The sequence below is a fragment of the Manis pentadactyla genome, chromosome 14 (genome assembly GCF_030020395.1).
Source record: "Manis pentadactyla isolate mManPen7 chromosome 14, mManPen7.hap1, whole genome shotgun sequence".
NCBI classification, from domain to species: domain Eukaryota; kingdom Metazoa; phylum Chordata; class Mammalia; order Pholidota; family Manidae; genus Manis; species Manis pentadactyla.
In genome coordinates this window covers 2,757,134-2,826,357 of record NC_080032.1, presented here as the reverse complement: position 1 = coordinate 2,826,357, position 69,224 = coordinate 2,757,134, and the positions used below count along the sequence as shown (strand labels likewise).

The 69,224-nt window shown below is 62.4% G+C and overlaps 1 protein-coding gene across 1 annotated transcript; it reads right to left on the bottom strand.

Moving 5' to 3' along the window:
* Positions 1 to 34,874: 34,874 nt before the first annotated feature.
* On the bottom strand, positions 34,875 to 59,536 carry RTN4R (reticulon 4 receptor). The gene is made up of 2 exons (XM_057492183.1): positions 59,268 to 59,536; positions 34,875 to 37,141 (listed from the first exon to the last, which is right to left on the bottom strand). Exons 1-2 carry the CDS (start codon positions 59,287 to 59,289, stop codon positions 35,754 to 35,756), a joined length of 1,410 nt encoding a protein of 469 aa, XP_057348166.1. The 5' UTR covers positions 59,290 to 59,536; the 3' UTR covers positions 34,875 to 35,753.
* Positions 59,537 to 69,224: the final 9,688 nt, after the last annotated feature.

Here is a 69,224-nt window from a genome sequence, read left to right as displayed (position 1 = left end):
CTCTGGCAGCCCTTCCCCCTGGGACGCTGGCTTTCCCAGAGGCAGTGTCTCGGTGAGGAACTTTGCCACGTGGCCAGGCCCTCCCTGACCCCGAGAAGGACAGCGGGAGGCCATGGGCAGGGGTGGACGTGAATGCAGGCCACCCTCAGGGGTGGGCTCTCTGGGGTGGCCTGTGGCCACCACACTGCTAAGAAGTCACATCACAGCCGGCGTCCCCTTCAGGGGAACAGATCCATCCATCCCCTCCCTCCGCCGTGGTGCCTGGTGGCCTCCCACGCCGGGCCTGGGCCTTTCCCTGCCATTCTGTCTGGTCTGGGGGCCACCGCCCGGGCTCCCTGCTCGCACACCGCCTGCCCGGGGGGGGGTCTCACCCTGAGCCAGCCTTGAGACCTGTCCCTGTGAGCTGCGATCTGTAGCCTGGCTTCCGTGCTTTTGCCCCCGCAGCTCTGGGTTGGCAGATCCGTTTGGTCCCTTGCCCTGTGTCTGTGGTGCAGAGGCCCAGAGCCTCCTGACGTGGGCTTCCTGCTGTGGGGTTCCAGGGCTGCCTGCCCCCACAGCACCCTGGTGACCCTGAGTAGCCGGTCCTGCTGGGTGGCCTCTGGCCACTGGGGAGGTCTCCTCCTGTCCTTTGCTTGAGCTCTGGGGCTGTGACATTGCTGGGAGGTGGCGGGATCTCTGGGACTGACCCCCCTGAGGCGCTGCGGGCTGGAGCCAGCTCTCCCCATCGCCCTCTGACCCCAGGAACCACCCACTGGTAGGAATCCGATACTCTTGGACCGTTTACACCCCAGAAGTCAGCAGATGCTCTGAAGCTGAGCCCCTGCCTGTCCCCAGCCAGCTGTGAAGCATTGACCAGCACAGTGCCCTGGCCAGGCTGGGGGCTCCTCACACACCTGGGTGACCGCAGAGGACTAGGTGCTGCCCTCTGCAGGGGCATGGGGACTCCGTGGGGCAGACATTCTGCTTCCTTGCCTGGCACAACTGCTGCTGGCCCAAGCCTGGAGCCAAGACAGGTGCCCTGTGGATGGGAAGGGCCCCTGCCCAGCACCTGGAGCGCAGCAGGGAGCCTGCCGCCTAGTGCCCCTCCCAGCAGGTGGGTTCCAGGAGTGAGGGGCTTCCTCTGGGAGAATCATCCCTGGATCCCTCTCTTCCTCAGCAGCTCATGCAAACAGGGCACGGGCCCTGGGGGTGTCTGAGGCACAAGAGAGCGAGGCGCACCGTGTGGCCCCATGCCCACTCCAGGGCCAGGCCGCGGGAGGGCGCAGGGCCCCGCTCCTTGGCTGCTTGGCCTCCATTCATCAGCCTGCAGCTCTCCTACCCCTGCCTTTGAAACTGCAATAAATATTGACTTGGGCAAATCGATGCATTTCCAAGGACCTGGCTCGATAGCAAAGTTACAAGGATCAGGGCAAAGTCATCCACGTGCTCAACTCAGTGTCACTAAGAGCCTGGTGGGGGCCGGAAAAGTACTGGCTACACGTCCAGGGGGCCAGTGCCAGCTGCCGGGGCGTGGCAGGCCAGGGTGGGGGGACTGAGGCAGCATCGGGCCACCCATCCCCACCCCTGCTGGGGCCTCACTCATGCTGCCCTGTCTGGCTGTGTCCCATGGGCACCTGACCAGGCCTCTTCCTGGTGGCCAGGGGTCCAGGCCAGAGCAGAAGACCCTTCCTGGGGGCTCTCTTGGCAGCCCCTGCCCCCCACCCCCGGGCAGCATGCCCCTGAGGTGGGGAGCCCACCATCTCCTAAACTTCCTTTTCCATCTCTGCCCCCAGCAGCATCCTGGCCCCAGGGCCACAGAGGTGGCCCCCGTCCCCAAACACACACTCCAGGAGGTGGCCTCTGCGCAAGGTCACTGGCTGTCCCCCCAGCTCTGCGGCGACACCGGGTCCAGTCTCTCCACCTGGGATCACTTCCTCCCTGGACCAGTCTGAATCCTGGCTGGTGTCCCCCAGGGGACCTCACTGCCTCTCGGGGCACATGCTGCCCCCTCTGCCTGGAGCTCACATCTTTCCTTCTCTGCCCACCATTCAACAAGCCACCCCAGTCCTTCCTCTGAGCTCCCACCTGCTTGGAGCTGTCCTCGCCAGAGGCTGAGGCCTGGGGCCCAGGACCCTCGGAGGATGCCCTCTGAGTACCTCCTGAGGGAAATGCCGGGCAGGATGAGCCCCAGGGCAGGGGGGCGCCCGCCCCTCCCTGCCTCATGGACATTCCCCCCGACCCTCCCCACCGCCGGGCCCCACCCTGGTCACCTCTCAGGTTTCCATCCCACTCGGCCTCTCTCCCCTCTCCTAGAACTTCCAGGCTAGTTCTGGGGCGCTCTGCAGGCAGATTTATTTATGAGAATTTGGGAGACGCAGATGTGGTGTTTCCAACTAATAGCCCCAAATCACTCGTGCCGCCCCATTAGCAGGGAAACCGGCCTGTGCACATTACACACCACCTAAGTGGGAGCCGAGGCAGCGGTTTTACGACCCCATAAAACTTTGGGAGTTTATTGCTATTGAACAAACATGTAATCCGATGCTTCAAGTTCGATATATGTAGCCAACGGCACCCAGAGCTGGCTACGGTGTAGCTTGCATGGCCAGGCCGGGCAGACGTGCAGGCTGGACCACCGAGACATCCAGGGGCTTGGGAGCCAATTGGTGGTTGATTGGCTGCAGGACAGGAGTAAGATTTATAGCTTCCCTGCCAGGGCCTGTCCTTCTGCGCACGAAACCGCCCAGGGGTGGGCTGAGGGGACCCAGGGCTCATGGCAGAGAGTCTGCTCCCAGCCCCCAGGTAAAGGGCTGGTCTGGGAGTGCTGAGGCAGAGGCTGCAGCAAGAGGCAGCTGTGCCCTGGAAAGAGATGGGCCCCGTAGGGCCCCTAGCACCGAGGGGCAAAGGTACAGGCCAGGGGCCAGGCTCCCCCAAGCCCTCCATTCATCCGTCTGTGTGCCCACCCACTCATTTACTCAACCATCACCCCCACACCTGCCTGTCCATCCATCCCTCCGTTTACCCCCCTGTTCATCGGCCCAGCCACCCTTCCTCACACCCATCTGTCATCCCTCCATCTGCTCACCCATCCATCATTCACCCACCCAGTTATTCATCTCCATACCCAGCCATCCATCCACCTACGTGTCCAACCACTTGTCTGTCCGTTCACCCCTCCATTCACCCTCCATCCACCTGTCTGCCTGTCCAGGCATCCTTCTCTCCAGAGCTGCCCTTCATCCAGGGTCAGGAAGGTCCTTCCAGTCCCGCAAGATGACCCAAGCCTGGCAAAGCCTTGGTTCTCTACCCCACCAGGCAGGAGAAGCTGGCGCTACTGCTTTGGCCTTGGCCGGGGTGTGAGCGCCCCCCTGTCCGGGCCTCCTTCCCCATCTGCATGTCCGAATGCTTCAGATACTGACTCTGAATTACAGAGCCCCTCTGGCGAGCAGCTGCTTATTTATCTCCCCCCGATGTTGCTCTCTGCACACACTCTTCCAAGTTCTCGTGTGGCTCTCTGGGCTTCTGCTCTGCATCTGCCCTCTGCGTGGTTGGCTGTGGCCGCTGTTGCCACCTTCTCTGCAGCTACCAGGAGTGCTGTGGCCACACCCGAGCCCACCCAGCTCCATTGGTGCAGAGGCCAGGAAGGGGCGGGCACCCTTGAGTTAAAGCGTCAACACCGCCTGACTCAGGACACCAGATCCTGTCCCACTGTGTCCGCCCTGCATGCATGAGGGCTGGAGGGGCTGGGGCATCCCAGGGGGCTCGGGTCGGGGAGGAACAGCCACCCCCATTTGCATCTCTCACGTCCTCCGGTGTTGCTCATCTGTAGTTTGCTCACATCCTTGGGATTTTGGCTTCAGATGGGCTCCTGCTATGTTAATGGTATTAATTTTTTGTCATGTTAGTGTCAAAAATTTGCTCAGTTCATTGCTTGCCTTTCAACTGTACAGTTTCTCCTGAGCCACCAGAGAGCTTAGCTTTCCCACAGTGGAAGTGCGCTGATCTTCGCCTTTGTTCTCAGAAAGTTCTTTCCCATGGGGGATTTGGTCAATATTTGCCTCTGTTTACTCCCAGTTCCCTTCAGTGGTTTCAGTTCTTTCCTGTGCAGCCGCTGCCCCACCCTCCAGCCCACATCTGTGGGCCCCACACTCTCAAGAAGGTACCTCGGGGTGGCTCCTGCCCCAAATCATTGCCTTGAGGTTGCCGCTCCTGAGGGCACAGACCCACCCCTGACCTTGGAGAGGCCAACGCAAGCCCAGAGATCAGGGGAGGAGTCTGGAGCTGGGAGCTGGCAGGCTGGGGGCAGTGGGCAGAAGGAGCTGGCGATGCCAGGAAGCCCTTGGACAGCCTAACAGGCAGTGGGCGGGACCCGACCAGGTAGCAGGGGTGGGCAGTGCTCTGTGGAGGCCCAAGTTGGCCTTGTGTTCGGCGTCTGGGACACTTCCGGAGCAGGGGGAAGGGAAGGAGAGGGAAGTGGGGATGTGGCAGAGCCGGTGGGAGCCGGACAAGGGGCCAGGGAAGGCTGAACCCCCTTCTGGTGCCCAGAGTCGCCACTGGCCCTGCTTGTGGGCCCGTGTTGGAACATGAGAGGAGACCTGCATCCCCAGCACGCGCAGGCTTTCGAGAGCTTCGCAGCAGCCGGGGCAAGGTGGCCGGTGGCCGGGCTCAGGCAGCCCGAGGCAGGAGGAGGCCGGGCGGTGCTGCAGGGTGCTGGGGCCCCACGGCGGCCTAGATGCCCCCTTGGTGAGTTCTGGGTAGAGAGGGTCCACCTGGAAGCGGGTTCCCTGGTGTCTGTGCAGATTGCGCTGCCCTGACTGACGGTCAATACCCGCACCTTCAAAGGGCAATTGAGTCGGTGGGGTTGATGCAGTTAAGTGGGTGGTGCAGGTTTATACCCCAGGAAGCCAGGCAGGCACTCTCTCCTCTGTCCAGGGACGTTCTCCTGACCCTGTCCGTCCGGGTGCTCCCTGACAGCATGCCTTTCCTTCTGGGCCCAGGGACCAAAGGGTCCTATCAGTACCGGGTGTCTTGCTCCCGCTGTAACTCATCTCCACAGCGGCTCAGGACCCCGCAGCAGATTTCCCGTTGCGGCCGACCTTGGTGGGCCGTGGAGGCTGCTGTGGGGGCCGTGTGGAGGCCGACCAGGAGGGAAGCCCATTCCTGCCTCCTCAGCTGTGAGTGGGGACCCAGGCGCTCAGCCCCAGCAGTCAGTCAGTGAGGGACGGGCAGGGCCTGCCGTGCCCCTCCGAGGAAGCACTTCCCAAATTGTGAGCGGACAGAATGTGGGGAAGAGCCCCAGGGGTGAGCTCCTGTCCCGCGGCCCACAAGGGGCTTTCCTGGGGATGCTGCAGGGGCATTCCCAGGCCAGGTGTGGTGCCAGGGACACTGGCGGGGACCCGAGACCAGGCCTGTGCACGGCTGGGACAAGACGGGGCCTGACCGTGATGTCCTTGACCACAGAACCTGATGATTCAGGGTCAGGTGGGGAGGCAAGCTTGGCTTGTCACAGAGAAGGAAGCGATCAGGAATCAGGCTACAAAGTGCCCCATATGTTTGGACACTGGCGCAGATACTGGCACTGGCCATACTAACAGAGGTCGGGGCCCAGAGGGAGAGAAGGAACAGGTCTGCTGGGTGGTGGGGCTCACAGCTGTGATAAAGCAGGTACCAGGGGGTCATACCCAAGGCTGGACCTGGGCTCTGTGGTTGCCTGGGCCACACATCCGGGGGCAGCCAGTGTCTGGGAAGCAGTGCTTGCACAGTGGAGTTCTAGGTAGAGCTGTGCAGTCGGATGGCTGCAACACAGGACACATGGGACTGGGACAGCCTGCAGGACACCCGGCCCGCGGGGGTGGGACACAGCTGGGTCAAGAGTAGTGTCTGGAGACAGGCCAGTGTGCAGAGCAGGGCGGCCATCGAGGCTGGGGTCCGGTGTGGGGAGGCCCGGAGGCCCCAGCCTGGCACTGGGTGTCCCTTTCTGGCCCAGTCCCCCTCTGTGCTGAATGGGGAAATGCCACCCCATTAGCTCCAGGGTGGACAGGACCACACCCAGGGGATCAACGGTCAGAGAGGAAGGGCCTCCTCACCTCCCAGCCCTGTACGGTTAATTATCAGCGTCCATTAGCACTTGACCTGTGGCCTGCCGGGCGCCCCTGCATTCACTACTGCTAACTGCAGGGACGGGACGGCCTTTCCTGCCTTGGTCAGCTGGATCACAGCCTCTGCTCCGTGGGGGCTGTGCAGGCTGGTGGGCATGGGAGTAGGGACGGGGTGCTGAGGCCCGAGTTGGGCAGCCCAAGCCCCCAGCACTGGGCCAGGCCAGGCCCTTCTGCTCTGCAGAATTCTCAGAGCCTCTGTCTCAGCAGGCACCTCAGGGGGTTAAGAGTGGAGCCCTGAGTGGAGGGTCCGTTGGGTGGGCGGGGCTCTGTGGAGGGTGGGACTCACCCCCAACTGCCCCCGCCCCAGCCCACCTGTCTTGCTGCCTTGTGAAGGACCCCCTGGCCCACATGCCCCTGCCTGCAGGGGCCACCCCAAGGCTGTGGAGGGCTGTGGACTCAGTCAGCAGACCCTCTACTCTCCTGGCTATGCAGCGGGGCGGGGCCTGACATGCACCCCCATGACGTCCTTGTCCACCCTCTGTGCTGGGACGAGTGCCGTGCTGGAGATGTGGGGCTGTGGCTGCCCGCAGGCGGCCTGGCCGTCTCCAGGCTGCAGCCCAGCCCGCCCGCCCTGCTCCGGGGCTCACCGTGGAGGCCGATGGCTCCGCTCTTGGAAGACGTGTCCAGGGCTGCCTCTTCCAGCGGGGATGACCAGAGTGCCCTCTGTGGTTGCCCTGATGTGGCCAAGGACGTGTGGACGGGCCGCCGTGTTCCCCAGGCACGCCCCCCCTTGCTTGCCTCTGCAGGTCCTGGGCCCTGCTCCTTGGCTGCCGGGCCTGAAGCCCCCTCGCGGTCCTCCCGGTGAGCAGTCCGGCCCCAGGATTCAGCGGGGCAGCGCCCAGGAGCCTCCCACAGGCACAGACTTGAAGCTCCACTCCTGAAACCTCGTGGGTCCCGCAGAGGCCGGCCTGTATGCAGCTGCGAGCCTCGCCCTTGCCGTGGCCACGCAGTTCTGACTGGCGGGTGGGCCTCCCCTCAGCTCGGAACGGAGATGCACAGAGCCGCCTTCATCTCCGCTGAGTTATGGCTTAGCAGCAGCGGAGCCGGACAGGCGGTGGGGAGTGCTCCGAGCTGGCTGGGGGGCCAGGGGCTGGGCCCAGGGCTGCCTTCACCCTGGCGCCTGCCTGCTCCCTGTCAGCTGGCGGAAGCAAGCCGAGAGGAGATTTATCTTCCCTGACTTTACGAGGCACCAGCAGAGAGGAGGCTGAGAGGCAGAAGCTAAATAATTGATGGCCCTTGTCTGCTCAGGGACCAGCCAGAGCAGGCGGGGCTGGGTGGGAGGGGCGGGGCTGTCCAGAGAGCCGGGAGCCCAGCTGGGGGACCCACTCGGGGCCCAGGGGCCGCAGATGCTCAGGGGACCCCGGGGCCGGCTCGACCCCCGTTTCCCACTTGTGCCCCATCTGCTGCCACCCCCCGTCTCCATTGAGCCTCTGGGCTCCACTCTTGGCCACATGAGCTGCAGGAGATGAGTGGGGGGTGAGGGATGTGGTGGCGAGCTGTGGCACCCCTCGGCACCGCCTTTCCCGGGAGCATCAGCCTCCCTCCAAGGAACGCCCCACTGGCCAGGACACATGTATCTGTGCCCCCCATCTCTCCCTGTCCCCAGCCCCGTCTCCAGCAGCCCAAGGACTACCCTTCTGCCAAGGACACAGGCAGGCCGAGCACAAGACGGGGCACCGCAGGAGCCATCCGGGTGGGGAGGGGAGGCCGCGCTTGGCTCCTGGGCCCTGGGGCAGGAGAGGCGGGCTCCTGGTGGGCAGTGCCCAGGGGCCAGGTTCTTCATAAGTAAAGGGGCTGTTGGGGACCCCGTGTTTGGCCCCCAGGTGGCCTTCCTGCAGGAAGGGTGGCGCTCACAGACCCACCCTCCCACCCATCTTGCGTTCATTTTGCCCTCCCAGAGCCAGCCAGCCTCTTTACAATGCAGGGATTTTATTTGCATTTTGATTAAATATAAGTTTGCCATTTGCCCTCCTGGCTGGGCCTGTGTTGGGAGGGTCACTCAGAAGGGTGATTTCCTATGCCAGCCAGGGAGGCATGGTAATGAGGTCTCCCCCAGGAACTGCTGCCAGGAACAGCCTTGCCTCAGTGCGCCCTCCAGGCCCAGGGCTGTGTTCAGGGCCCTGGACCAGGGCTGGCCTGCGGGCCTTCTGCCTCTCTGAGGCTCCCCAAGGTGCTGGAACAGATGTGACGATTAGGCACCCACATGCCACGCTTCCCAGATGCTGTGTCCTGGGCCCTCAGAGAGGGTCACAGGCCAGCAACTGAGTCACAGGCCCATGATGTGACCTGTGCCGTGGCCATGGCAGCGAGCACACCTTTCCTGCCTGGTGGCCTTGGGACTGCAGGCTGTGACCAGGCTGTGTCTGCTCCTGTGGCCCTGGGAGCATACTCGGGCGGCAGTCAGGCTGAGGCAGATCATCCCCTCAACTTGTTTTTTTCAATTAACACTCGTTCGGTGTGGTTTTCCCGCTGCCAGAGCTCCCTTGCTGCAGCTAGGTGCCCTGCTGGCCCAGCGCGATCTGCTGAGCCCTTGCGCAAATACAAGCAGCTTTGCTGCTTTCTAAATACAACTAATCCAATTTGGGTTTTGGGGAGTCGCAGGATCCAGGACTGGGATCAGGGCACCCGAGTCCCCTCCCCGTGGCATGGTGGGCCTGGCCTGGCTGCAGGGGAAGGCAGCTGTCAGGGTACCGCAGAGGCAGAGCAGGTCTCAGCCAGGTCTGCTCCGACCAGGTTCCCCGTGGCAGCTGAGCCCCACCCTGTACCACCACCTGCCTCTTATCTACTGCCCCTCTGTTCACCTCTCTGGAGGACAACTGGCAGGACACATGGCGCAGCGTGCAGCTTGATCCCTGGGACCCAGGAGTGGGGCTGGGGTCTGCGCTGCGGGATCTCAGCATTGCCGGGGTGGCCAGGGCAGACCCCACTCAGCGTGAGATGCCAGTGGACCCACCCCCGCGCCAGCACTCCTGCCACCTTTCTGTCCCTCGGGCCCAGCCACAGCCTCTCCCCACCCACCAAGCCTGGTGAACCAAGCCCGGAGGTCATAGGGTTCCCACAGGCCTGTCGCCCCTGCGTGGAGCTCTGTCTGTGGCCTTCTGAGGGACCCTTGCACGGGGTTTCACCAGCCCATGGCAGAAACCACAAAACGAACCAGAACCCTTGCAGCCCCAGGTGACGGATTCAATTCAATTCCGCAAATATTGACTGCCATCTAATCCACTTGCTGTGCGCGCTGGCCGCTCCTCTGAGGTGCTGAGCTCGGCAGCTGCATCAGCCCCTTTAATCTGGGCGGACAATGTTACCCGGTCACCATGAGGGATCTTAGGTTCCGCCAGGCCCCCAGAATGTGGGGCCAGAACCAGGGTCCTACCTGTGCACCCAGGTGGGCCATGGCCAGGGGGCTCTGCCTGTTCCCCTGGGGAAGCTGGGTGGGCCAGCCTGGGCAGAAACCAGGTCCACGTGGGACATTTCAGCAGAGCCAGGTGGCTGGAAGGGGGCAGGGTTAGGCAGCTGTGGGGGTCCTGTCCCCTTCAGGACAGGCCCAGGCATGCTGGGTGCACAGCGTGTGCCCCAGGCTCCTCCTGCGCCTTCTTCATCCGGACACTTGACCCGGCCGCTCGGATGCTTTGCAAGCCCTGTGGGCCCTCTGTGGTTCTGAGTCCTGGGGTGGAGGGGGCTCTGGGAAGGGCTGAGAAGGGTAGAGTCCAGGGGCACTGTGCCTGTGCCGGGCTAGGCGTGAACCCCTTGTGCCTGTGGGGGTTCAGGGGCCCCCAGGCTGGGACCACGGCAGGGCAGATTCTGAATTGGTCTCAGGGGGCCCGCAGTGTGGTTCCTGATGGCACAGGAGGCGCGACCACGTCCCGTCCCGATGGCCCTCGGCCCCACACTCCGGAGCCCCCTGAGCGGTGCCCCTGAGCGGCCCCAAGCACAGGACGGCGTGCCCACTCGTGTCGCGTGCTCTCGTCCTCCAGGCCCACCTCAGGAGTGCTTCCCGCCCTGCCCGCTGAGGCCGGGGCTGGCCATTCCCTCCTTAGAGAGGGTGAGCTGCCAGAGAGGCCTGGACGGTGCCTGTGGGCAAGGAGCGGAGGCCCCGGACGGCTCCTGCCACCTTGGCAGTCGTGACCTGGCAGCTGCTCTCCACCAGGCACCGCAGCTCTGCGGCGACCCCAGGCACCGGGAAACTTACCAGAAGTGGGCCTGATGGGCAAAAGTGGAGCCAGGCAAATGGAAGTTTCTCCCTGGGCGCCTAAGTGCTCCTCTCGATCAGGCGAGCAACTCCTGGGCAGGTGGCCCTGGGGACAGGGGCAGGGTGACGTGTGGCCCAGCCTCTGGGAGGAAGCTTGTGTGAAGCCGGGTCTCCTAAGGCTGGGCAGGGACCAGGGGCTGCCACCCTCCCCCGCCAGCTGTGTGATGCCAGGTCAGTCTCGTCCCCTCTGAGCCCTGGTGGCCTTGGTGTAAGCCCAGGGGGCCAGTGACTCACCCCCATTCACTCAGTCAGGCATTTGACAAGCCCTGCGGCAGAGGGTGACGGTGTGCCTGCCCAGGAAGCGATGCTAGTGGTGACGGCCCAGACCGGATGTGCAGGGCCACAGTGTGCCAGGGACCCCAGCTCACAGCCTCAGCCACCCGCTGGAGCTGTCCTGGGCCTCTGCTCTGCAGTCCCTGCCCAGCCGCCCATCCTCTTCTGCTGTGGCTCCCGGCGTGGACTGAGTCGGGGGGGAGCTCACCCCCCCGCCCCGTTCTGGCTGCTTGAGCCTGAGAATGTGACTGGCAGCTCCCTAGGCGTGTCCGGTGCCTCTGGGCTGCCTGATGCCTGGGCTGGGGTGCAGGATGGGCTCCTGAGCAGCCAGAAGGTGGTCCCCACTGTGCCCTACCTTGGGTCTGGCCTCAGTGACAGGTGGCATTGGCAGGCGCTGGTTAAGGAAGGGTGGGGGAACCAGCATGGGGCGGGGCCTGGTCTCTGTGCCACAGCCTGACCCCAAGAGGTTGTGAGGGGTCGTTCAGGCCCAGGGTGGCGGGCAAGTCCCTTCGGCGGGGCCTGGAAGGGGCCACCTTGCTCAGAGCCTGGGAGAGAGGCACCCAGGGCCCAGCTTGGGGGCTGCTGGGCAGTGTCAGCACGATCAGCCTTAATCATTGGACACCCTTCAACATGCACTGCCCCTCCCGGGGAAAAGGCACAAATGAAACCCTACTGGCAGTGACGGCTGGGATTGCTAGGCCCAGACGGATCCCTCCAGGAAGTTCTGTGCTGTCCCCCATCTGCCGGGGTCCGGCTGGGGATCCTGGTGCTGGTCAGGTGTGTGCCCAGCCCTTGGTTTCCCCTGCATTTGGCAACTTGGTCAGAATGTTGACCCAGGGGTGAGCCCCCCCACCATGATGATGCCCAGGCTGCAGGTCTGCCCGGGGGACCCGAGCCCTGTGCACCACCTACCTGTGGGCTCCGGCAGCCCCTCCCAGCTGTCCACAGGGTGACCTGATATGACGTGGCCTCTAACCTTCCCTGTGGCTTCGTGGACTGGAGGAGGAGCCCCGAGTAAGGAGAGCAAAGGGCACCCCACATGCTGAGGGCTGGGCCCCCTCGGAGGACCCCAGGGGCTGCAGAGCAGCCCACTGCTCACCCGGGCCAGCGCCCAGAAGGGGTGGGAGCCTGGGTGCTCACGGTGCCAGCCAGCTGTGAGCTGGACACACTTCCACCCTGAGCCCTGCCGCAGCAGCTGTGGTCTCTGACCTCTGGGTGTCTGGGCCTTGGCAGGCTGTGAGGGCAGAGGGGTCAGACCCAGCTCAGCCCTGACTGCTTCGCCCACTGGTGCCTCTGCCCGGGCCTCCTCTGTAGGCCAGAGGTCCCTGCGTGTCACGTGACAAGCAGAGTGTGAGGACGAGCTGGGCTCCTCGGGCTGCCCTGCCACTGCGGGGCGCAGCCAGCTGGGCCATCCTGTCCAGCCGTGCCGCCCTTCACCCCACAGCGCTGCCCGCCTGGGCCCACCCTGGCAGGCTCCACCCCCCTCGCCCCTCCCCGTCTCCTGAGGGCTCCCCGGGGGTGAAAGTGGCTCGCCTTGCCGGAACATGGGCCCATCCAGCCCTTGAGTGCTGAGTGGGCTTCTCCTGACCCGCTGCTCTGCAGGCATTGGCACGGCACCCCTGGGACCCAGACCCTCCCTTCTGACGGCCAGAACTTCCTGCCCTGTTCCTGCTGTGTGAGTGAGCCCGGGGCCTCGGCCTGGGGCGGGGGCAGCCCCCGTAGACAGGGGGCTGGAACCTGACCCCACGAGCTGAGACGGGCCAGGGTTGTGCCCGTGGGGCCCGGGATCCAAGAAGGACCTGACACTAGGTGGGCTGCTGTGGGAGGCCCCAGATGCCAGCAAACTCAGTAAACCAGCCTGTTTTCTTGGCATCAAATGCTGGGGGTGCCCAGGTGTGGACGGGCTGGGAGCCGTGAGGGGGTCAGGAAGGCAGGCCTGGGCAGGGGCAGACCACGTGTGGCTGGTGTGGGACTGCAAGCGCCGGCCCCAGCCCCATGGCCGGACAGCGCGACTGCCACCCACGCTCTTGTCGGCCTCGTCACTGGACTTTCGTGTCTGCCGGTCTTGCCTCCCTGAGCAGCCGCCCTCACCACCCGTGGACCCTCCTGACTCCCTGCCCACACTGGCTGCCTGGTGCTGGGGGTCTGGGTGGGCCCTGGATGAGGAGGAGATGCTCCTGGCTGGGCCTTGGCCTGAGGTTGGCACTGTGGCCCAGGCCTCGGGGCAGCCGGCCTGCCAGGCCCATCGTCCATGACGGCCTCATAGCCGCACCCCGTCAGGCCAGCAGCATGTGGCCTGTGGCTTCGGCTCCCATGTTGCCATTGTAGGAGCATGGCCTGTGGCTCCTCTTGCTCCCCACCACCCCGCCTCTCCCCAAACTCAGACCTGACCCCAGAGGCCCTGGAGGACCCCTGTGACCTGCAGGCGGGGGCAGAAGGGTGGGCTGCGGTGTCCCCTGCTGGCTGGGCAGCCCTGGTGCTGCACTGAGACCTGTGATGCTGCCCCAGGCAGTGGGGTCCTCCTGTGATCCTCCTGACACCCTGCCCATGCTTGGCTGCCTGGCACTGGTGGGGCTGGGCTGACCCCATGCAGGGCTGACCCCGTACCGTCCCCATGACAACGCCCCTGTCTGACTCCCAGTGCCTGCACCAGGGATCAACCCCGACCCCTAGCCTGTCTTGGCACAGGGCCCTGATCAGCAGTCTCCCCCTGGCCTCTGCTCCCAGAGGCTGGTGAGGCCACTCATACGAGGTCATACAAGACTCATCCAGGGTCTTCCAGGCCTTTGGTCACCTCGGGGATGAATTCCATGTGTGGGGGGGCCTCTGCCCGATCTCTGCTGCCTCACGTTCCTCCCAGGGCACAAAGCAGAGCCCAGGTCCTTGCCTGCGCCTCCCGCCCTGTGCCTGCCCGGATCCCTGGGTCCGGGGAGGGCTCCAGGGTGCCCAGCTCTATGCTGCACAGCCTCCACGTCCGCAGAGCGGGTGGGCTGCCGAGCAGACACACCGGCTGGCTGCCCGCCCTCTGAAGTCGCTCTCCACCTGCCTGCTCACTGGTCACCCCAGGCCTCCCTGGGTGGGGAGGCAGGCAGCATGGCTGGCGCAGGGAGCAGGCCCAGAGCAGCTGGTGGGCCCACGCTGCTCCTCTGTCCAGCTTGTAGGGGACCCTTGGCAGCAGCCTCGGGAGGGGGATGGGCGGTGGATGCCCCCTTCTGAGTGTCAGTGAGGGGTCTGCACAAAGGGCCTGCGAGCCCAAAGGGAAAGAGTGCTTATGTGCCTGTGTGAATTGGGAGTGTGAGCATGCAAACAAGTGTGTGAGTGTGCATGTCACATGCGTGTGTGAACACGCCCATCTGGGCATGCAGAATGTGAGCGAGCGAGCAGGCATATATGTGTGCATGTATGGTGTACATGTGCACACATGTGAATAGCCTTTGGGTGTACAAGTGTTGTGGGAATACACGAGTGACCCGCAGTTGTCAATTACCTGCACGTGCAAGTTAATGTGAGTATGTGAGTCAGCATGTGTGAACAAGTGTGAGTGTGCAGGTGGTCCAGGTTTTATGCCTGCTGCCGGTCACCTCCTGGGAACGACTTTGGTAGCTGGGTGGGCCTGAGGGGAGGCCGAGCCCTGGGAGCCGCAGGCCTGGCTCTGGGTGCTGCACCCAGGAGGCCTGCTGCCCACAGGATGGAGCCCCTGGCCAGATGGTGCTGCCGGGTGGCCCTTAGCAGCCTGGGAGTTGGCACGGGCACTATGGCTGCAGGACAGGACACCGCCCTCCTCTCAGCCCCCTGATCACCAGCAACTCAAAGGGGGAGTGCCCATGCCGCCCTGCAGGGTGGCTGCCCCATTGCCCTGGCTCCACGGGCAAACAGAAGCTCCGATCCACACTGGGACACCCAAGGGACCCAGCCCAGGGCCGACCCCGGGGATCCCAGCCTCTGCTGGCCCACATCCACCGTTAGCAGAGCAAACGGCCCCGCACAGCGTTCTCTGAGTCTGGAGGTGAGAACAGACCAGCTGGGTGGGGGTGTTTCACATGCCCAACACAGGCTCCTCTCACAAGTGGGTGTTCCCAGGCGCCGGTTTAGCTGACAACAATGATTTCAGAGCCGAGGTGCCAGGCCTGCAGCTGAGCAGTGCCCACGGGGCTGCAAAAGAGGGTCTTGGCCAGGAAAGTGCTGCCAGGCAAGATCAGCAGGGTGTGCCATCCGGTCCGGTGTCTGGGGGACGTGGGCCAACGTCCTGGGTGTGCCTGGCTTGCCTGTTTGGTTCTGAGCCTGGGTGAGGACAGCCTGGAGTAGCTCAGGGACCCTCCTCGTGGCACAGACATGCATGCCATCATTGACCCCCGGCCCACCAGGCGGCAGACCGTGGGCCCCTGGTGGGCACCGCGCCTCGAGGTCCTGGGGAAGCGGCTCCCGTCTCCCTCAGTCATTCGACAGCTCCAGGTGGGCGCTGGAAGCTGGAGGCGGCTGGCTCTGTCGGCGTTTTGGGGCACGCTGATCCAGGCAGGGAGGGCCCAGCCCGAGCTCCGGGCGAGGTGTCGGGCTGGGGGATCTGCGCCTCGCCTGCTCAGCCCTTCCTGCCGGGGCTGGCCCCGCCCGCCGCCTCGGGGTGTGAGGTTTCACAGCAGCGCTCTCCTTGCCAGCTTGTGTCTCACATAGGGGATGTTTCCATTTTTGCAGCAGAAAGCAGCGATTCCAGGCGCCTCAGCCACAGCCAGAGCACGGCGGCCCCCAGGGAGCTGCTTCCACGTCAGGTGCTTCATGGGGAGCAGGCTGCTCTGCCAGCCACGGCCCTAATTGCTGTCACTCAGGGATCCAGCTCTAGCCTGGGGTGGGGCAGGGTGGTGGGGGTGGCAGGGGACGGCAGGGCCACAGGAAGGGTCTTTGGGGCAGGCATGGCCACGTGCACCCCAAACCCATGAGCTGTTGGCAGACCTTGTGGTGATCCCAGGGCAGGGACTTTGCCTGTGGGACTCACACCAGGAGGGGTGTCCGACGGCCCCAGGTTCAGTGGGCGTCAGCTCACGTGGGCTGGCATCCTGGCACTGCTCCACCGGCCACGTGGCCCTGGCGTGGATCTCCCAGATAGCCTGTTCCAAGGGCTGCCGTGAGGAGTGACAGAGGGGTCGGCGGTGGCTTGCAGGGGCTCTGCTACTATTGCCATTTCTTGTTCTGTTGCCAAATGCTACCTGCAGACTCTGGTGGGGTCACCAGGGCTGGGAGGGATGCCATGTCGGCCCTCACCTCCCACCCTTGCGTGGGGCGGTCTCCCAGGACCCCCACGCCATCAGAGTACCGTAAGGACTATTAGAAAGATTTTCTCAGAAATATTTGCTGCCCAGGCACAGCAGGCCCATGAGCTCCGTGTCCAAAGACCTCGCCAGTCAGTGTGATCTCTGCTCTGCCTCCGAGTCTCAGAAGGAAAAAAGACAGAAGTGGGGCAAACGGCACACTTGGTGGTTTATAGAAAAAATAAAAGAATTCTTAGGAAATGGAAGAAGATTCGGCTTTATCATCATCAAAGCTGCATACCAAACATTAGGGCACTGTTGGGCACATCACATCAGGCTGGGGTGGCACTGTAGTCCTGGGGGCATCACTGACTGAAGCCCGGGGCACTGCCAGCACTGTGCTCTGCGGGAATGGGGCAGGAGCCCAGCCGAGGCCTGCAGTGGGTCTGACTGCCCTGCCTGGGGCTGACAACCGGGATGTATCCGTAGGCTCCGGGCAAGGGGGAAAGGGTAAACTGAGGCATGGAGGGCCCAGAGTGGGCACAGGCCGTGGGTGAGCATAAAGAGGACTGTCCAGCCTGGGCCCTGCGGCTCTTGTCTGTCTGCAGGGCACGATGGAGACTCAAGCCTGCTCAGCTTTGGCTGGTCCCAGGGGCCCAGCGCCCAGGTGTATGGTGGGGACCTGGGGGCCACACTGTCAGCCAGAATCAAATGCCCTGGGACCTCGGATCTGTAAGAGGAGAAGGATACCTGGGGACTTACAGCTGCACCCATGGCAAAATGGGTGCAGAGCACACACACGGGACTAGGGCTTGGGGAGCGACACTGGCCCCAGACCCCCCCAGGAGTCCACGATGGCCACACAACAGAGTGTGGGGATAGCTGGGGGCAAATCTGGCCTCCCCCACAGAGCAGCAGTGCTATCCGGGGCTGCGCTGTCCCCCCACTCCTAACCTGCTTCCTCAGGGCAACTGCCCCCCTGGGGCCCAGCTCCAACACCCTGCCAGGGTCACGGATGTGCAATTTCCAGATTTCCTGTCGTTAACCCACCTCGAGCCACCCTTGTCTTCATGGGAAGGGGGTCTGCCACGGGCCATGGACCTCGCCTGGGTTTCTGGCCCCTGCTGGGAACTCCAAGCATTGAGTCAGTCCCTCTGCTGTCCCATAGCAGCACCTGGCCCCTTGGCCAAGGCCCACAACCCCTGAGCCTGCTTGCCCTCATTCAGTGGGGTGTAATCTCCATGTGGGGCTCGTGGTAGGAAGGCCAGATGGGAAATGCCGGCCAGTCTGGGACCAGGAAAGTCAGGCCTGGTGGTGGGCTGAGGTTGCCCTCTCTGTACCCAAAGGGGGGTCTCTGTGAAGGCAAGGAACCCATGGAGCCAGGATTTGGAATCAAACCGGGGTTCAAATCCCACCTCAGGACCGAGAGGTGTTAGACAGGTCCTTCCACCTGACATGGCGGGTACCCCCTACCCCAGGCACAGGAGGCCCCGGAGCTGGTGCCTCAGGCCCGTGGGGTGCCAGGTCCAGTGCAGGGGGCCACTGCCTTGCACAGCAGGCCTGGATGGTCGAGGACCAGGAGCCCTCTTAGATGGGCCTGGCCTGTGCTGGGCTGCGCTGTGCCCAGCAACACCGAGGGCTGAAGGCCCCGAGTACTCTGACCGCAGCGAGCCCCGGGCCAGACTCAAGGGCTGCTCCCAGAGCCGGGCCCCACAGCGCCTCAGGTACTGCTCCACAATGACCTGGCCACTCCACGGGTAAGGAGGCCAGTCCATGGGGCCGCTCATCTGTCCGCTGGACCTGTGGACTTGTCTCAGCTCCCAGAGGCCCAGCCCACAGCCTGAGGAGCCCAGGCCTGCTCCCTGCACCGTGCCAGCTGTGGTAGGAGCCCCTCCCACCACCCTTGAGGCCTCTCACAGAAACTGGCCATCAGGGCCACAAGCCCAGAGAGGTCCTGGGGGCCCAGTGGGGTGCCACGCGCAGGTAGCCACAGCTTGTCCCCTGGCCTGTGCTGCCTACTCCCGCCCCAGTCTGCAGCTCATGCCTGCCTACCTGGCCTGACCCCAGGTCTTGGGGGCCCCCACATGCCTGGTCTCAGTGCAGGCCCTCTGCTGTCAAACACCAGCTCCCACCCAGCAGCCTGAGGGGAGAGCAGACAGGGCTGGGGGCAGGGGCACAGAGCCACACTTGCTCCTGTTCCCTCCACGAAGGCGTGCCCCACATCACCATCCCCTCCCGCCTGCCCTGCTCGGTGCCCAGCCCACACCCCTGTCCACAGCCCGCCCTCCCTTGCCCAGTGCCCCCTGGGCTGTGTGTCCCCACCTACAGTCAGCCCTGTGGTGTCTGATGGCAGACTGGGGTCCCTGCCGGCTCAGCCTCGGCTGCTCCATCCTGCCTGTCACTGTTGTGGAGACAGATTCACCTGCCCACCCAGCCCAGGATGGGGAGGCCCCCAGGGAAATCGAGGCTGTGTAGCTTTGCTGTTGATCACTCTACTCAGCCTGCCACCTCCTTGGCACCAGAGACGCCATCCATGCTGGATGGACACGCCTGGGTGTGGGGTAGTCCCAGTGGCCCCGGGCGGAGCCCCTTGCACAGACGTCCTGCCCTGGAGGGGTCCGGCACCCTCCCAGCACCGGCGTGCCTACAGGTCCCAGGCCGTTCTGGCGGGTGGGGCTCTCTGGGAGGCCCTCCTTCTGAAGGGAGGCTCCGCCCTCTGCACCCAGATCCCACCTGGCGAGGAGGTAGCTGGCCTGGGGGATGGGGCCCACTGTGCCCATGCTCCCACTGTGCCCTGGGCTGGCGGCACTTCAGGTGCCTTCCCAGCCCCACCGCGGCTGTCCTTTGAAGTTGTCCTGGGCTGCTGGTTTTATATGTAAGTTTTGTTATTATTCAGGTATGGCAAAGCCAGCAGGTCAGGGGACAGCTGCCATTGAGAAGATGGTTCCCTGCAGACCCCAAAGGAGGGGCACACATACCACGGGGCCCACGTGGGGAGGCACCAGGCCAGCCAGCGGCCTGAGGGGGCGGTGCTGTGGGCAGGGGCCTTCATGGCAGTTTCTGAGGAGCTGCTGGGCAGGGGAAGCAGGCTCAGGACGGCTAGTTGGACTTCCTTCAGGGCTCTGGGGTGTAGGGACCTCCCTGGCGGTCTGGTACCCCCAGGGGGATTAGGGCAGGTGGACAGGGTCCCCGAGTATGAAAGGCCGATAAAGGAGACGGTGGGGAGTGTGGGCTCTGGTTGTTCGTACAGGGAATGTGTACCCCTGGTGAGCTGCTTACCGTCACTCGGCATTGGCGTGCCCAGTCTCTCCTGGCAGCCGGCCTGCTGTCTTTGCATGATTTCTGGTTCCTTTGGCTTTTCATTACAGTTTTGCTTTGGGGACATTTTAAAAGTATGAGAAGGCATTGCCATCCCCTCCGGGGCAGACTGCTCTGGCACGGGGCATTTTCTGCTTCCTGTCCCCATCTGCACCCCCCAAGAATGCCCTGTCTGCCCATTAGCCACTGCATCCCCGAACCCCACGTGGGGGGTGGCCTGCAGAATCCCCTCAGGATGCGAGTCCGTGCTGCCCTCCTGCCTTCCCCCCAACATGGCCAGAGTGGAACTCCTTCCCCAGTTCTGCTTAGTCTGCGTGGGGTCAGGCCATTGCTTTGTACCCATCAGAAGGCATCAGCCTTCAAGAAGCACCATATGAAATGCTGGCATCACACATGATGGGTACAGGGTCTTGCTTCATTCATCCAGTTTGATGGGCCCTCTTTTATGCCCCTCACTTTGTTACTTTTTTTTTAAACTAAAATAATTCATTTACTGCGTTAAAGCATGCACCTTCAGGACATTCGCAAGGTGGGTGATCCTGCATATCAAACCTAGAATGAAACCAAGAGACCTACTTTATATATTTTAAAAACTTTGCATATAGACTTACAGTGTTGGGGTTTTGGGGGGAGATATTCATTTTTCTTTAATGTGGTAAAATATACATAGCATAAAATTCACCGTTACCCATCTGTGTGGGTACAGCTCGGTGGCACTGAGGGCATTCACACTGCTGCGCAGCATCCCCACCATCCATCTCCAGGGCTTTCTTATCTTCTCGGACTGGCACTCTGTCCCCATCAAACACAGATCCCCAGCCCCCTCCCGCAGCCCCTGGCAGCCACCGTTCTCCTTTCTGCCTCTAGGAGTCTGATGACTCCAGGGACCTCACCTAACTGGAATCGCACAGCATCTGTCCTTTTGTGACTGGCCTACTTCACCCCTCTGCTCTACACCTTTCTGCTGCCTAGCGTTCTGGCTTTCTGTGTTCTGCAGCAATAGGTGGTAAGGCGATGAATGTCCTGCTCTTAATTCTGAGGGCTCGAGTCCCAGTTTTCAAAAACACACTTTAATCTCTGGTTCTGCAATTACCAAGCATTTGTGATGGAACGATACTTGCCACCTCCTGACATGCAGACCCTGGAAGAGACATCTCAGATGGCATCAGGGTTAAGCCAGAGCCCTGGGCTCTGCTCCCGTCCCCCATCTCCTGAAAACATCAGCATTGACTCCACGGCCTTGGTGGGGCATGCGCCTGGGAGCAGCCAGGCTCTGAGGCGAATCCCCCAGCGCCCAGGGAAATATTTCAGGACAGTGCGAGTGGGACTCTGGGGGATCCCAGGGTGGCCTAAGGACCACAGGGATGAGCTGCTCCTGGAACATGGGACAACTGGGACGTCCCCCCGCCCCCGCGGCACTTCCCTCCATGGTTAGCCTTCCTGACTGGCTGGTCCCCAAGCTGGACCTGTGGCCTCAGCAGAGCCAGGATTGTACCCCCAGAAGTCCCTCCAGGGAGGAAAGACCCCGGCCTCCTGCTTCGGTTTGAAAAATTCCAGAGAAGTATTTGATTGGCCTGGCTTGGGTCACATGACTCTCCCTCCACCCAATCACTGTGACGTGTCCAGGAGGAGGAGGTACTTTGACTGAGTCCCACCCTGGATGTCTGGTTCATCAGCCATACCAAGGGCATTGTTCCCAATGGAGCTGTCAGCCGCACTCTGCAGAGGAGATGGGCCCTAAGGCGGGAGCGGACGGCCTGGACCTGTGGCTGATACACAGCTTCCTGGGACAAACTGGAGCTCCGTGATTCCAAGTGAGGAAACTGCCCCAGCGCAGGGGCAGCCTCACTGGGGTCACACAGCAGGCTGTGTCCAGTCACAGTGTGACTGGGTGCCCCTGCCCCACTGCACCACCTCCTCCAAGAAGCTTTCTTGGCTTGGCCTAGCTGGGCCTGGGGTGGTCACCAGCAGATGTCCCTCTCCAAAAGGGGACAGGGCTCCCCTCATGCTCCTGCCTGAGTCCAGGAGAGGATGATGCTTGGCGCACGGCTACTGGATCCAGCTGGCGCTGTGGCTGGGCTCTCCCTTGCCTGTCATCCTCCCACTGGGCCTCGGCCAGCCACTCGCCGGCTCTCCTGGGTCCCCGCTGATCTCTTGGCAAACTGACTCTGCTCTGCCTTCCACCCCAAGTCTCTGGGCCACACAAGCAGGCCCCGACCTGCTTCTTCAGCTGCCATCTGCCTGCACATGGAATGGGCCTGGCCTCCCTTCTGCTGGCCAGGGACCAGGCAGGGCGCCTTGCGCCTCCTGCTGCTGGTGGACCCGGAGCTGCCTCATTACAGTCAATGCAGCATCTATTTTGTAAATTATGAACATTTGTGTTTATGGAGGCCTGGCTTGGCTTTGGTGTGTGCAGTTGATGATTCAGGAGGGACACAGGGAAACAAGACTTATAAGTGGGAACTGCTGAAATGCCCCATTATGGGGATATATGTTGATCCTTAAATATTGGAGATTAATTTTTTGAAAACATCTAAAATATAAGAGATTTACACCTAAAACAATACCATACACTGTGATAGGATGGGATTAGAGTCAATTTATTCATGTATTAGTCAAAAACTCCATTTCATATATTGTGCAGAAAAATTAAAATCCTTTCTGCATTTTATTACAAATGATGTATTCTCCATATATGGAGATAAATAATTGATAGCATTACAAATACTTAATCTAGAAAATATTTATTAGGAACAGACAACTCATTTTTCATGTGTTTTGTTGAGGACAATATTGCACACTTTAAAAAATTAATGACAACGTCTTACAAGAAAAACATGTCTACATCCTAATTCTTTTGTTTGCATCCCGTCCTGGCCCAGGAACGCAGCTGGGCAGCAGGGCGCGGGTGTGGGGCTGGCAGGTCCACCCTCGGGGCTTGGCTGTGGGCGGACTGAGGGTCTCGGGTGTCCTGGCACTCAGCCCTCCCTGAGCCTCAGGCCTGGGGAAGTGCATTTGGAGACTGCTAACATATTGTTTTTCTTCTACTGCCCACACTCTCCTTGGCTTGTAATTCAAAAATAAGTGTTTCTGACTTAATCTCCAAGAAAGCACCAAGTAATGGCTTTTGGGGATGGACTCACAGAGCCAAGAAATTAATGCCCACCAATTCACGGCCCAGAGAGTCACAGAACTGAAAATCCAGGCCCCCGGCTCCAGCCCCGGACTCAGTGCGTGAGGAAAGGCAGTCCTCACGGATGGCGTGAAGCAGGTGCTTGCCCAGGGCCAGTGGCCTCGTGTCCCTGAGTCCTGCTCAGCGTGCCCAGGTGACCTGCCTGTTCCTGCAGCGGGGGCTCCCAGCTTCCCACTGGGGCTGCCTGGGGCCCATCGTGCCCTGGACCCCATCTCAGAGCCCACAGCATCCACCCACCACCTCATCCCAGGCCTGAGGTGAAGGTGATGAGAGGAAGGGGTGGGGAACCCTCCTCAGAAGGGTGCGTCTTCGCCCCTGACCTCTGCTCTCTGCCCCTGCTTTGCACTCAGCAGGCTGGGCTAGTGCAAGGTGGAGGCTGATGGCAGTGCCCCAGCAAGTCCTTGATACCCCTGTGCCCATCCACCCTGGGGAACACTAGGGATTGAAAAATAACTGCCATGTTTATTAAAAAATAAATTTGGTGCCTAACGGAAGTACTGTTTCTATACATAGAAGAAAAAGTTTAAAATAAAAACCAAAACGGTTTCAAAGGCGCCATGGAATTAATTATTCATCTCTTGCTAATGAAAACACGCCTTTGCAGGTGGTATTCACCCCCCACCCAGCCCCGGGGGTCTGTGGGCTCCGTGGAATAAGCCTGGCCCAAGGGTGGGGGCAGGGTACCTGGGGTGGCAGGCAGATCCTGTGGTGCCAGAGTGGGTGTCTCTGAATCTCAGTGTTCCCTTGTGTACAATGGGCGTGACCATGGTACCCTCTCAAGGCTGTTGAGTGAGTACCTATTGTGTGCTGAGCACAGGTTGCTCTAAGATTTGAGACCCAGCAGGGAACAAAGGACACAGCCTAGCCTGGAGCAGTGGGCAGAAGGTGCTGGTCACCAGGTGGGCACTGGGACCAGCCCACACGTCTCTGCCCCTCCACGGTCAGGTCAGGGGAGCAGAGTGGGTGCTGACCTGGCAGGGTGGGCAGGAGCAAGGAGCGGGAGGCGTTGGCTGGATGGCAGAGGCCCTGCTTGGAGGAGGGAAACGGGGACAAAGGCTGGCAGCTCCATCCTGACGAGAGGACTCAGTCCAGGGCACAGCTGTGTGGACGTGCTGGTGAGCTGGCCGGCTGGGCCACGGGGCCGCAGCTCCACAGGGAGAGACCAGCTTCACCAGGGCTGCAGCCCAAGGCTCCTCCCTGCCTGACAGAGCAGCTTGCCACCATTCTGGTGAGGCCCAGGGGGTAGTGACTCCATGCCTGTCCTGCTGGCCTGCCGCAGTCAAGTCCTCAGGCTCACATTCAAGGGCTTCACGTCTTCAGACTGGCCGGCCCACCAGCATGGATGTCTCCCCAGGAGGGCGTGTTCTGCCCACACCTACTCGGGGCAGGCTCAGACCCTCCTTGCCGCCCTGCCTGTTTCTGTGTCCAGTGAGGAGCCCACCTTGTGGCTGCCCCCTGTATCAGTTAGGATGGGAGAGTTATGCTGGTGTAACAAATAGTCCCAAACCTTAAAGCAGCAGAGGAGGATTTCTGGCTCACACCAAATGCTGCCGCGGGTTGATGGGGGGCCCAATTCTAAGTCATTTGTTGACCCAGTCTGACAGGCACCCACCATCTGGGATGTTGCTTGGTTCCAGGCAGAGGGAGAAAGGGAACCTGTGGGCCTCGAACCAAGCCCAGAGGTGTCTTACCCGAGTCCTGCCCAAAGCCCGCACGGCCACACGTCGGAAGGGCTGGCCTCTTCGCTGGGAAGGTGCCCATGGGAAACACTTGGGGATCTGCAACAGGAGATCCACCCCAGCCTCCACCTGCCCGTAGTCAGCATGCCCTGCCCACTGAGTGCAGTGCCAGGAGGTCCCAGTGGCCATCCTGTGGTGGCCAGTGAGCACTGACAAGCCCCTTGGGCAGAGCTAGGTCCAGGGCCCTTAGCAGAGCCCCCCACCTGGGAGGCCCTGGAGCGCTTGGCCCCTGCTGTCACCTGGGTCCGTCCCAGGGAGCCCAAGGCATTTTCTTTCTTCATTCGGTTATTCACAAGCACCCTGGGGGTCCCCCAGGACCATGCAGCTGGGCTCATACTTTGCAGGTGGGTTCCTGGGGGACAGAAGATGCTGATGGCACCAGTCAGCCTGCCTGGCCAAGGGGTCCAGGGGCCCAGAGGAGCATCTCTGAGCTGCGCTGGCAGCCACAGGCAGAGTGCAGGTGGTATCCAGGGCGACGGCTCCCAGTGGCATGAGCTGCGCCCTCAGGCAGCAGTGGAGGGGGCCCTAGCAGAGGGCTTTGAAGCCCTGCCAGCCTCTGGACTGGGTGGGGGGTAGAGGAGGGGGCTGCAGGGAGGGGCCAGACAGCCACGTCCAGGTCAGTAGCCTGCCCCTGTCCTGGCTGCCTCCTGCTGTCTGCGTAAGAGGACTTGGCTCTGGTGTTCCTGAGCTGGATGCCCCCCAAGGGTAACGGAGCCTGGGACAGCCCAGCTCTGATTACAGAGACATGCGGGGAGCCGGCCAGGACACCTTGGCCTGCTTACGGCCTGTGGGTTGGTGGGGGTAGCTGCCTCCCCTGACAACACGTCTGACCTCGCGAGAAGGATTGCTCTGCTCGGCATGGATTTCCTGCCCTCGCGGAGGCTGCTGTGCTGGGTAGGAGCTAAGCTGCCAGCTGGCCCAGGGACGTTTCCTGCTGTGACGCAGGAGGGCCCAGTGGGCCAGAGCTCGGGCTCCTCTCTGCCTGTGGCTCAGGGGCTGCTCACCCAACGCGGGCACCGGGCCCAGCCCTGTGGTGTGGGCACCTGTCCAGCCCAGGGCCCTCTCCAGCTGAGACCCTCTGCCCATCCCCCAGGGCTCTTTCCAGAGCTGGAGGCACCAGACAGTCCCTAAATTCAGCAGACATGTGACCTCATATGGAGGATGATGTGGTGGCCGCAGGCCCAGAGAGGAGTAACTGGCTGCCTGACACTGGGTGGAGCCCTGGGGCCAGGGTGCCTGTGTAGTCCTCCGGGTGGGGAACGGGAGGGAAGGTGCCAAGAGGAGACCAAGGTAGGGACAGGAGCCCAGGAGGCCAATGCCATAACCTCACAGGCAGATGTGTGCACACATACATGTGCCCACTCACATGTTGTGTCCACAGACACATGTGGCCACATGCACACCCTGCTCCCTGCACCCGCATGTTCACAGATGCACACCCAGAGCTTGCTGTGCGCCTGTAGCGAGGACAGCAGGGGTCCCAGGCAGGCAGGGCTGGCGGCTTCGGTGCTCATTGTTCCCAGGTAGCTGAGCCTGGCTCAACCTCTCCAAAGCCAGAGGGCAGCCACACCCTGGCCCCGTGAGGGGGGCTCTGAGGCCCCCCACGGCAGTGTTCCTGAGAGCCCTGGGTCCTGGACTGTGAGGGGTGGCACCGAGGCCCCCACCAGCCCCCCATGTTCCCAGATCCCCCAGCACAGTACCCGTGAGGTGGGGCTGAAGATGGAGAAGGTGGGAATAGGGAATAGGAGACACCCGCCAGGAGCCGTGTTCTCAGGGAAGACAGGGAATCAGACTGCAGGCGTGGCTTGGGGCCTGGGATGGTCTCAGGGGCCCAGCCCAGGCCAGGGCGGGTCATCACTCACTGGATAGGCCGACAATGTCTCCAGGCTGGCTGGGCCACTGTGCTGTCAGCTAAGGGCCCAGGGTGAGGGCCACCTAGCAGAGCCTGGAATGCCCACCGCCCCCAGCCCCCGGATGCATGACGGAGAACTGCTCTGCTGTTAAGGCGGTTTATTTTGCTCTCCAAGGAACGAGCAGCTGTTTAGAGCAGGCCTGCCCGAGCCTTTACCTGGGGCAGTGATTCTGAGGTGTCCAGCCTCCCCTGGCACCTAAACTGGGTGCAGGGCTGCCAGGACTCAGGCAAGGGTCTCTGGACTGATGACGTGTCTGCTGTCAGCGGCTGCTGTGGGCTGGGTGGGGACCCAGGCTGGGGGAGCAGAGCCACAGACAGAGTCCCAGATGAGCATGACTCCACTGAAACCCCAGCCCTGGAGCTGATGGGCTGGGGGACGTGCTGGCATGGCGCTTGGACCTCCCTCTGCGCACTGTGTACACAGGGGCACTCATGACAGTCTCCTGGGCGAGGTGCGGTGGCGGGTTTCTAGGCCAGTGTGCACGCCGGGCTGCGGCTCTCCATTATCCCGTCTCACGGCGGAGGAGGCTTGAGTTCTGGGAGATGAAGTGACCCCTCCAGGGTCCCCCAGCAACAGGGGCCCAGCCCAGAGGCCCTGCCAATCTCTAGATGGCCCTCCATACTCCTTTTGGGGCCTTTTCTATGGCTTCCCTGGCCACAGAATCAGGATGTTGATTCTTGATTGTTCCTGCTAATTATCTTCACACTGGGGGCAGCTTTCTGGGCTCTGTGTCCTAAATATGCCCAATCATACAAATCAGCCCCAGACCTCCAAACCTTGCTGGCCTACCCCTCTAGTGAGGGGCGTTGACCTGCATTTTTAACCAGAACCAGGGGGTTCTGTGTGCAGTAGGTGGGGGAAGGTGGTGGTGGAGGGAGGGGTCCCTGGGCTGCAGCCCGGCCCTGCCGGAGGAGCAGGACGGTGATCGGTCCTGCGTCTGGTCACTCTCTGCTCCCCGGGCTGGGCGCCCCACCCAATATTGATCATGCATGCTGGCTTGGCCCAGTGCCAACATGCTCTGAGCTGGGCGTGGGGCCTCCCCAAGCCTCCCGGAGGCTACTGCACCCAGGACCAAGCCGTGGCCTGAGCGGAGGGGATCTAGGCAGTCCCTTTGGCCCCGGGTTGTCCCCTAAGATCTATGCCCTCCCCACGCCTGCTGTTCCCAGGGGCTGGAGCTATTTCTGCTGTCCTGGACTCTCTGCTCTGCCAGGCTTCAGCGAGCAAGACTGTGCCGACGTTGACAGAATGGGCGCTAAGGCGGCTGTGCGGCGCTCTGTCAGGGCGCAGCCCAATTAGGAAGGGAAGTGTGGGGCCCACAGAGTGCAGGGGGTGCGTCCTCTAGCACCAGCATCAGCAGGCAGGCTACCCGGGCTGCACGTGACGCGCTGGGTGCCTGAGAGGGAGCCTTTCTCCCCAGGTGCCCACTTGACACCCTGCTTGCCCGATCCCTCGTCGGTGTGTCCAGGGGCGGTCCAGGTGCCCAGACTCAGCCGGGGGCAGGGGGAGGTGAAGGGCGGGCAGTGCCCGGGCCAGGGGGACAAGGACCTCCTTTAGGGCAGCTGCGGCCAGGGACCATCCCCACCCATGCATCCTATGATGGGAAAGTGTCTCGAGGGGGTGAGTGGCTCCCGGCGGCTTGTGCCCCCTTGTGGGGCTCCCTGATGCTGCGTGTCAGCTCCCCTGGGCGACAGTCACACACTGCCGGCATCCAAGCTGGCCTCAGGAACCGCGTCCATCCAGCCTAGACCGTGCCCTTCACCCACCCTGGGCGCCAAGGGCAGCACCCAGCAGTGCCTATGGACTTGTTAGGAGGAGAACCGGGCCAGTCGCTGAGCCCAGGCCTCAGTGGGATCCCTGGCCACCCCCTCCTCCCTCCCACAGGCCCACAAGCTGCAGGGGCCACGAAGTTGCTCCTCACGGTCTGCAGACCCCCCAGCGCAGCCAGGAGACCTGTCCCAGGAAGACCCCCAAGCAGCTCCTGTCCCCCCTCATCACCCACAGGCCCCCTGCCCCTGCCAGGACCCACCCTCCAGCTCCTGGGACCCAGGGGACACCCAGGAGTAGGACTGGGCTGCTAGTGTCAGGGGGACCAACACGCTCAGGGCCATGGCAGCGGGATCCCGGCAGGAAGCGTGTGGGCAGCCCCTGGGCCCGGATCATGTGTGCAGGAGGGATGGACCTGTGCCCCGCCCAGCTCTGTCCCAACAAGGGCACAGGGGAGGGGTGGGCTGGGGGCTGGGACCCCCTCTCCCGGCCTCAGCGGCTTTTCCCACCTCAGGCTCTGGGACTGGCTGATGGGAGGCACTGTACCCCCAGTTTGGGCTGCCTGGCTGCCCACAGCACTGTCTTCGGGCGCTGAGCAGGCAGGCGCCGGGGCGGCAGGCCCAGGGTCCCTTGAGCCCACGCCCTCCACCCTCCACTCCCAGGCCAGACCCAGGGTACGCTGTCCTCAGCGTCTGGATGTTGGGCCCCTGCACCTGCCTCCCCGTGACTGAGCTCCTATCAGCACTGCTTGGCCGATTTTGAAAGTTGAATCCTGCGTTACGGAGCGCCTGATCAAGTCTTCAGCTAGAGGCCGGCTGGGAACAGGCAGCCGCCCACCCAGGGGGCCTGGGGACCCCACAGGCTGGGGGGCAAACCCTATAGCCTTGTCCTTCCCCAGGCCCCCAGGCCACCCCACCCTGGCCCGGCCCAGCACCCTCACTGGGTTCCCTGGAGACCCACCCCACCCCTCACGGGCTACAGGTAAGGCCAGTAGGTGAGCCCGTGCAGGTGCCACCCGGCCCCACTGCCAGCAGCCCCCCCAGGCTCCAGTGAAGCCGTCGGCCTCCTGCTGTCCTGCCTCAGCGCCCTGTGGAGGCTGCCCCTTCTGCCAGGATGAACTTCCGGATGCCTGCTCAGCCAGTCAGGGTGAGGAGGGGTGAGTCCCTCCTTCCACGAGGCCCCCCGGGGCTAAGCAACCGTGGCACACACAGCAGAGGGCACCACTGCCCCAGGCGGCTCTCCGTGGGGATGAGTGCATTTTCAGGTTCTCGAGGTGGGGGCAGGCAGGACCCCCGTGTCTGGACTGGCTGCTCCTTGGTCCCCACAGCTTCCACAGGGTTTTGGGTGGGAGAGGAGGGGCTGCCGGCGTCTCACCCCTGGGCGTGAGCTCTCGGCCACCCAGGCTGTGCTGGTCCCCACTGCCCTCCCCAGCTTTCCCTAGTCTGTGAGTCCCCTGCTCCCTCCTGTACCTACTGGCGAGGGTGAGGGTGAGGGTGAGGGTGAGGCAGGTGGCATGTCTCAGACACCAGGAAGAGCAGGCCCGGGGCTGGCAGAAGCCAAGGCTCCGGGCAGCCAGGCCGTCTGTCCTGAGGGTCGGCTTGGGCTTGGGCTCGGGCTGGCCCCACGGCCCCAGGACGGTGGGCGCTGTTCCCAGCGTCACAGCTGTTCCCATGCGCCCTCTGCAGACTCCGGAAGCCTTTCCCAGAGCAGCCCGCACATACCTGATGCCCATCTGTTGGGCTGGAGACCAGGTCACCCTGGGCCACATTTGGAGGGGTTCAGTCAATACCTGACATAATTAGGGCTCTGTCAGCAGGGTGGGGCAACACCGGGTGAGGGCTAAGACGTCAGTGCTGAGTAGGTGCATTCAGGCCTGGCTTCCAGGAGGAGGAGGCCCAGAGACGGGTCTTAGAGCATGCCCAGGATGCCCAGGGTGCAGACCACCCAGAGTGCTGGCCACCAGGAGTGCCCATGGCAGCTGGCGAGCCACTGAGGCGCCCCTGAGATGCCACTGCAAGCCATCTCTCACCCTGGCACAGGCCCCATTTCTGGGGTGCAGTGCTGGGCGCTTCTGTTTAGTCCTGTTCATCAGGGTCGGTTTTCACAGAATGAGCCTAGTTGGGTGGGAATATCTGCTCTAGTTACCTGTGCGCAGGGAGCAGGTTTGGGGGCTTTCTCACCCCTTGGGCACATCCATCCCCAGCAGACCAGGGCCCATGCCAGCAAGGCAGGGCTGAAGCCACCCGCATCTCCTGCCCGGGCCCCAGACCCAGCACTCCGCGGGGTCACTGGCCCCCTGGGCCATGTGGGGCTGGAGGCAACCACCACACAGGCCTGGGACGTGGTCTCATGGCCAGTTTGTCCCCCTGCCGGTCTGGAGGCAGCCCGTGGCTGGAGTGGGGGGCTGTCTGGATGATACTGACCCAGGGACAGGGAAGGCATGGAACCCTGTCACTGATGGGGACAGTGGGCCCCACTGAGGGCAGGAGCAGGGAAAGGGTCACTGGATGGACCCAGTGGTGAGCAGGCAGACAGACAGGTGGACAGGATGCATGGACGGGGCTGACGGCCTGCTGGCCCAGGGGAGACGGGAGAGGCCTCCAGGGCAGAGGGGGCGGGCCGGGGGTGGGGGCCGGGTGGAAGCCTCGAGGTGGGTGACAAAGGGGCCTCAGGTTCTCAGGCCGAGGCGGAGCCCTCTGACATCCCAAGGCCCTGAGACCCTCCTCCGTCCACCTGAAGCAGCGACTGCCTCCTAGAAGCCCCCTCTGCCCAGCGGCGACCGCGCCCCCACCCCTGCTTCTGCTGGCTCTGCACCATCATTTTTCTAAAATAACTGTGCAGCATCAGGCTGTCCTTGAGCCATCGCCTCAGGTGCCCCTGCCACCAGGTTGCTGGCTCTGTGTCCCCAAGACAGTCCTGGGCTGGCGCGTGTCAAGGTGTTTTCCCCACAGGTCTTCTTCATTCTCACTGTCCCTTAATGTTCTCCCTCCCCGGTGAGCATCCCCTGAGCCTTGGCCGGGCCTCCCCTCTGCGGGCATCAGATGCAGCTGCCCTGCTCTTTGGGAGAGGGCAGCCTCCCCGCAGTGCCCACCCCAGCCACGTGCCTCTGCCTGCCCTGAGACGGATGATCCTTCCGTGCCCATAAATCTCCGCACAGCCCTTTGTGAGGACAGACTGGAGGCCTCCCATTCCCAGGGGTTTGCTGGCGGTCACAGGTTTGATCAGCCCTCTCCACAAAGGAGTGGGCGGGGGTGGGCCAGCCAAGGGGCGCAGTGCCACCTCGGTGCTTTGTCCAGGGCACAGAGGCTGGGGAACATGCGGGGCAACGGCCCCTAGGAGGGAGCCCCTTAGTCCTACCTAGCGCACAAGAGATGCCCACGAAACGCACGGTAAACCAGCAGATGCCAAGCTGGCTGGGCCCTGTGCCACCCCCAACCCAACCTTGGTGCCGCCCTCCACCAAGCCCAGCGCGAGAAGGACTCACCCAGAGTCCAGAGGGCAGGACATTCCTGCAGACGAGTGTCCCTGCTGGGGGCCGGGGACAGGCTGGGAGCCCCGTCCAGCATGTCCCACCCGACAACCAGCCACCGGAAGCTGGGAAACGCTGAGTGTGCGAAGCTCAGGACAGCAGGCAGGCTGGGCTCTCGCCGACCTCAGGGTAAGGCGTCCCTGAGGCCAGTCCCAGCGGGCTCACAGGGGTGTCAGGTGGCCCACTCAGCCCCATCACTAGCAGCACGGCCTTGGGGGTTATCCAAGCATGTGCTCTTTGCTGAGGTCTGCGGGCCAGAAGGCCTGCAGGGTGGGGGTCAGCCTGTGTGTGGGGCAGCCGGGACACCCTGTTTGGCTCCTCCCCTGGGGACCACCACCATCTCAGCAGCCTTCAAGCCCCTCAGTGCCGGCCCCAAGCTGGGCCCCTCTCACAGCAGCTTCATGAGATGCAAGGACCCTACATGAGAGTTTTACTCATTCCTTACAACCAGCAGGAAAACCAAGGGCCAGCAAGGTGTGGTGACCTGCCCCAGGCCAGGACCTGATTTCAGACTTCCCCAAGCTCTGGCCGTGCAAGGTCTGGGCACTGTGGATCCATTTCACAACCACTTGATTGGGTGAGGATCAGCCTAGGGACGTCATGGAGGACTTCCTGGAGGAGGGCGCTGCGTTGAAGCAAAGCAGAAGGTACTGGGGAGAGGATTCTGAGGTGTTCTGTGGCTGCTGGCTAGGATGAGCACTCGTGGGGAGAGAAGAGACAGAACCCCCGATTCCCCTGGGACTCCAGCTTGGCCATGAGAGCAGAGTCACTTCCAGGAAGCTCTGTGCCCCTGAGGCTGCCCAGGCCTGGGGTGGGGACCCTGCCAAGCCCAGGCCAGCCCCCGGCCACTGCAGGGCGGTAAAGGGTGGGGAGCAGAGGTGCGAGGCAGGACCAAGAGCAAGGCTGCCAGAGGGGCTGGGGCCGCAGGGGACAAGCCACGCCAGCACGGCACACCCCCACCACAGCTCAGAGCACGTCCACGTGCTGAGATGCCCCGGGGCTGACTGGCACAAGACAGGGAGACTGCTGCCCGCAGTGGGGTGAGGAAGCCGAGGTGTGGCGAGGGAGCCACATGCCGGCCACAGAGCCACGGTGGCAGCATCTGAACAAGTGTGGTCTCAGGTGGCTGCACTGCCCGGACACATCACTTCAGGAGTCTGGGCCTCAGTGCCTCATCTGCACCCTGGGGGCGTCCACAGCCTCTTCCTGCCAGGATGCGAGGCAGACACTTCGTGCGAGGCACTGCCTCACGCTGAGGCGGCCGGGAGCTGGGGCAGGGCAGTGACCAGGACAGGTGCCTGGCTGCCCACAGGCCCAGCTCCTCCAACAATAGACACTTCCCTCTGGCATGTTCTCAGCTTCGCTGGACACCCTCATGCCGTCAGCTGCTGAACGCACTGCCTCTGTCATTTCCAAATTTAAAGATTAAACTATAATTCTTCCAATTACAGTGTTAAGCCCTGGGCAGCCAGATAAACAGGGGCAGGCGCTCCTGTCTGAGGACCTGGGCCAGCCCTGCAGCTCCGGGGTAGATGGTAGTAGTGCAGGGGAGCCCCCAGAGGGCCTCACTGCCCTCCCAGGGCCCCACAGTCAGGCTGGCAAAGAAATGACCCTCAGGAGCAGCCCAGCCCTGAGCCCAGCACCCCGAGAGGGATGCCTGCCCACCTCATTCACCCTGCAAGCCCTGGCCCTGGGGGTCAACCTCTACCAATTGTTCTTCGCAGCACTGACCTGGCCAGGGCCTGGGACCCAAGGACAGGGCTGTGTGCTGTGAATGATTCTGTCCACAGGTTGCCCTGTGGCTGGCCTGGCATCCCTGGATGGGGGCCAGGACTGTCCGTGGTAAACCAGCAGCAGGCATCGGGGGAGGCTGGCATGCTTAACACTGCTTCTCAAGGCTTTCATTAACTCGCTGCGCAGATCTCAGGGTCAGGGAGACTGACGCTGGGCATCAGCTGCCCGCCCTCCGGGAACCAGCGGGCCCGCCCTCAGGGACCCGGGTGGCTGGGGTGGGGGCAGGTGGGAGCTGAGCCTCTGCCCCGGGCCCAGCCTTTCTGCCCCCTCCCAGCCCCTCACCAGCAGCGGCCGGTGATCTCATCTCCTCCTAGGCTGTAAATATCATCCGAACGCTCACGACTCCCAAACTGTCCCCCCGCCTGGGCCCCTCTCCTGAGCGCAGCCTGCACAGCCCACGCGACACCCCCGCCCAGATGTCTCCCAAGGCCTCGGCAACAGCGGCCGCTCCTGCTGGCGCCCCCCCAGCCCCCCCGGAATGGGTGCCCCAGGCTGGCTGCTCAGGGCTGACGCCAGGAGCCGTGCCCACAGCCCATGCCTTCTGCTGGATCCAACTCAAAACATGCCCCGTCCCTGCTGATCCCCCCACCCCTGGAGCCTGGCCAGACTGTGCTTGCCCCACCACCACCACCCAAGCCTCCACTGCAAATGCAGCAGCCAGAAGGACCCTCTCTGGAAAGCAGATCTCGCCCCTGCCCAACTTGGGACAAAGTCCCTGAGGTCTGTGGACCCCCTGACATACCACCAGGTCTACCTGGGCTCATCCATTCCAGTGTTTCACCCTCCAAAGACCTGGCTGACCCCTTGTCCCCACTCTACTGGTGCCTAGGCTTCTCCCTCCTGGGGCAGGGGAGGTGCAGAACCTCAACGGGTGAGCCAGGGGCCCCCACGGTGCTGGGAGGAGCATGTGGCTGTGGCGGCAAGGCCAGTTTGGCTGCATCTCCTTGGGCATGACAGGGGCTGCTCAGGAGGAAACTGGACAATGCCCCACACCGGCTGGCAGACCCCAGGCTGGGCTGTGCAGCCACAGGGCCAGGCAGCCAGGGAGCATGGATGGCAGGCCTTCCGGCCCAGGACTGAGGCTGCCAGCACCGCGACACCACGCTGCACAGAGCCGCTCTCTGGAGGCTCTCCAGGGGAAGCAATGGGTGTCTTGGGGCTGGGGCTGGGGCTGGGGCATGGGCCTGGGACTAATAGCCCCCTACCTGCCAAGGGTGCCTGTGCTGCCCCCCAATCCTGGCGGCAAGGCTGCTGGGTCTTGGAACTTGGACACACCAGTGCCCATTGTGCAGAAGGACAAACTGCCAGGGTCCACGGCAGGTAGGCAGCACACGTGGGCCAAGGTCCAAGGGCCTCCTGGAAGAGATGGGGCATGTGGGAGGGCCCGGCTGAGGAGGGTAAGGACGAGCCAGGAGAGGCAGGAGCACGGATCCCCGGGCTGGATGGGAGGGTCCGAGCCTTCATTGCGGACGGGGGAGCTGGCCTGGCTGCTGAACACCTCGCCATCCACCACCCACCCCCCGGCTTCTGGGGTCCCGGTCCCTGCCCCGCTCCCCGCCATCTGGTTGCACCAGCCCTGCTCCCCAGACTCCCCGTCTGTCTCACTGCCTTCCTCCCCGGCTGCTCCCAGGCCCTGGCCCCAGGGAGACGGGCGCCAGCAGCAGCGGACTCTCCCCTTTGTGCGTCCTCACCCACCCAGGCCTTGGGAAAACGTGCGTGTGCATATTTTGCCTGTGCTGTGTGCTCTGTTTTCAAGCACATGGGTGCACGCGTGTATGCAGGGGCACGCAGACCCATGAGGGTCTGCGCTGGGGTGTGGCATGGTGGCCTCACAGAGCCCCTGAAGGCCTCAGAAGGGAGAAGGGTGGCCTCATGTACCAGCTCCCTACAAGGGCCACCTGGCCCACTGGCACAGGCTCCTCCTGGGACCACCCATGCTGGGGGCAGCTGGGGCTGGCTCTGGGGTGAAGGCCGGGACTTCCAGGGACCCCAGGTGGCACCAGGGCAGACGTTCCCACAAAGGCAGACTCCTCGTCCAGCTCCCAAGGGCCTGCTGTGCAGTCTGTGCTGCATATGCTTTCCCTGTTGCTGCCAGCAGCCCAGCTCAAAGGGAGATGGCCAAGGTGCACTGAAGTCAGTCCTCGTGGCTGGGAAGGGGCAGGGGCCCTGCATGTCCCTGGAGGCCTTTGTGGGCACTGGGCTGGCACAGAGCCACCTGCAGCCCAGGCCACATACCGGCATTGTGCAATCTTCCCTCTGGGGGCCCTGGTGCCCAAGCCTGGGGCACAGGTGCGCTTCCAAGCTCCACACCCCCACCGGCCGTGGCATCTCCAGCCTGAGGGGCCACTGTTTAAGAAAAGAGCTCTTTATTCCACATCGTCCGATAATTTTACACAAGTAAAATAAAATGCATATCTCTGTGTACCGCGATCTGGGAGGGAGGCAGTGTTCTGGAACAAACACCGCGGCCACGCCCTGTAAACATGGTGGGGTGGAGACGGGGTGGGGGTCGGGGGTGTCCTTCAGGGAGGGCCCACCACCCATGCTGGCTGGCGGCGTGGAGGGGCCCTGTATGTACACACACCGACTGCCAAGAAAGGCGGGTCAGCAGGGCCCGAGCACTGTCCACAGCACCAGCGCCAGGCCTAGCAGGGCGAGGCTGCAGGCGGTGCCCGGGGCCCTGGAGCCCTCCGTGTCAGCACCGCCCCCGCCCGCCTGGCCCAGACGGCACTGGCTGCGGGTGCGGTTTTTGCGGGAGCAGCCCGGCCTGCGGCGAGGACCTGTGGGGGGGGGCCCTGGGGGCTCAGAGCCCCCAGGCCGCAGTGCGGTCAGCGGGGGCTCAGCAGAGCCAGGTAGGGTCCCAAAGGGAGAGTCGTTGATGTGCCGTGGGCCAGAGCCATTGCCTGGCGGGCTGTCACCAGGCAGAACCCGTCCCTTGAGCGCGTTGCCAGCCGAGGCTGGGCTCCCGGCCTCCAGCACTGAGGCCTTATCTGCGGCATCCGGCTGGCAGCACTTGGGCAGTCCCAGTGGCTCCTCACCAGCAGGCCCGCCGGTCCAGAAGGGATGGGAGGGTCCTGTGGCCACAGCACAGCCCTCCAGGTCAGAGGCGGCCAAGCGCTTAAGGTCACGGCCAGCCAGGCGCAGGGGCAGGGTGCAGGGCAGCTCAGACGAGGAGCCTCGGAACTGCTGCAGCCAGGCCCAGAGCGGGCGCGCCCGGCAGTCGCACACCCAGGGGTTGTCGTTGAGCCGCAGGTACTGCAGGGCACGCAGGGGTGCCAGGGCCTCTGCGGGCAGTGCTGAGAGGTTGTTGGCAAACAGGTAGAGCGTCATGAGGCGGCCAAGGTCGCGGAAGGCATGGGGGTGCACGCGGGCCACGCGGTTCTGATGCAGGAGGAGGCGGTCGAGACTGTGCAGGCCGCGGAAGGCGCGCTCAGGCACGCTGGGGATACGGTTGCCGTGCAGGAAGAGGTGAGTGAGGTTGCCCAGGTCGCGGAAGGTGTCGTCGGGCAGGGCCTGCAGCCCGTTGTCCTGCAGATATAGATACTGCAGGGCAGCCAGGCCACGGAACAGGCCAGGAGCCAGCTCTCGCAGGCCACAGCGGTCCAGGTGCAGGGTGTGCAGGCGGCCCAGGCCATGGAACGTGGCAGGGTCCACGGCATGCAGCTGTGGGTTGTCGCTGAGGTCCAGCTGCTCCAGGAGGGCCAGGCCAGCGAACGCAGTGGCATCGATGTGGGCCAGTGCATTTGAGTGCAGCCACAGGATGGTGAGGTTGCGGCAAGCACGGAAGCCTGTGGCTGGCACGTGCACGATGCGGTTACCGTGCAGGAAGACACGCTGGCTGGTGGCCGGAATGTCAGTGGGCACAGCCAGAAGGCCCTGCTGTGGGCAGCTCGTTGTCACCTTGGGCTCGTTGTAGCACACACAGGCACCTGGGCACGGCGCTGCCACCTGCCAGGCCTGCAGCCACAGCACCCAGGCCAGCAGCTGGCTCCCTGTGGGCAGAGGAGGTGCAGTTAGAGGGCAGGCGCCCTGTGAGGCTGCGAGTCATGATGGAGCCAGGCTGGCTTCTGGCACTAGGTCTTGGGAGGGCCTGAGGGCAGGCCCAGGACATGCTGTCTTGTCTCCCCTGGGAACTCAGGTGCTGGGAGCCCGCCCAGCTCTACATGCCAAGTGGGTGCACCAGAACCTGGCAGGGGGTCACTGGCTCCACGCCAGAACCCTCTTCACTGACGCCCCACTCCATCCTGCCTGGTGCTCAAACCACTGGGGGTTCACCAGATCACTGCCGAGGCCCACCTGAACGCCTCCTGGGATGGACACTCACACCTGCAGATGCCTTCACAGGACTCAAGGAAACACTGACTCCCTGGGGCCTGCCCTCTGTCCCTGTAGGCCCCGGGGCTGTCCCTGCCTATCTTCTGACCCACCAGCCCAGGCCAGACCCCCTCACCAAAGACCTTCCCCAGGTAGCAGACCCCGACCCAGGGCACTATACCCAGCCTGGTCTCACCAGCAGGGCCACACAGTCCAATAGTAAGGTCACTGCCTGCAATCCTGCCATCAGAGCCCTCCTCTTTGGATGCAAGGTCCTTTCCGCCTTCAAGAGTGACTCTGTTAAAATGTGAATCCCCCTGGGAGGGTCATGGCTTATCAGCTGACACCTGAGTTATCAGCTAACACCTGCACTGACAGCTAACACCTTCCTCGGCAGCAGGCTAAGAGCAGGATTCTGCAGGCTAAGTGCTGGGGCTGGAGCCAGAGGGGGGCCAGCTTCCCCCACCCAGAACTGTGACTTTGGGAGCCCGCTGCCCATGCAGAAGCTTGCCTCAAGCCCAGAGTCCCAGCATCCCAGCAAGCCCAGCACATTCCGCAGTCCCAAGGAGTGCGCCCTCTTGGACCTGATGCCCAGGTCTTGGGAGACCCCTCTCCACAGCCTGGGGGCCTCCTCGGTCCCTTGTGCTTTGCTGGCTGCTGGAGCTGGCCATTTGTTGATGCCAGCAACATGGCAGCCCAGAAAGGGGGTCCAGAGAGACGGGCCTGCCCAGGACCCCCCAAGCCCTGGGCACCCCTCCCCAATGGCCTTGCACAGGGGGTTGTGAGGGGGCGCCTCAGCCTGCTGCCCTTTTTAAACTGCTGACATCCTTCCCCAGCTCTCTCCTTACGGAGCTCCTTAGGAAAGCCAGGCCTGAATACGCCAGCTCCCACCAGCATCTCACCTGCTGTCATGGGACGTAAATGTGCTATGAAAACACCAGTCCTGGCCCGGAGGCCTCAGCGCAGAGGAAGACCACGGGCAGGTGGGGCGGGGCACCAAAAACTCACCCAGCCAGACTCTGGACCTCACTACTACAGTGGCCGATGTCACCAACTGCACCACGCCACTGACTGGGTCGCATCACCGGCCAGGCTATGTCAGCGGCCACCCATTGTGTCCACGTCCATCACATCACTGACTTGGCTGTCACCATCGCACCCTGCCTCGTGGCTCCCAGGCCTGAGCTGCGGTCTGTGAGCGCCACTGACGTCAGGTTCGGCTGACTTCCCTGGAATCTGCCACCTCCTCCAGCCTCCAGCCCTCCCCACCCTGGGCCCCGGGGGCCATAAGCCACATGCTTGGGGCTACTCCCTCCCTAAGGCTCCCCCAACCAGGGCTCCAGGGCTGAGCCTCTGTGGGGGCAAGTGGCAGAGTAGCCGCATGTCTCAGCCATGCTGGGAAGTAGGCTCCATTCCTGCCAAGCCAAATGCTTTTCGGAAACCAACTTCTGAGGGCTGGTCCCTCTGCAAGGGCCCCGCTGTCAGCTCAGCGGCCGGCGGTGGGCTTGTTCTTCGCAGCGGCCTTGGTAATTGGCTCCAGCCCAGCACCCCCTTGGGGCCTGCCCGCTGGTCTCCATGGCAACCCCATCGCTGAGCAAGCAGAGGGGGTATCTTTTTATGAGATAATCAAACCTAACTTTGCAGCGTGTGTTCATATTCACAGCGGGTGCCCTGGGGACATAGGAGCTGCCACCAGGTAGCAGAAGGGTGCCCCCTGACTCCACCCCAGGGCCAGACTCAGCCACTCACCTGACCCTCCCTGACCCTAAAGGCTCTCCTGGTCCTGTCCCCCAGCGTGTCCTCCAGGGCCTCGGCAGTCCCCTGAGCTAGTCTCTGTGGCCTTCAGGCCCACACCCTGGCTGGTCCCACCTGTCCACTGGTCGCCCCACCCCAGGCCCCATCCTGCCCCACCTGCCTCCCCTTTCTCTCTTCCAAGGGGCCCCTGGCGCCGGCTGGGCAGCCCGGCTCCTCTCGGCCCCACCGCCCGCTCCACCCAGCCTGGGTCCTCATTTTCAGCAGCACCCAGTGCCTGCTCACCTCTGCACACGTGGCAAGAAAACAGACCTGCCACAGCCCCGGCTCTCATACCCGAAACCACGGCGCAGCCCAGCTCCCGAGGCCCCTGCAGCCAGCAGGTCCCACACCGGGCCAACAGGTCACCCGAACTTCGCACAGACACGAGGCGGTCCCACTCCCGCCATCCCTGAGGCTGAGTCTCGCCTCCGTCCTCAGGCCGCAGCCCAGAACGGCTGGCTTGGGGGCGCTCCTCCAGCACCCTCCCCACGGAGGGTCCCAGTGAGGCTCAGGAGCAGTGGCCCAAGGACTCTCTGCTGGGGGGTAGTGGGGACGGGGACTGGACTCCACTCAGGGCCTCTCCCCCACAGCAGCCAGATGGGGCGAGAATGCCTGCCAAGGCCTCGGAGCCAGGCGCCCAGGCATCTGGGGGCCTCAGAACTGGGGTGTCCTGAAAGGCGCCTGCACCGCTCGCGGCCCAGGCTCCCCTTTGTCGGCACTGCAGTGGGGGGCGGCAGGGAGGGAGGGGTGGAGGCTTCTGGGTGGCACCAGCCGCAGGAGCCAGTGGGCGGCAGGCAGTGGCTGCTGAGGTCAGCAGCTCGGGAGTGGGGGCTGCTGGCGGCCGCAGACGCAGGGAGGTTCTCGGTGGGTTCCCTGGCCGCCACCATTCCGGGTGCCCCCCAGCCTGGCTGACGTACACTGGGGTGTGGCTCCTCCGAGCCCTTGTGGGGACACAAACTCACAGCAGGGCCGGCAGCCTTGTAGGCCCACAGCAGCAGGCCCTTGGGCCTCCCGCTGCCGTGGGGTGGCAGGAACACCGCTCCAGGGGTCGTTGGGATGGCCCACCAACTGGTAGAAGGTGGGAGTCAGACGGGCATAAGAACCGACTTTCTCTTCAGAATCATGAACCCATGACAGTTTAGGAAAACTGAGGCTGTGAACAGTTATGTCCCAGCCTGCGCCCACCTGGAGACGGTCCAGAAGGAAGAGTGGGCGGGGTGCCCACCCAGAGGCAGGAGGCACACCCAGCCCACACTGAGGGGCAGCCCCTGGGCCTCAGCAGGAAGGGGGCCCAGGGTGAGCGCTGAGCCACCGCAGTCGGGAGGGGATGTCTCCAGGGAGACCCCAGGAGGCGGGGGTCAGCAGGCAGCTGTGGCACAGCCAGGACACCGTCAGCTCAAGACCCGCTTCAACTCCAGGAACGTCCGGGGAAGGGTCACATCACAGACTGTGGTTACACGGCAGGACAAGAGGCCACAGCTCAGCACACCGAGGCCAGAAATAGCTCTGGACAAAGGTGCGGGGCTGGTACCATCCACACACTGCAAAGGGTCAGGGCACCCTGGCAGTTCTGAGCTCACACCCCTCCCCCGTGCCTGCACCCCAACCCTGCCAGCCTCCAGCAGGGACTGGCTCACCCACCCGTCCCCACCAGCCATCTGTCCCGCTCGGTCTTCACTTTCACCACACTAACCGCCCACCCACCTTCCCGTTCTCCGGCCCACAGACACGTGCAGGGGCACTGTGCATGTCCAGGGGCGTTTCCCAGATCCCCTCCGGCTCCGGGCACTGGGGAGGAGACTGGCAGCAGCCCCGTTGGGGTAGCCGGCCCAGAGGGGGCCCTGCAGCCCCGGGGGTGTGGCCACCAGTTCCTGCTGCCCAGTGTGCCCTTCGAGGCCCTGCTCCTTATTGATTTTTCTTGGGGTGGCGACTGCAGGGCAAGGCAGGCCGGGCCAGCCAGGTTGATCATGGACAAGGTCACCCGCCTTGGAGGACGGCAAAGGACCCGGGGCCCAGCAGTTCCAGGCCAGCTGTGCGCAGTCGGGGAAACTGAGGCCCGGCATGGGCAGCCTGCCTGAGGTCGTACCCTGGCTCTTGATTGCACTACAAGCGCAGGCAGGTGGGGGCTGGGCCCCTCTGTCCCCTGAACGCCCCTGGGTGTCTGGTGTCTTTGCTCATTTTACAGGTGAGGAAAGAGGTCTGGTGGCAGGAAAAGCCTACAGGATTCCCAGCCCCATGGCATCTGGGCACTGAAAGGCCTCGCTAGGCAGTCACGAGTTAAAGCTCCCTCCCCCTACCTATCACCAGCCCCACCCTGAACCCAAGCTTTATTACCCCCAAATTTCGAGCCAACACAGCACCTGGCAGGCAGCCCTGGGCCCCATTTGAGGAAATTGAGGCCGGCAGTGGAGGAGCCTGGCCCACGAGTGCTGGGGGCTCTGGCTGCACAGCTTGCCCTGCTGGCACATTCCCTGCGGGGGGCCCTGTGACAGGGTCTGCGCGGGGCCCTGGAGGCACAAAACCAGGGCGTGGCCCCCGGCTTGTGGCACCTGTGGTCCAGGAGTGAGCTGACCACAGATGGTCACCTGCCATGAGGCATGTACCGTGTGGGGGATTTAAGAGGCAACGGATGGATGACCTGGCCCCAGACGTGAGGAGGATGCCTAGGGGAAGCCCCAGAGCCCACTGCCAGGGTGGGGTCCAGGCAGACCCTCTGACAGGATCCTTGACCCAGTGACCAGGCCTTGGGGATTGGCCAAGGCCGGGCCGCTGGCCCTGAGGCTCTGGAACCTCTGTGCAGCCCACATGTCTCCACCTCAGGCCCACCTCCCCTGCCCCCCGTGCCCCCCCAAGGAAGCCCCGCCCTGGAGGCTGATGACACCAGCATCTGGAGGCTCTGTCCAGCCCCAGGACACTGCCACTGCAGGCCACAGGCCTCCGCCCAGGGACGCAGGCAGTGCGCCTGCCCCCACACACACTCCATCAGGTCACCGGCACCTCTGCCCGATCGCCTGGGGGTCTGTCTCCACAGCCAGCTCACCACCACCCCGCAGCTAATTCAATCCAGTGGCCATGTGGGCTCAAGCCCCCAGAGGATGCTAATGAACCGGCCAACATTCCCGGGTGGGGGGTTCAGAAAAGGGGCACTCCTCATGTCAGGGGTCTGGGGCCTGCATTGCCACACACCTGGCATCATCCCCATCTCCTGCCCTGACCCCTTCCCACACAAGCTCCTGCCTGGGACTGGGTGCCTAGCCCAGCAGGACCCATAATGCTGGGTCCCACCCTCCCGGCAGGATTGCCCGCCTCCTCCCAAGACCCTGCTTTGGCCACCTGCATGAAGTGCCAATCTTGAGAGGCCCCGAGTGTTCACCTCTGAGGGGCAGAAGTGCACACTTTAGGAGTGCATCACAGGGGCACATGCCGTAGGGGTGCACGTCATAGGGGTATGCACTACAGGGGCACATGCCTTAGGGATGCACACTATGGGGGTGCACACTATAGAGGTACATGCCATAGGGGCACATGCCATGGGGTGAAGGTCATAGGGGTGCATGCCATAGTGGTACACACTAGGGGGTACCTGCCATAGGGGCACGTGACATAGGGGTACACACTATAGGGGTGCACACTATAGGCACCTTCAGCTGCTGGGGCCTGGGTGGGTCAGGGCACAGGGGGTGAGCTGGCCGAATGGCAGACGGCTTGCCATGAGGAGGCTGGGCAGGTGTGGGGCTCGCTTCCCAGGAACCCGGGCTGCACAGGTCTTCTCGCTCTGCAGTGGGAAAAGACCGGCTGGCACACTCCATGTGCTCGAGCCTTGGCCACTTGTCAAACATTACCAACAAGGTGGGCAGTGGCCTCTGCCCATGCAGGGTTTATTCTCCTATGAAAAGACAAGTGCAGGTCTAGGGAGGCCCTTGTCCATTCGCCTGCCAGGATCAGCCCATCCTGTCTCTCTGCTGCCTCGGAGCAGCCTCGGTCTGGAGGGCGCAGCCGGACCACAGCCCACCTGAGCTGTCCTGGGACAGCCAAGCTCCCCGACCAGGGCAGTGCAGGCATCTGCAAAGGGCTTTCCATCTGCAGGGAGCGCAGGGGCTTTGAACCTGAGCTGGGCCGGTGCGGATGGGGGCAGCTCCCGCCAAGACTGTGGAGAAGCCCACTGTGGCCAGGCTAAGAGGGAAGGGGACAAGATTTCAAGAGGCAATTACTTGGCCAGGGATGCCCTATCCAAGGCAACATCAGCTGAAACCGGGCACCATGTCCAGGTGGCCAGAGTGCAACCTACCATCGGGGTCAGTGGGGCCTGGCGCCTCCTGTCCTGCCAGCGTGCAGCCACCCACCTGCCAGCACCACCTGCCTTTGTATTGCGTTGTCTGCACACACCACACCTGTGTGTTCACCAGGGCTGCTTAGGGGCTACCACAGCCAAGGGGGGTAGTTGCAACACACCGTGTGGCCTACAGAGTGGAAATTATTCAGTGTCTGACTCTTCTGAGAAACGGTCTGTCCACCGGGCTTGTGGTGAGAGCACAGGTGTGCCTGCCGCAGGCCACCCTCACCCATACAATGGCCTCTGGGAGGTCATCTGAACCCCCACCTAAAGAAAAGGAAGCCAGTGGTCAGAGAAGGCTGCTGTCCTGCTGAGGCCATGTGGCTGGGATGGACAGAGCCTGGAGCCCTGTCACGGGGCCGGAGGACAGTGAGGAGAGAAGGTGACCCCAAGCTGGCACACAGGTCAGAAGAAAAATAATTATTTTGCTAAAGAGGATGTCAGGAGGCTGGCAATTAGCCACACATAAAAGATGGCAACTTAAAACACCAACGGCAGAGGGGGGATGTCCAGGTACCGGGAGGGGGCCCAGTCCCCCTCCAGAAGACCATGACTTCAGGGAGACAAATCCAGGGGGAGGTGGGTTTGGGTGGGCAGGGGGCCTACGGGGCCACGGCCCCTCCACACCCATCCACCTGTACCCTGCAGGCTCTAGGGGCTCTGTGGCCAGGTCACATGAGTGTGGCTTCCCCCACGCACCACGCGTCCCCATGGGCCGGGTGCAAGTCAGTTTTGATGCACTTCCCAGGATGTCAAGATTCAGGCCTCAGCTGACAGGACCTTTCCATTCAAGAACAAGGAAATATTAACAGTGGTGACTCCATCTTGGAGAGGATAAAGGCACGAGAGTGTGGGGTTTCTGTGCCAACAGGCTTCCCTGGGCCACCACGAGGTCCCCTGGCCAGGGTCCTGAACAGAGTGTGCCATGGGGCCAGCAGTCCTTTTCACCATCACCATCATCACCTCTGGATCACAGGCAGCCAGGAGCCGTTGTGGCACATGGCCAGCCTCTTGCAGGGTGTGGAGTGAGCGGTGGGCCAGCGCTGGGCAGACAGCAGGCACTCCTCAGAAGGGCGGTGGCCCAAGGACGCTCATGGGGCGTCAGTACCATGAGGCTGCCTGGGCTTCCTGGACAAGCACGTCTCCCAGGGAGGCCCTGCCTGTCCACACAGTGCCCAGCCCGGGGGAGGAGGAAGGCGGGGAGGTGGGGCCCATGTGGACCTGTTTAAGGCTCCGGGACGTGCTAGGTGAGGGAGTGATCACCAGTTCCCCTCTGCAGACAGGTGCAGACACAGCCGGGTGAGCAAGCCGCAGCACCGCAGCGGCTGGGGCAGCGTCCGCACAGCAGAGACCGCCACTCCCCCTACAGTGGGCCAGCCTTGGAGCCCCACAACCCCGAGCTCTGGGTCCACTTGTCCCTGGCCCAAGCCTTCCATTCCTGGGCTGGTTGGGGTGGGCTCTGGTGTGTATGGAATCCCTTCCTGAGGATGTGCCATAATTATTTATCCAGACCTGGCTTGGCCTCACAAGCTGCCCGTCATTGTGTAGCTGAACTCTGAGAGATGCTCCCCACCAGCCACTGCGTGTCCCCAGTGCAGGCCCTGCCAGGTTCCCACCCCCTCCCCCAGGGCAGGGCCGTGTGCCGCCACCCCTGCCCTGGATATGAGCTGTGCAGCCCTGCATGGACGGCTGGGGGAGCTGCTGGCCTGTTCTGTCTCCATGCCAGTGACACGAGGAGGACAACATGCCAGCACCTGCCTCCCGGGGGCCCCAAGGTGCCTCCAGTCTGGAAACCCCACAGAGCACCCCCATCTGGCTCCTGCTGTGGCTGGCATCCTACCTCCCCAGATGCCGGTGTGGGGTTCTGCCAGCCTGACCCTGGTCAGCCCCCTCTCAGGTGAGGAGCCCACAGAGCTGACACCATAGCTCGGAGTTGGCAGCCCAGAGTCATACACCAATCACTCAGCTTCCAGTCGTCCCAAGGCCACTCCAGCCCTGCTTCATCCAGGAAAGCCCGCTTCTAGGCGAGAGGAGGGCAACAGAGGCCAGGCTCCACTGCAAGCACGCCTAGGGCCACTTCCCGCCCTCGGGTGAGCTCAGCCCCAGTGGAGAGCGGAAGAGCGAAGACAGGCCTGGGACCCAGCACAGCCCGACCCACCTCATGGGAGGCCCCTGCCCTCACCCAGCATGGAGTGCAGTTGCTGCGGTTCCTCATCGACACTGGCACACTTGGTGGCCCCTCTCTGCTCACCCACCACCTGTGTTGGTGACATGTGTTCACCCCCGTCTTGAGTCCCAAGGTGATGGTGACGGAGTATGTGCTTAGAGGAGCACAGAGCAGGGTGATGGGCTGCTACCCTGGAGAGACACCCACAGAAGGGGCCTTGATCATGGGCTTTGGGGGGCCAGGGCTGCTCCTGCTGGTTACCCAAACCAGCTAGTATACAAGACCCACCCTCAACAGAGCACCCAACCACATTTAGTGCTGTCCTAGTAAATGTGACCAGAAAACTGGGGCCTGGAATAGGTACCAATGCAGACAAGGAGGAAATCAACTCTACAGGAAGCAGAGACAGTGCAGGGAATAGATAAAAATTAGGGAAAAATCTAATCAGTGTCCTGGTAGAGATAGAAGAGGACTTAAAACAAGAACAGGGTGCTATGAACAAGGAGCCATCAGAAAATGAGAATGCCCGGAAGATAAAAATAGAATTGCTAAAATTATAAAACATCAATAGAAGAGTTGGAAAACAAGGTCAAGAAGTCTTCCAGAAAGAAAAACAAAAAGAAAAGGATCAGAGAATGAGATTCAGAAGACAAATACAGCTCAAACACCTGTCTTAGGGGAGTTCCAGAATGAGAAAGCAGAAAACAGAGGACAAAAAAGTTATCAAAGAAATAATACCAGAACATCTCCCAAAACTGAAGACCCAGCCCTCCACTGGGCAAGTGTCTAGCACAACAGATGACATTTACAGGGAGATTTCAGGATTCTTGGAGCCAAGGGAGGCCTGAAGCCCCCAGAGGAAAAGCAATGTGGCACCAGCCTTCTCCAACCCACACTGGACCCCAGGAAGACAACACAATTGCAATGGCTTCAAGGCTCTGAGGGTACGTTATTTTCAACATGGAATTCTGGAGAGGACCAATCCAGTCTGAATAGATTTGCTAACATTCAGGGACTTGAAGAATGATTCTTTACCGTGTTTTCCTTAGAGAGTTCATGGGGGGTGTGCTTCAGCTAAAATGAGGACATAAACCCAGAAAGAGAAAAACATGGGGCCCAGGAAACACTGGGTGATGAGGGGAAGTTCTGGCAGCTAGGAGGGGGCCACAGCATGATGGCCAAGGTAGGGGCAGCAGGACAAAAGCCTGGGGTGAGACCCAGAACCCCTGAGGTGGAGAAGAGCGGGCACATGAGGGCAGCAGATGGGACAAGAAAGAAAAGATGGAGTCAACTGTAAACTCCAGGAAAAACAGAAGGCCAGATAAGTGTGCTAAGGTCACCCTAGTACACCCCTGTGGTGGAGCAGTGATGGGCATTCGTGTGATCTGGGGTGGAAAACACTGGTTCTGAATTTAACTGATGGCAGAGAAACCCACACTGGGAAGGTGCTGGAGAAGAGGGGGCTCGGGTAGGAGCCACAAAGCACGAAGGTGACCACTTGGGAAACAGGGAACAGGGCGACAGCGGCTGCTTCAAGGACTGGGGGCTGGTCTCCAGGGATGCTCTGGGCTCTTGGTTCCAGAGGTCTCTGCATCTAGACGGACACTTGAAAGGACAGATTCTGGCCTGACAACACCCAGTTGGGTGCGCAGACTTCGCGCAGCCCCTTACCCAGATGCAGCTCTGCCCCAGCCCCTCTTCACCACCTCCCTGTCCCCAGTTCACAGATCTGAGCACCCCCCCACTCCAGGATGAGGAACCCCAGGGACAGGATAAGCAGGAGGTAAACCCAGCAGGGGGCCACATGCACGTTGGACCTCTAGCGTGGGGGTCTGTGGCTCCCAGGGAGGGCTCACCATGACCTTGGCTGGGCACATACAGGCTTCCCTCGGCTTCTATGAGGCCTCCTATTATGCTTCTGAACCCAACTGGCAGCATGCAGGCAGGGGTGATGTGAATAAGTAATTGTTCTTCTATTAACGAGTGATAAATTATTCCTATATGATTGCATGTGATAATTCTTCCTTATTTGAAATCAATTTGGGATGAAAATTGTGGGTGGCTTCTCAGCATGGGGGTGGGAGGCCCAGGCGCTGCCATCTCCTGGAAAAGCAGGTCAATGTATTTCGGCTACTTCCTGAGGCAGATGTACCGGCATGCAGGAGGGGGTCTGCCACCCCGGGGCCACCTCCTTCCCTCAGCACCTGCCCCGGGGGCATGAAGAGGCCAGCACAGGCGCCCTGGCATAACGTCTGCCCACCAACACCTGCTGGAAGCTGCAGAAGAGCCCAGCCCACCCTATCCCCCTGGAACCAGGGCACAGATGCCTCCAGGGGTCTGTGGAGGGTGAGGAGCCCTAAAGCCCACAGGCATGGGGGGCATGGCCAGGCCACCGGGGCTCAGGAGCCCACCTGCAGGCACGTCCACTCTCTGCCCATGTAACCCTGAAGACAAGGGAAGCCTGACCTTCCCTCCCACGGAGGACATACCCAGTGCCCGGCTGGCCTCCCGCACCCTCTTGCCCAGGTTGACCGTGGCTCAGCTTCATCGAGCTTGTAAAGGCATTTGCCTTTTTCCTAAAAATTTTCCTAATAATTTCCCAATATGCCTGCTCCAATCCTAACACACAAGGGACCCCAGGAGAACCCAGGCCCAGGCAGGCAGACCTGGCCCCCCACCCAGTGCTGCTGGCAGGCCCCCACCTTCTTATCCGTAGAGCACGAGTACAGGGATGGCACACTGCAGACACTCACTAGCCACCAGGCACAAGGGAGGACTGTGCTTGCAAAGGCCTCCCTCACAGGGGCCCTGCAGTCCTGGCAGCCCCACAGGGCCAGCGGAGCCCCCTGCAGAGGAGGAGGCAGATGCACAGGGGAGGCCCGACCTGCCCAGAGCAGTGCCCTGCGACTCGGGCCTTGGTGCCTCTTGCAGTTAGCACGCTCTTCCCACCCCCACGACCCACTGGGCACACTGAGTGCAGGAAGCCAGGCTTCGCCCATCCGCCGACCCCCTGAGCCCGGCTCAGCTCAGGCCCTGCCAGCGACCTCTCCTCTCAGGCCTGGGTTGGTTGTCTGTGAAATGGGGAAGGCTGGGTCAGGGCACCTGACAGATCCCCAGGGTGGGGGCGCCGCCCAGGGTCCCCCAACAACCCCTCCTCCAGCCACTGCCCAGGCACCCACTTCACCCCAGATGTCACTGGCCTACTCAGCAGGCCTCTGCGTGTTTCTGCTGCTTGCTCCCCTGACTCCCTGGCTGTGGCTCCGTGGCAGCAGGACCGTGGCTGGTGGCTATCACCCAGTAGGTTCCCCATAAGTGTTTGCAGGAAATGTCACCACTGGGGCGAGCTGCAGCCCTCCTGAGGCTGTACAGATGGGACCTCCTGAGGATGTCCTGGTCCGGGGTCCATGGAGCACATGGCCACAGCACCCCAATGCCAAGAGCGGCCTCATTTCTGTTACAGGAAGAATGCTTGCGTCTCCCCCAGACACATATGTTGGAGCCCTGACCCCCTGTGTGGCAGCACGTGGAGACGGGGGTCTCAGAACACGACTGGGTTTAGATGAGGTCATGAGGGCGGGATCTCGCGGTGGGACCAGGGCCCTTGTAAAAGAGATACGGATTGTTTTTGATCTTTCCACATGAGGGCACAGCAAAAAGGTGGTGTTTGCAGGCCTGAAGAGCTCTTGTCCGACACCGGCCCTGCTGGCACCCTGATATCAGACCCCCAGCATCCAAACCTGTGAGAAAATAAATTTTCGTTGTTTAAGCTGCCCAGTCTGTGGTATTGTGTTATGACAGCCTGAGCTAATACAACTTCTTAAAACTCTGTTGTATTTTTCCAGATTCTCTACAATGCACATGAGCTGTTAAAACTGGAGCATTTTCAGTTTGTTCTGTTTGGCTTGTGAGCCACTGCAGGATGGGGTGGCCCTGCCCCGGGCCAGGTGGGTGAGGCTGCCCTGGGCAGCGGCCCAGTCCCAGAGCCCCGGGCCAGGGGGCCTCCCACCGAGGTGGGCCCTGCAGCGTGGGCACGGTTTGGGTGCCGGCTTTGCTCCGGTGGGGCCTCAGGTACCACCCCTTGGAACTTGCTCCTCCACCTGCAAAGTGCCGCTGACAAGACCGACCTCCCAAGGAGCAGAGGCCACAGACCCATGCAGGCCAGCACACAAAGGTGCGTGGAAACGCCCCGCCCACTGGCCCTGCAGGAGCGTCCCAGGGGCCCCTCCTGCTACCCCCCATCTGACAGAGGGGAGGGTCTAGTCCACCTAAAAAGGGGGCCTCACCCAGCCTGACCCCAGGACACACACTGGGCGCTGGGGCTCCTGCGGGCTTTGCTCAAGGCAGCCTCCCACCCTGCATGCTGCCCGATCCCCACACACACCCCGTTGGAAGGCTCCTCTCTCCAGAGCCCCACCATGCCACTTCTGAGGCCAGACCCATCACAGCTCGGTGCCCTCCCCATCACAGCCCTGGCGGCATCCAGCCTCAGACCTGCTCTGAACCCCGCACTCAGCCCCTCAGGGCCAGGCCCTCCCACTGACAGACGCTCGGCAGGGAAAGGCATCAGCTGGGCCCCGGGGGTCCCGTGTGAACGGCCTGCCTGATGGGTCTCAAGCCCACCTGGCCCGTGGGGACAGGGAACACACCATCTGTGTCAGCCACCTCGAGGTAAATGGGCCACAGGGGCAGGAGTGTGAAAGCCTGACGCCCCTCCCTCCCCAGTTCCCAGGGCCCAACGAGGAATGTACTGCGTTCCCCTGGTCTGCCTCGCTGAGGAGGACGGTCTCGCCTCTCTCAGGCTTCACGTGATCAGGGCAGGGTGACAGCAGCGACGGCAGTGGGGGGGCACTCACACTTGTGCCCTGCCATCGTCCTAGGCCTCCCTGGGGGGCCGCGGCTCCCACCGCAGGCGAAGAATGGTGTCCATCAGGGTCACCATCTGTCTTGGCTGTGACGGGTCCTCTCGGTGACATCCAGGAGGTATGTAGATGGAATACCTTTATGGGGAGAGTTTTTCTTTTGCCAATTTTTTAACAGGAAGCCAGACACTTGTCACACCTGTCCCCACGTTAGCCTTTGTCTGACATTAAATTGGGGCCAAGGCAGGGAGATGAGAGACAGCCTGGACAGGCCGGTGTGCAGGGGCCACGTACCACAAGGCTGGGGGCACACAGAGCACAGGGCTGGCCTCCCGCTGGGGCTGGGGTGGGGCCGGGGGGGGTGCAGGGCCATGCCACTGTCTGGCTCCAGGGCCCCCACTCACCCTCCCAGCTGCAGACCCCAGAATCCCGCCTGCTGCTCCCTGCTGGGCCTCCGTGAGCTCCCCGCCTGACCCGTCTCCCTCGCCCCCTGTGTGGGGCCAGCCTAAGCCTGCCTTGAGCAGAGCCCTGCCCCTGAGTCTCAGGGCTTCTGCTCTGGCCCCTGGGCTGCGGCTCCAGCACAACTGTAACACCCAGGGCCAGTGTGGCCTCAATGGGGCCCAGTGTGGGGACCTGCACCTCGGGGTCCTCACCATCCTGTCAGCACCTGCATTAGCACCTTTCTGTCCTGGGGACCTTATGGGCTTGGGGTGCCCCAGAACCTGGGGGGGCCTTAGGGGTAGAATGTGTCACAGAAATCGAAGGGCCTCTCCTGCCCAGCCTGGGTCTGTCCTGAAACAAATGCTAGAAAACACTTACGGAGAGAATGGAGGGAGACATGGGTGACCCTCGGGGGCCTGCCCAGGGTCCCCCAACCTCAACCCGCAGCGTGTATCTTGGTGCCTGGCTAACCCCACCACAGGCAAGGAGGGCCCTCCCAGGGGACACGAGGGGTTACCTGCCAGGCCATACCTAGGAGCCCTCAGCCCCTCTACCAGTCCTTGCCTCGTGGGAAAGCCACCGATATGGTGCGGTGGGCACAGCGACAGCCCTGCTGCTCCCTCAGATGGCCCTGGGGTTCTCGGCCTCAGCATCCAAGCTCACTGGCCCCTACTTCCCATGGCCTCATCCCTCAGGGGTGACCAGCCAGCTCCCGCTGAGGATGAGTGGGGGCCGGACACACCCCAGGGGGGCGGGGAGGCCTCACCCAGGGCTGACGGAGGAGAGCAATAGTGGGGAACTCGTGGGAGAGAGCTTGGCTGGGCTCTGGGGGGGGGGGCGGGGCCCCAGGGTCAGGCGCACCCCGGAGGCTGAGGGCGGGCTGGGTGAGGGGCATCCTGTGTGGCCTTGGGTCCCAGAGTCCCCCGAGCTCCCCCAGTGAGTCCTGGTGACTGGCCAAGACTGGCTTTTTCCTGGAGTTCTGCTTGCAGCTATGTGTTCGGGGACGGGGCTGAAGGCCACACCCGGGGGGCAGGGGGCCCACCCTCCAGCTGCCTATACCCCACCCTCCTCCCACCACACCGTGAGGCTCATGCAGAGGGAACTGTGGAGCAAGGTAAAAGCAGAGGGACCCCAAATGTCCTTCTAAGTCAGCCTGGAGTTCCTGTGGTCAATCCCACATTGGGCCTCGGGCTCCTCGCTGAAGTGGAGATGCCCCAGTGGGGCCCAGAGCCCCCAGCTTCTGGCTCTGCCTGGAGCCTGAGCACCCTGTGTCCCCACCCCACTGGGGGCTCCAGTCCTCACCTGGGCTCCCCACGGTGTGAACTGGCATGTCACAGACTCCCCTCGGGACAGGGGGCAAGGACCTCATTGCAGAAGGACCGAGGGGGGCGGGCTCTGCAGAGGCTCCTGCGCCAGGAACCAGGCAGGGCGACAGGCCTGTCGCCACCCACTTGTTCTCTCGGGGCAGGGCAGCTAGGAAGGACTTGGGAATCCGAGGAGGCCCCAAGGAGGTGGGGGCCTCCTCACCAGCCTCTATTTCCAGAGCAAGCTCCAGCCCAGGGCAGGAGGGGCCCACCTGAACGGGAAGGAGCCCCAGTAGCGGGGACCATCCAATCCCCATGAAGGGCCAGGCTCTGTGGGCAGCACCTACCACTGACCCCCCCTCACAATCTCCTCTGTGACAGGGAGGCCCAGAGGGTGAGCGACCCGCCCGGGTGCACAGCTGGCTCTGAGCCAAGGCTTGAAGGTTCCCAGGGACACGCACTGCCCGTCCTCATCCGGAAGACATCCCTTCAGGCTGCTGCCATCTCTGTTCTCCCCGCAGGCCCAGGCCTCTGCTCATCTGAGTCCCGGAGGTGACTCAGCCACCTTGAGCAACTGACCTATGTCTGGTGGCAGTGGCCACCCCGAGGGCCAGGACTGCCAGCTCCTGCGTCTCTTGGGAGCTGACCCAGGGCAGTGCCCGGGAGGCCACCCCACTGCTCAGGGCTCCCTGCACCCTAGGGCAAGACCTGGGATGGATATGGGGATGTGGAGATGGGGAGGCAGCCACAGGTGTGTGTGCGAGAGGCTGGGAGCAGAGAGCCAGAGGAAGAGAAGGTCCCCAGGTAAGAGCTCCTGGCCTGGACCCGGAAGAGAAAGAGGCCCGTGGGGGGGTAGGCATGAGCGAGTCTGGGCACAGGGGCCCTGGTTGATGACATGTTTTAGGAAAGCATTTCACAGCCTGCATGGAAGACAAGATGGCAGCCAGGAGCCATGGGCATCCGTGGTCGTGGGCCTGGGAGGGGGGCTGGTCCACAGCAGGCCCTCAGTGAGGGATATGCCAGGTGGGCAGGGAGGGGTCAGACTTGACACTGGACTCATGGTGAGGCGGCATGGGGCGATCACCACCAGACAGACTGAATCTGGGGGACCTGGGACGCCCAGTGGAGCATCAGTACACGTGAAGGGGCAGCCCAGATGCTGAGACCCCCAGGCGGGCGCACAGGCCTGGCACACAGCAGTAAACATCTGCTACCCAGACACCGTCCTGAGGGCAGAGCAGAACTTGGTGGCAGGCCAGGCTGCGGCCTCAGAGCTGGCCCTGAGGGGGTCTGGGGACAGTGGTTTCCCAGCGGGCCTTGAGCCCTTGCCAGCCTTCCTGTCCACTCACTGGCCCTCACTCTTTACTAAGTACCTACTATGTGCCTGGAGCAGCCACAGGACACCACGAGCCAGCACACCCCCCCACTGACCGTGCACACGACCCCCATGCACCTTCCCCAGTGCCTAGCACCCCAACACCCAGGACGTCATGGCTGGGGACCAGCACCTCTGGCCAATAGCTGTGGGTTATAGATGAGGCCTCTCGTAACCAGAGAAGGGCGGGTGCTGCCTGAGGCCACACAGTGAGCAGGCCCTGCACTGGCTGATCCCACAGCTGCCCAGACTTTGGGGCAGGGAGATTCTGGCAAGTCCTGGAGCCACATCTATCTGGGCCCCAGCAAGATGCAAATAAAGGCAGCATCCCCACAAGGTCACAATGACTGGGACAAAATGAGGAGGACACAGTGCTGGGCCCCAGCAAGTGAGGGGAAACCTGAGAGGGCTCCTGGGAGGAAGTGAGGGCCGCACAGCCCCACCTTGGCCCTAGCCCCTCGACACCCCGCCCCCTCCCTTGGTGGGCCCCCCACCAGCTTCAGCCTCAGCCTGACATTTCCTGTGGCATTTGCTGCAAAGAAATAGAGTCATAAACCCAAAGGTTAGATTTGCACATTGCCTCACACTGCCAGGAAAAGCATGGTCCGTCCACCTACCCGGTGCCACCGTTGTGGGGTTTGTGTGGGATGGCCCACCAGTCCCTGGGGCCCTTACTGGGGACCCACAGGTCCCCCTCCCAGGCTCTCCAGGGGACCTCAGCCACTGTTTTCAAAAACGTGTTCCTGGGGACACTGGGCCCTGAAGCATGTCACCTAGGGGTGCCTGTCAGTGGCCCTGCCCACCCCGCTGCTCACAAACCCGAGACCCTGAGACAGAAAAGGAGCTCCATTAGCACCACTTAACCTGGCTGGTCCCAGTCTCGCTTGACCGTGAACCCCTTGCTCAATTCCCACCAAAATTCTGTAGCACTTCAATTCCACGGACTGTGATCTGTGACCAATTTCACGGACTGTGATCTGTGACAGCCGGTTAGGAGGGCCTCGGAGCTGCCCCAAGAGTGGAGGAGCACCCCACCCAGGGTACCGGGTGGGCTACCTCAACAAAGCCGGGGCAGCTCCTGACACCTGGCCCCTCCACCAGGGTCCCCAGGTCACCATCAGCCTAGCTCCCCGTGCAAGAGTCTAGATGGGGCTCACCACCTGCCAAGCCCCCCTGGGCCAACCCAGGACCCTGGTCTCTGCCCATGCAGCTCCGCCTCCGGGTCCTGGCCGCCAGGTCCTGGGTGGGGACAGGGTTGCAGGACTCTGCCCCAGGGCCTTTCATCCTCCCCGAGCAGCAGCGCAAAGCGGGCCACCGCAGAGAAGGGGCTGTCAGGGTGGGCTGTGGGTCTGGGGCAGAGGCTGCGTGAAGTAGGCAGGGCAGGACGGTCCAGAAGCACGGGCTGCACTGGGACGATCCTCAGAGCTGATGGTGACCTGGGGGCGGAATCTGGAGGAACACCTGAAAGTTGACCCCGGTGTGGGAGGGGCCCTGAGCCACCCCTAAAGCGGGGTGGGGTGGAGTCAGGCCCTCCGCCAGGGCAGGGGAGGCAGCACACGCCCCGCGACGGCGGAGGGGGTGGGCACCCGGCAGGGCCAGCACTGAGGACACGCAGTGGCTGGTGGGGAGCATCTCCCAGAGTCCAGCTATGCAATGACGGGCAGTGTGCGAGGCCAAGCCAGGTTTGGATAAATAATTATGGCGCATCCTCAGGAAGGGATTCCATACACACCAGAAAACTCATGAAGCCCAAAAATAGTTCCCAACGTGCAAAATGTTTAAAACACAGTGACAAAAGGACTTCAACACCGGCCAGGCCCACACACTCCGGTGATGGTGCAGGGTGATGCAGGGGTGGACGGCAAGCCACCCTCTGGCTGGGCTTCTGTTCTCGGCTCTGTGACCACCTGTCCTTTAAAGCATTCAATCCTGTAAATTCAGGAGCACAAGAATCACGTCCCTTTATTTGCAGGGTCCCACAAGCCAGGAATGAATGAATGAGTGAACTAACGGGTCTCAGCAAATAGTTTCATGAGCAAAGGCAGATCTGGGACTGGGCAGCCAGACCACAGGGCGGGGGGCAATGGGGTGCTGAGGCCAGGCCCCAAGAGAGCATGTGGTGGGGAGGCTGGCTGGCAAGGAGAGAGGGCAGCCAGGTGGCTCCTGTGGACCTCAAGGCCAGGCCCTGGATGACCACAGAGGGTCCGGCAGCCCTGGTGGGGGGTTAGAGGTCAGGGCCCAACAAGCTGGGGGTGGGGCAGCATGAACGTCACTGACCAGCCACAGCTGAGACCTCAGGAACCCACGCCAGAGCCAAGGGCAGGGGTGTCTAACACACACACACTCGGTCACACCCGCCCTCCTTCCACACTCACCAGCACACTCCTTCCTCACACACTCACTCATGCGCCATGGAGCTCCCTGACCTCTTTCAGTCTCCTGCCCCTTCCAAGCCCCGGCCCTGGAGGGCAGGCAGGGCGGCCCTGGGGTGGGCTTGGGCTGCCTCCACAAGCGGGGCCCTCCTGGAGCTGCGCCAGCGTCCGCAGGCATCCGCCACGAAGCCCCGAGTCAGGTGGGGCCAGAGGGCGAGGAGTGTGGCGAGCTTCTGTGCCCCTGGCCTGGGCCAGCAGAGGGGCTGAGGTCTGAGTCCAGGGAGCACGAGGGAGGCACAGGCCTCGCCATCTGTCACTGGCCAGGGCCAGCAACAAAACCACGGGCCTGGGGCCGGCCTCAGCCTCCGAGGGCAGCCACACTCCCTGCCCGGCCCCCAGAGCCCCGCACGTCTACAAGGTGCTTCTCAAACCCTCCACACGCTGCCCTGCTGGTCGCTGAGACCCACTGAGCCAGGCTCCCCTCATTCAGCCCTCTCCCCCACTTCTCATCGTGGCCACAGGAAGAGCGCCAGTCCCGAAGGCAGGAGCCCGGGCTGGCCATTGGTCCGCACATAGGGAAACGAGGCTCAGGGTTTCTGCAGGCGCCAGGCAGGTAAGGCAAGTGAGGGCAGAGATGCAGCCCAGCTCGGGAAACAGGTCAGGCACCACCTCCTGCCTCCCCCCAGCGCTCCCTGTCCTCCCTTGCCCCCGCCTGCCCATCAGCCCATGCCAACTCGCCTGTGACCTCTGTGGCCTCCACTGCCCCATCTGCAGATCAGTTAAGAGGGGTCTGGTTGGCAGTGCGAAGGTTCCAGAAGGACTGTCTTGTGTGGGAACCACTGACAGGGGTGGGGTCATGGTGTTTTGGGTATTTTGAAGGCAGAAGCACTGGGGTCAGAGCTCCATGGGGGACTCAGTCTTGAAATGTCCCCAAAAACCCTTGGGGTCAGCCTGAGGACTAGCCCGTGTCACAGGCGAGGACACTGAGGCACAGCGGGTGAGCTGTCATGCCCAAGGTCATACCCCTGGGGGGTGGCTGAGCCGGGCCCCAATTCCAGACTGCAGTTCTATCCCACACCCAGGATACAGGGCCTGACTGGCCCTCTGGCAGGCAGAGCTGGGCACTGACCGTCACCTGGCTGGGCCCCTGGCACAGAAACTTCTTTCTTCCTCACCTAAACTAGAGCGGGAAGGGGACAGCACCTGATTTACAGATGGAAAGACTGAAGTCTTCAGAAAGGTGAGTGGCTAGACCACTGCCTGCCCTGCCAGGGGCCCAACCTCCATCCTGCCCTTCTGTTTCACCCCTTCACATGCTACAAGGATGACCTGCTTGTCCCCATTCTACAGACAAGGGCACTGATGGTGGCTCAGGGACCAGGCAGTGTGGCCCTGCCTCTCCGAGCCCCGGCAGTGGGTCCCCCTCACCACCTTGATGGCAGGTCACCAACACCCTTACTGTAGCACCCACACAACACCTGAGGCAAGTGACATGCCACAGAACCCCTCACCAAGACAGCTCCCAGTGGCAGGGCCTTCCTGAGGTCACCCTGGGTCAGCCTGAGGGGCACATCCCTGCCCTCTGCTGGGCTGAGCAGCAGGGACTGCCAAGCGTGCCAGGGTCTGGCCTGTTTCTCAGTGTTGACCTCAAGGTTTAGAATGGGTCTTCCCTGCCCAGGTGAGTGCCAGCCCCCATGCCACCACTGCCCCAAAAGGGGCAGGGCACGAGTGGCTAGGAGCTCTTTTGCCTCACACTCTGGGCTGGGTGCACTGAGCCAGCCCCCAACGCTCAACCCCAGGGCTTCTGCTACAGACCTGGGCAAAATCCACCAAGCCGACCTGGGCACAAGGGGCACACACACCCAGAGGCAGAGACACATGCCAATGTACCCACAGGTCCATATCGTCTTGTGCACAGACACACATGTGCAGGCACATACTGAGTTATACACACACACACACACAAACACACACACCCGAGGCGCTGAAAAGGAGACTCCCAGGACAAGGGGGTAGGCAGCGAGAGATGGGGCCAAGCTCCTACAGCCTGTGTCTCGCCCTTTGTCTGTGAGCTCTGGCTGCCCAGAGCCTCCCCCTCAACACATGTGCATGTAGGCACAGGAGTGGGTCCCAATGAGGGGCCCCAGCATGCGCCAAGTGTGCAGACCACAGCAGGCATGCTATGTGCGTGTGTGTGTGGCTGTGGGCGTGCAGGCGGGGGCAAGGACACGGCTGTGCACCCACAGCATGTGTGCATGTGCACACTAGGGTAGTCTGGCAAGTGTGTGCACACGCGGTATGCAAGTGTGCAGCCCTTATAGACACGTGCACGTGCAAGGGAACGTGTGTGCAGCCTGCGGCACAGCGGACATCAGCAGGGCAGCCCGGGTGGGTACCAGTGGAGCCCCGGCCGGGCAGGGCACGCTCAGCTCTCCCTAGGGGAGGTCACCTCCCAGCCCCCACTCTCCAGATCTCACACCAGGTAGGGGGAAGGGTCCCATGAGGGCCGCCAGGGAGGGGTGCAGCGAGCCCCACCACCTCTCTCACCCATCATCGGAGCCGCAGGGGCCCTCAGGCTCAGGATAGGAGTGCTAGGCTGCCTTCTCTCATTGTCCTCCCTTGGGGGGACAAGGCTGGGTGTGCCCCGCCCCCCACGCCCTCTACTGTCACCAACGCCCCCATTCATTCCCGCCGAGGCCTGACCCCAGAGAAAGAAGAGGCCCTGAGTTGAGTCCGCGGGGCAAGGGTGGAGGCGGCTCGATCCCCCCACCTCTGCCCCGTACCCAGGTTTTTGCAAACATGCCCATTAACCCCTTCGCGGCCGGGGCGCTCCGAGGGCGGACCCCGCCTTTCCAGCCCGCAGACCCCACCCCGCTCCGGCCTGGCGTCGGGGGCCACCCCGACCCGCCACCCCTGGGCCAGCCGCGGCCGCCAAGTTTCCCGGCAAGCGGCAACTTTTCCTGCTGCCACGGGCTCCGCCCTCCCGGGGCCGGGATGCCCGCGGCCCCGGCCCGGCGCGGCACTGCGGTGGCCCCCACGGCCGCGCGGTGACCTCCCCCGAGCTTCGGCAGCCCCGGGCGGCCCTGAGGGTCGGGGCGGGGTTGGCGCCGGCCGGCCGCACCCCCCGCCGGCCCGGCCCGGGCGCTGCGCGGCACTCACCTCCGGCGGACGCCCTCTTCATCTTAGGGGTCGGGCGGGGCGCGTCGGGGACCGAAAGTCGCTCTGGGGCCGGCGCCCGTCTCCCCGCGGCCGGGTCCGCATCCAGGCGCCGCCGCTTCGGCCCGGCCTCGGCCCGGCCGCGGGACGAGGCTGCGCGCGCTCCGTCCGCCCGGCCGCTGTGCTGGCGGGGCCGCGGGCGCGGAGGGCGAGGGCGCGGCGGCGGCGCGGACTGGCGGGGCGCTGGCGGCGCGGGCCGGGAGCGGATGAATGTTTTATGGGATCATGTGGTTTGACGCGCACGGAATCCGCCCGGTCCCCCCCGCCGGGCCGGGCCGGGCCGGGGCGGGGCGGAGGCGGGCCGGGGCGGGGCCTCGCGGCGGGCGGGGCGCTCACCTGGGCGCGGGCCGGGCGCGGGCCGGGTGCCGGGCGGCAGGAGGCGCTCAGCCCGCCCGGTGCACCCGCGCCGCGCGGCCCCAGACAAAGGCGGCGCATTTCTGAAGAGGCGGCGGCCCCTGCAGGCAGCCGCGGGGATGGCGGCGCGGGCTGGCCAGGCGGTGGGGGTCCCCGAGGCTGCCAGCCGGCCCGCGGTAGGGGCTTCGCCCTGGGCCTGCGGATGGCGCCGCGCCTCTACATGGTGACTCCCTTCCTCGCCTTACAAAATCCTGGATACCCTCCTGCCCAGCGACCTCTGCGGGGGTAGGATTGCTCCATTTTTCAGTTAAAACACTGAGGCTCAACGCTCAAGAGGCTTCTAAAGCCCGCCCCCTGTTGCCACTCTATCTGCCCCACTTCACCGGGGTGGGGGTGGGGGGGACACAAGCACAGCCCTGCCCCTAACACCGCAGGTGCCCCCCCACCTGCTCCTTCCTGTGTAATAGGGTCTCCAAGCCCGCCTTCTTGGCCCCCTGCTTAGTATCCCTCACTCGCCACAAAGCCGGCCCAGGCTCTAGAGCCAGAGAACCCAGCGACCCAGCCCCTTCCCCACCTGCACCTTTGCACTCTTCCCACCTCCTTCCCCTGCTCCAGGGATCTGCCTGGCCTCACAGATAAGCTCCTGAGTGTATCCTGGAGTCTCCAGCCAGCTGCCAGACCAGTGTCCCCACACATGGAGGAGTTCTGGGAGCCCACCAGCCGGGCCTGAGCCCCTTCGAGCCCACCCTGCAGTAAGAGGACCACATAAATGGGGGACTGGCTAGTGGAGCTGGTTCCAGTCTGCAAGACCTGTGCCCAGGGCAGGCTCTGGACCCCTCCCTGTGGCCGGAGCGTTACCTCTGACAGGACCAAGCCTCCTGACTGCAGAGGTGGCACTGGGAGGGATCAGCAGAGCACAGCTGCCACCCTTGCCCAGGAAAAGCGAGCCACCCCTCTGAGTCTAGTGCTCCCAGCTGCACACAGAGTCACAGACAGCCTCCTGGGGTGGGGACCAATGGCTGTGCCCATGCCGGGCTGGCTCTTTGACCTGGTGTGCAGGCCACACTGTGCAGACCACTCTGGATGCTGCACTGTGACCCTGACCACACCTTTTGCCCTCATCCCAGCCTTGTGGAGTGCATTCAACTTCCAGGCACACGGGGGGGTGAGGTGGAACTCAGACCCATCCCGGCTCCTAGTCCAGCTGTGCATCCACCACCATCCGCTGGGTGAGTGCTGGTCACTGAGTGCTCCCAGTGAGTCCTCCCCACAGGAACATGGGGGGGGTGCGCCCCCATCATATAGGTGGGGAGCCTGAGGCTGAGCCCACAGAGCTCGCAAGAGGCTGAGGCTTGTGCCCTAAGCCAGCACCTCCCTCCAGGGTGTCTTGCCGGCAGCAGCTCCCAGATAAGGGAGAATTCTCCCCACAGGGTCTCTCTAGACCAGATGACGAGTCATGTGGTGCTGGCCACCGGTCTGAGGTCAGAGCTAGTGTGGACCAAGGTCCCATGCTCCTGGGTGGCTGTAATGATTCAGGACATCAGGCTGGCCCACCACTGCTGAAGTTTGTGGCCCTCCCTCCCTGTAAGTTCAACACCCTCTTCCTGGGGCCCCTGCAGCCAGTCATTCTGGGGCACAGGTGCACATGGGAAGGAATGGGGAGCCGGTGTCGCAGCATGGCAGTTTCTGGCCCTGGCACCCTCTCCACCAGCCGCCAAGCCTGCTGTTCCTAACTGTTCTGGGCTGGGCCTGGGCCCCCAACCTCCCCACAGGTCTGTGTGGCAGGTGTGGGTTTGAGGCCTGCAGGCAGACCACTGTGGGCTGTGGGACAGGTTTCCGGTACTCCCCATCAGCACCTTGGCCAGCACCCTCCTCTTTGGAAGCCTGGCAGGTGGGCCAGCGCTGAGGGGGGTCGTGGTAGGGGCTGAGCAGGGCTGGGGGGCTGGTCAGTCGGCCTCCAGCAGGATACAGTTTGCTTCTCAGGCTGGAGACCTGGGGAGGGCTTTGAAAAGCACATTTCTCAGGGTGTGGGCAGGTGTGGGACACCATGAATGACCACAGTTCCCAAGGGGCAGCTGTGGAGCCATCATCCCCCAGGGCCCAAGGAAGGACAGATGACAGCCGATGAGGGGCCAATGGTGAGGGCTTGGCAGGGGCTTTGGCCTCTGGTCAAAGGGCACAGCCAGCCCTATGGGCCAACCCCCGTAGGAGGAGCTGGAGATGCTGTGGGAAGAGCCTGGCTGCACAGTCCGCCTTTAACACAGCCTGTACCAGTCAGTTCCCAGAGGACCCAACAGAGGGGTAGAGATGACAGGTCATTTGGGCCACACTGATCTGAGTGCCCTGGGCCTTCTGGACGATGGCCCTCGGGATCAGGGGTGGGCGTGGTCTGGAGACTGTGGAGAGCTCTGCCCTCGAGACCAAACAGACCCGTCACCCCCTGGTGGGCAGGCCTTCTGCTGAAATCGCCTCCCCCAGATGCAGCACACACAGAAGGCTATGGCCTTCTGCCAGCCCATGCAGCCCACCACACCCCTCCAGAGAAGTTCGATACTGCCACAGGGCTGCCTTTCCTCCCAGTCCTGGAGACCAGCCTCCACTATCAGCCTGTCAGGCATGAGAGGACCTGCCAGCTGTGTGACCTCTGCCCAGCCCCTTGGCCTCTCTGAGCTCAGTGCAGGCAGACACTAATGCTCCTGGAATGGATCAGTCAGTCACCATCCCTCCTTTGTCCACCTCCTGTCCTCTGAGCGGGCCACGTGGGCCCTAACAGGGCCATGTGGGATTTTCACTCAAACCTCCAGTCCTCTTATAGAATCCGTCTTGGATGAAGGGATGTGGCTGTGTCTGGTCTGGCCTAATGGGACATGTTCAATCTCCTTAAAAGGTTGCTTCTTCCCCGGATTCCCAGGGGCTTGTTTCCATAGCTTTCCTCAGGCAACCTGGTGGGATATCCTCAGACATCCAGTCCCTTACACCCTCCCAGGGAGGGGTAGAGAAGCAGGGGACATGGTGTCTGCTGCCCATGTTCTGGGCCACCCCAGGACAGTGCAAGGAGAGGCCCGGAAGGAAGCTCAAAGTCATGCAGTGCCTACTGCCGGAGTGTGGCTCCAATGTGACCCTACTCGGCACTCTGAGTGGGCGGGGAATGTGTTCCCAGTGCCAGGGAGCTGGGGGGCGCCAGCCTGCCATCTGCTTTCACCATGGAGGGTGGCTGCCTGCCCAAGGCCCGAGAGGACTCTGTTCCAGACCTGCTAAGCACATTGTTTCACTCTGTCTTGTGGTGTAGACACCACCATCACTACCCATTTTAAAGATAGAAAAATGGAGGTCAAGAGGGTTTAGGTAGACCCATATCCCAGCAGCTCCTCCCAGGACCACGTCTGCCCACCGCCACTGTTTCCTCCAGAAGCCCCCCACCATCCCCAGCCCTAGGCCAGAGAGGGTGTCTTGGCCTTTTGTCATCAGCCCCACACGCTCTAGGAGTCTCTCTGACCAACTTCCACACATATTAAGCCATGACTGACCTGCTTCCTCACCTCTTATTCATCAGAGACACATACAGTGGCAACTGGGGCCAGCTCAGGGAAGGGGTTGAGAGCCCAGCCCCTGACAGTATCCTCAGGAATCCTGCTGCGCCTGCCCATCTCCAAATACCTCCAACCTCCTCACCAAACAGGGGCTGCCTCCTGTAGGGTGGCCTCCTGGACTCCGCTGTGCTAGGCGCCATCCCCAGGCACTCACACCTCTCCCTCCAGGGGGCTGCTGGGATCGCCAGCGAGGTGTGCTCACGGGACCTGTGCGTTGCACGGTGGTTGCTCTCACTGCACCCCCTCCCTGCGCCAGAGTCCCTGTGGCTGGCCTTGGAGATGGAAGCCAGAGCCTGGAGAAGGGAATAGACTCAGGCCGAGTGAGACATGCAGACCGGCGCCTGGCTCCCAAGGCAAGATCTGCCCCTTCTCCCAGCTCTCAGAGGAAGGGTGAGACCCTGGGGGCCCTACTGGTCACTGGGAGCGTGGGCTCAGGGTCATCTCCCAGTGGATGTTTCCAGGTTGGTGGCCTCTGTCTGGGGACCGGCGTGGGCCAGGGCCAGGGATGGGTAGGACACTTCACCACCTGAGAGCCAAAAGTCTGGTGCAGAAGCAGAGATCGGGAAGGCAGGGTCCCCAGGCCGGGCCCCAAGGCGTCATCGCTTGGTTCATGCCCCTCCCCCAGCCCTGCAGGGAACGCAGCTCTTTCCTGAGCCACCCACCCAGCAGTGACGGCTAAATTGGGAGCCGCTGTTCACACCAGGAGCCTAGCAGACGGTCAAAACCGGGTCGGGGAGAGGCACCCATGAGTGCCCAGTGGGGTGGGAAAGGCAGGCCTGGGTGTGGCCATGGCTGCCAGCTGGGGTGGAGGGCAGGGCAGGCATCACAGAAACATTCTGTGCCCACAGTAAAGGGGCTCATGCTGGGCCACCTCAGGCTCAGTGCCCAGTCTTATGGTTGCCAGGCCTCTTCTCTGGGCTGCCGGGGCTCATCCATAAGGCATGAGATTTGCTCCATTTGCCAGTTGGAAAGGCTGAGGGCAGAAAAGGGCCAGCCTGCCTTGATGCTCAGAGCCACCACCAAAGCGCACTAAGGAGGACCCCTGTGCCTTCCTCCCCTCCTTGCCTTCATCCACTCTCTTGCTCTGTTGTTTAGTCATTCAACAAAACTTGTGGGAGACCAGACACCCTCATACCTTTGCTGGACTCCCACTCCCCTCATCCTCGCAGAGAGCAGGCAGGGAAACCAAGCCCCTGGGAGGATGGCTTTGTCCTGGGTCACTCAGGTGGTGAGCCCAAAACAAAGGTGTGTCCATGCCATGTGGTCATCCAGAAGCCCACAGGGACTGACGCACCAATGGGGCTGGTTATTGAGACAAGCCCACCTGGCATGGCTTAGTGACCCCATTCTGCTGGGGAGGCTCAGCCCAAGGTCTTGGACTTCCCCTCCAGGCCCAGAAAGTGGTTCTGTACCCCAAAAGCCATGGGTCAGAAAGCCATGCCTGAACTTATCCTGGACTGAGCCTTGTTCTGAGCACCGCCCATGGTGACAGGCAGGGAGCAGGGCACGGGCCAGCCCTGAGGTGAGACAGGTCTCTGCGGCCGGTGCTGGACCCTGGGGGTCTGGGCTGGGGCTTACTAGGCACAGGGTCCAAGTGTTCTCATCCTTTCAATGGGCTTAGCTACCAGCCTCTTGCAGGAGGTTAAAGGGCACGTTTGCGGTGCCTGGCCTGAGAAGGGGGCTCTGAGGTGGCTGCAGTGGCAGGCGGGCCTCTGAGACTGGGGTATTTTCAGCAAGGATTCCTGCTGACAGTCCAGGCTGGCCGAGGTTTGCTGCTTGCCGCAGGGGCACTTCTCTCTACATCAGGACATCTGGGGTCTGTCCACCAGAGAGGCCCTGCTCAGTGCCCATGCCCCCCCATCTAGCTGCAGCCCTTTCAAGCCAGGTGACCTGTCTCTCCCAGGTAAGTCTCTCTCAGGTGGGCCACTGGAAATACCTGGGCCCTAGGGGCGGAGCCAAGAACAGGGAAGGGGATACCTGGTGCAGAGCCCTGGGCTTCCCGTGTTCTGGAACACAGGCTTCTAAAGGCCACACTTGATTGGCCTGAGGATTAGGTTTCTGGGAGGCTCTGCCGGACGGCCAGGTTCCGGGCAATGGGCTCTGGCCTCCGGGTTCTTGCTGAGCACAGTCAAGTTCTGCCTGAGCACCAGCGGGCACGGGCTGCTGCCTTCCATCTGCCTACGGGCTTCCCCTGAAATGAGGGGTCAGCAGAGTAGCCATAGCCACCTGCCCTGGTCCTAGCTTCTCTCTCAGACATCCCTGCCTGGCGCTGTCCACCTGCTCTGGTCACTAGGCCTCTCCATCAGTCTGGCTCTGCTCAGGGGCGTGTGAACACAAGGGCCCACACCTGGGCGCACAGAGCCTCACGGCTAGGCCAGGACTACCTCCCTTCCCACAGGCAGGTGAGGACACCATGGAGAAGATCCTCTGCCCGGGCCATTCCTTTGGGATACGGGCCTTCCGAGGCCAAGGGGCAGAACCACAGCCCAGAACCCTGGACAGCGCCGCGCCCGCACACTGCACCCTACGGAGGCGGGGCGGCGGGGAGAGCGGGCGGGGCACACAGAAGGAGACGAAGCCGGCGCTGGGCCCAGGGCGCCCCTCGGGCCTCCTGGAAGCCGTGACCGCTAGTTCTCTGAGTGAATCAAGAGGCCCTTCCGAAGCAGTTCTCAGGTTCACAGGAAAGAATAAGCAAGCAAAAAAACACAGGAAAAAATATTTTTAATGAGCAAACAGGGGAGACTGGCCGTATGCGATCCTAAAATATACTCTAGAACCATAATAATAACACAGCCTGAAGGCGATCAGATGATGGGAAAGAAAATCCAGAAAGAGATACCAATACAAATATGAGAAGGGTGCAGATGAAATCCAGGATGAAAAAAATGGATTATTCAATAAATACGAAATATGTTATAAGTACATGGTCTTGGTACAACTAAACAGACATTCGGGGGCAGCTTTGGATCCCTACCTCACTCCTTGACACTGAAGTAAATTCCAATGGACCAAAGCTTTAGAAGTGAAAGTGAAACCATAAAACTACTAGAAGAATAAAAAAAAATCCATATCCTTGAATTATTCAAAGAATTATGCAAAACCCAGAAGTCATAAAATAAAAGATGGGTATATTCAACCTCATAAAAATAAAAGGCAGATTCATCCATGGGGAAAACAAAAGAAAAAGAAACACAAACTGTGGAAATACAGGCAACTCATCTCACAGAAGGCCGCTTTTTGTTACATGTAACGAATTCTTACAAATCAGTAAGAAAAAGGCCAACCACCCAAGAGAAAAAATGGACCAAGATGTGAAATGAACCATCAAAACAGGCTTAGCTTCCATCAAAATGAGAAAGACGCAAATGTAAGTTGCAGTGAGATGCAGTCCCCCCACCCCCTGACGAGGCCTTAGGGTTCATCTAAGTGGAGGACTTGCTCTGGTGACGAGGGTCACCCTCAGGTACTGCTTGGGGAGCAGGAGGGGAACACTGAGGTAGGCCTGGGGGTGTCAAGTGGCTGGAGATGGGGCAGGAGGGAGATGCTTCCTTCTGCCCCTTTCATTCCATATTCCAGGCCGGGGACCCAGTCAGAACGGGAGCTCAAGCATTGATGGCAGGGCCTTTCCTGGGCGGCCCACCCATGTGGAGCTGCTGACAAGCGCCTGTGAGCGCCCGCTCCCAGTTTGTCTTCATCAGCGCTGTGCTAGCAGAGGCCTGCTTTAATTAGTCTGCTGTCCTGCTTCTCAGGATGTGACAGATTCAACAGGGGCGTGTGGAGTTCCTGCTCGCGGGGCCTGCACTGCAGCCCCTGACCATGCTCGCCTGCCCCTCTTCGTGGGGCCGTCAGCTTCACCCGCACCACTGTCACACCCCAGCTGTCCCTGTGTGTCATAGACAGACAGCAAATCCAGGGCCCCCCAAGGACGGGGCCACAGGTACCTAGGCAGGCAGTCCCTTCCCCTCCCACCCTCAGTCTCCCTGATGGTGAAATGGGGTGAGAGCTACTCTCTGTAGGAGGCGGAATGAACAGGAACGGGGGGGCGGAAGGAGTGGGATGCAGTGGGAGCAGCTGCCTTAGTGGGGTCCAGAGCAGGTCGGGGGTCCCTGAGTTTGTGGGTTCTTCCCGGGGACATCCATCTGGGGGGGGGCATGCAGAGATGCCAGTCGGCTGGAAAAGGGCCACGTGCTCCAGATTGCTGGTCCCTGAGTGCCAGGGCAGGGTGGCCAAGGCTGACTGTCCGCTCAACAGGGACCCACCTGCCTGGCTCTGCTGCCCACCACCCATCTGCCTGCATCCAAGGAGGGGGTGCTGACAAGCCTGAGCTCTGGGCAGTCCTGGGGCTTAGCTTCAAGCCCAAGTGAGTAGGGGGCTGTTTTCCCTGAAGCAGAGCACATGCATCTCCCCTGCCCCGTCCCTCACCAGCTCATCTTGTCCTGGCGGAGTGTTCAGAGGGAATGACCCCCTTTTCAGCTGTGGCTGAGCTTGAGGTGGTAGGATGGTGGTGGGGGGAGAACTGTGCAAGGCACCTCGAGAAGCCACTCCAGCTGCCAGGTCAGGCAACAGCCCTGGTTTGCCCCTCGAGTTACAGGCTCGCAGGCTGTGCCCATCGCCTCCAGCCCAACCAGCCCTAGGACGGGGAAACCCTGCCTGGGGGGCGCTGGCCGCTGGGAGTGGAGGGTCCAGTCCAGGAGCACCTGGCCATAACCAAAGGTAGGGAAACGCTCTGCTGTGTGCTCTTGGGTGCTGAACAGGTATGGGTGTGGCAGCAGCCTGGGCCCATGTCAAATGAGGAAACTGAGGTACAGGAGGGCCTCCGTGGTCACAGGAGTGGATCTAGTGCATCGCTTTCTCTACCTTGCCCTGACTTCTGGGGACAGGCGGCTGGCTGGAGGTGCTGCCGGCCAGCCACACTCCTGTGTCCCCTTGCTGTCGGGTAGTTTTAATGCCTGAAAGTCAGGTGGATCCTGGGACAGAAGGAGGACATCAGGTAAAAAGGGGAAGGAAATGGGAATAGAGTGTGGGCTTTACTTGCTAATAACGTATCAATACAGGTTCATCAATTGTAGATACTAACGTAAGATGTTAACAGTAGGGGGAAATGGGTGAGGGGTGTTTGGAAATACCCTGTACTATCTCCTTGATTTTTCTGTAAATACAGAACTGATCTGAAACAAACATTTAATTTTTTTAAAAAAAGAGAAGAGTTTGTTAGCAAAAGTTGGGATGTTCCGAGCCAAGCAGCAGGGCTGCCCTCTCTCCAGTGATGCACCAGGCTGTGGCTCCAGAGGTCTGTAGGTGCCTGCTTCTCACCCGGGCCTGGTTCCCTTCCGCCCTCCTCTGTCCTCTGCCGGCCACCCGTCCCTGCCTGGAACCTCCTCTGAGCTGCTCTTTTTGGTGGCAGGAGGCCACCCTCTGCTGTTGGACATGGCGGTGGGTTCTGAGTTGAGCTCCCTGTTACTCCACAGAGGGCCCCCTGGACCTAGGAGCCAAACCGGTCCCTTTTCCCCGTGAGCTGAGGTCAGCCCCACCCCAGTGGGTGACCCAGTGTGCAAAGGGCACATGGAGGGGGAGCCCCATCTGAGCTCCAAGGAGGTGGGGACAGTGGGTTCAGACCCGGCTGGCCCTCCCCTGCCGGGCTGTGGCCGAGTCTTCTGGCCCCTTCAGCTTCCTTCCATTTCTTCTGCAGAAAGCAGAGTGTAGCTGGGGATGTAGTCCAGGCCTGCGGGTCAGACAGTCTGGGCTCAAAGCCCCACACTATAGCCCTGATCTTCCTGGCTGAGTGACCTCACTGCTCTGGCCTGGGGGCTCCCTCCCTTCACGGAACATGCACCATTTAGCTCCCTTGAAGTACAGGGAGGCGGCATGTGGACAGTGGTGGTGTGTGGCCATCTGTGCCCACCAAGGAGGGGCCAAGTGGGGGCTTCCTCTACTGGGCTGGGAGCCCAAATTAGCC

Coding starts and splice junctions, on each gene's coding strand:
- RTN4R (XM_057492183.1), bottom strand. CDS start 59,289: ATGAAGAGGGCGTCCGCCGGAG. Junction 37,142..59,267: donor GAAGAGGGCGTCCGCCGGAG/GTGAGTGCCGCG, acceptor CTCTGCCCACAG/GGAGCCAGCTGCTGGCCTGG.